Source organism: Protopterus annectens, chromosome 13.part0 (genome assembly GCF_019279795.1).
Source record: "Protopterus annectens isolate FY-2018-M chromosome 13.part0, PAN1.0, whole genome shotgun sequence".
NCBI lineage: Eukaryota > Metazoa > Chordata > Ceratodontiformes > Protopteridae > Protopterus > Protopterus annectens.
In genome coordinates, this window is record NC_056747.1 from 534,343,926 (window position 1) to 534,416,014 (window position 72,089).

Below are 72,089 nucleotides of genomic sequence, written 5' to 3' on the forward strand. Positions count from 1 at the left end.
AGGGAGGGAGCTACCCTGTAGCAATGAGCCCGAAGGTAAGCCAAAGCTGCTGGTAGATACTGATGTTCCCTTGGACAGAGTGACTGCAAGGAGAGAGGTGAGTGGTAGTATGCTGGCTGACAGTGTGGCACTGATGTCAGAGGATACCTGACTTCCTGTGGAAGGGGAGCTGGGAAGAGTTACAAAGACAGAGTTAAGACAGGCTAAGCTCTCGGACTCTACATTTTAGGAGGCTTGAGTTAGGTAGCTAGGGAGGTGCCTCATTCTCAAGGAAAGAGGAGTCTGTATACTGGAACAAAGGGTTACTGTATAGGGAGTGGACTTCTGAGAGAGGGCCAGAGGGTGAGGTAATACAGCAGTTGGTAGTGTCTACACCCTACTGTCTGACGCTTCTAACCATAGTCCATGACATTCCTTTTGCAGGTTATATGGGCATAAAGCATACCAAGAGATGAATTATGCAGACATGTTACTGGCCAGGGATTGCAAGAGATGTAACAGGGTACTGCTGGAACTGTGAGCAGTGCTAAAAAGTAGGCAAGGCAGGAAACAAAATCAAAGCTCCTTAGATGCCTTTGCTTGTGACTGAGGCACAATTTCAGAGGGTAGCTGTGGATATTGTGGGGCCTCTGTATAGCTCATGTTCCACAGGAAAGAGGTATATCCTGGTGGCAGTAGATGATGCTACTAGATACCCTGAGGCAGTGGTTCTGTCCTCCATCGAGTCAGAGAAGGTGGCAAATGCTCTGTTAGAGATTTTCAGCAGGGTAGATTTCCTGAAAGTAATACTGAAAGACAGAAATGCCAATTAAATGTCAGACCTGCTGGCTTGTCTGTGGGAGCACTGTGGAGTGAAGCACCTAGTAATCACCCATTACCACCCCCATACTAATGGTCTTGTGGAGAGGATAAGCTCTACACTGAAGACCATGCTACTGGCATTTGCAGACCAGTTTAAGACAGAGTCAGACAAATATTTGCCCCATCTGCTGTTTGCATACAGAGAGGTACCACAGAAATTCACAGGTTATTCACCCTTTGAGTTGGTGTATGGGCATAGGGTGAAGGGGGTCCTTTAGATTTGATTTGTGATGAGTGGGAGGATGAGTGTAAATCCCAGAAAGAGTCTGTTGTGGTATACGTCCTACACCTTAAGACAAAACTTAGACAGCTCATGAGCTAGGCCCAGGAGAACCTGGCAGGAGCCCAACAGCAGAAAAAGGTCTGGTATGACAGGAATGCTTGAGCCTGAGAGTATGCTGTGGTACAGTAGATTATGGTTCTCATTCTGTTAGATGCAATAAGCTGCTTGCAGCTTGGGAGGGACCCTTCAAAGTAGTAAAGAAGGTCAGTGATGTTAACTATATTGTAGAACTGCTAGGCAGGAGGCAGGGGCACAAATTTACCATGTTAACATGATGAAGCCTTACCATGACACAGAAGCCCTTATGCTAAGTATTTGCAGTAGGAGGCAGGATGAATCAGAGGGGGGTCTATGGCTACATTGAGCCAACCAGAAAAATGCCAAATTACTAAGGTGGAGCCTAGGGTTGCAGGTATATGACATGGCAGTGCAGCACTGTAGTGTGGTCAGCAATGCCAATGCAGATGGGTTCTCAAGACAGGGTATTTTTTAATGTATTCCCAGACAGGCCTATCTCTCAAGCAATGTTTCTCAAGGGTCACTTGAAAAACTAGCTTGAGTCTTCAAGGGGGGGGGAGAGATATGACAATGTGAGGTATTGCCAGCTATGGCAAGAGAAGTAGGGCAGTGGATATCTAACATGTGCCAGCACAGCTAGATGGAATTTTGTAAAGAATTACATGACAGTTTTATATCAAACTGATTTGTACAGATGCTTATGTTGAAAAAATATATTTGTAAAGCTGCTTGTGTTAAAAATGTATCAACAGTGGGTCCTGCTGTTCAGAAAATAAATATACATGCATGTAGTAACTGATGAAATATATACATTGTAATGACTGGAATGAATACATTGTAACATAGGCTTCTGGAAGAGAAGAGGTTAATCTCAATCCACTTGACTTTGAAAAATATTTTGAAATTAAATTACTGGGCCTAGGCCATAAAATTGTATCTTACAGTTCTCAATGCAATCAGAGAACAAAAGTCTGTACTCGGGTGCTTTCTTTGTGATGTCTTTGGGGTGAACTAATATCTACTTTGGAAGGGTGAAGGTTCAAAAGTGTTTTATGACTTTCAGAAGCTCCAACATATCTTAGCAAGCTGTGTGTGTGTATTATTGACACATGTGCTAAATACTGGCAGCTTCTAGCCAGGGGCCAGCATGGGAACCAGAAGTCAGATGACCAAATGTATGTGATATCATTCTGTAGTCCATCACTAAAAATGATGTTTTAATACTAGGTGAGACTGAAGTCTCAGAGCACTCTGTTTTTGGAGCCTGACAAAGAAGGGCCATTCATCTTCTTCATCTTGCCTTGCTCTAATAAGTGAACCAGGGAATAGTAATCTTTTAGATCAGTCAGGAAAATATATTGAGATTAGTTAAGTACTGTTTTTTCTGCATCTGTGTGAATATATTCAGCTGTTTTATTTTAATATTTCCTGTGATTGAAACTCTGGTGTTTATTGTAAATAGATGTTTAGTATTTTCATGTTCTTTCATTATTTATTATTAAATATATTTAAACTTGCATTGTGGCTTGTCTATTAGAAAATATTTTAACCATTGCGAGTACTATATCTATTTGGTGACACACTGTGGCCACACCTGAAAGCCTTACTGCATTGGTCAAACACTATCAGTTGTATTAATATTAATTTCCCTCCTTATAATTGGTCACCCTTGTAAGAGCCTTAGAGTAGCCAACTTTGGATTGTCTGGTGGCAGTAACTACCTTATAGTCTGGGCAGAAGGGGGCATAGCTAGTAAATCCATAGCAGTCTTTCCCAGATATGTGTGTGTGTGTGTGTGTGTGTGTGTGTGTGTGTGTGTGTGTGTGTGTGTGTGTGTGTGTGTGTGTGTGTGTTTGTGTGTGTGTTTGTGTGTTTGTGCAAATCAAATCTCAAAAAGTGTGTGTGTCAGCTACGTGGAGCAGGGACATGAAGCACTGGTTTCACAGACAGGGTGCTGTATGACTTGGCTTGGACATTTGGCTGAGTACTCAGCCCTACAGCTGTGCCAGTTGGGAGCCTTACTGGGGATCTGGAGGGAGAGAGAGAGAGAAAAAAGCCCCTAGATTGAGTGTGTTTCCTGTGTCCTCTTAAGGGAAATTATGCTTGATGCTGACAGCTGCATCTGGAAATACTGTGTGTAGCTATTTTTGTTCCTAGTGAACATTCCTCTCCAGTGTCAGTGGTGAGGATTCAGGTTCCTTGATTACTGGCCCAGAGAAGGGACATCACACATACATTGTTAGTACATAATTGTGGGAAAACTACAAATACATTAGAAAAACAGTGGAATTAGTACATAGTTCATTACACATCTGTTTAAGGCAGAATTAACACATAACATTATGGGTAATGCAGGTAATTTACAGTATTCACATTTAAGAAACAGGAATCAGTAAGATAGGCTTTACACCAAAGTTGCTCCCTTACACTGAGACCAAGTCTTTTGGCATCAATACAAACTTACACTGAGGGCAAATCTTTTGGAATCTGGCCCATTGTCCCTTTAACATTTGCAGGAAGATTAACTGATAAAATGTTTATGTATGATTTCTTTAAATTCCTTAATTCTTGAAAGAGCCTTCATTTCTTTAGGCTGATGGTTCCAATTTTTATTTTAAAGAGGAACCTGATTAGTGCTGATATTATTATCTTGGGTACTTCTGAAAGAGTATGCTTGTTTCCTAAATTGTAGTCATGATCTCAGAGGAGGGCAGTATCCTAGTTTTAATATTAGACAACTCAACAGAAAAAAATGCTCCATCAGTAACTGGCAGACAATGTAGTTCTTTAAGGTGGCTGCAGAGATGAGTGAAGGCATCAGCCAATAAAGCAAATGTGAAAAGTTTGTCCTGCACAGTCTAGATCTTATTTGTATTGTATGCCAAGTGTAGGATAAGTAAGGGAAGTCTGTATTCAAGTTTAGATAGGAAAACATTTCTAGAAATTGCTCTCCTTGCAGGTCAGACATTTTGTAACAGAATTTAAGATGTTAAAGCTCGTTTGTAATATAATAAGTATTGGTAGAGAGTGACAGAGAAGAGTCAGGTATCAAGCCTAAGAGTTTGTATTTGGTGATATTTGGGACAAGATTGCATTCGGGGTTAGAGCTGTGCCAGTGGGGTAGTGAGATAAACTAACTATGAACAAATGAGTAAGGAAAAACAACTGCTAAAGTTCTAAAAATGACCACAAGTAGCAAGACAGTTCCGAATGACAGAATTTAATCCACAAAAACAAAAATTAATCCACACAGGTTGTGAAAAAACAGTATTGTAAGCACTTTCGTCTTGCTACTATGAGCAAGACTTCTTCAGACAAACAGAACTTGTGTAATATACTGCTATTTAAAGTGTCACATGTTTCCATCAATTAACATCTAAAACCAAAAGCTACTAAAATTTAAGATCATTTAAATATTAAGTAACTTAAAAATAAACATGTCTAAAACTGTATAAGACTGACCAAGTGTAGACATACAGGATGACCTTATTGTAAAAATTGTGCTAATAATTATGTAAATAACTACTTGAAATGCAAAATGTAAACAGTTCGTTTTAAAAACATAAATTAAAACAAGCAAGGCCTATGCCTACTGTTACTTAGATTGTCAATTGACTGATATAGTATTAACACATAAAAACATTACTACAACTCACTGAAGTGTGGAAAAAAAAGTAATATGTAAAAATTTACAAAAATACACACAGAAAAATCTATGCGGAAAATACAAACTATTACCTCTGCAAACGTCTTAATGTTCCCTAGCTTGTGTATTCAAATTAAGGAGTTTGCAGAGATAATAGTTTGTATTTTCCGTGTTATGTGTTATTATATGTATTTAGTAGTTATGACCTTCCCTTAACTGGTGCAGCGTTTAGCGTTGTCACCTCACAGCAAGAGGTTTTCCGGTTCGATCCTCGGCTGGGGTGCCTTCTGTGTGGAGTCTGCATGTCCTCCCTGTGGTCGTGAGGGTTTCCTCCGGGTGCTCCGGTTTCCTCCCACATCCCAAAGACATGCTGTAGGTGGATTGGACACTCTAAAAATTGGCCCTAGGCATGAGTGTGTGCATGTGTGTGCCCTCTGTGGAAGGTTGGGTGCCAGGCTGGCAACCCTACATGGTAAAAACTCCACTACCAATCATGAGTGGATAGGTGATCCGCTGTGGTGACCCCAACTGAAAAAAGCCAAAAGAAGAAGACCTTCCCTTAACAAAGCCAAAATGGGTTGGGTCCAATGTCTGAAGGTTGCCTATATAAAACACAAATACCTCATAAAGAATTGCCCAGAAAACAACCTGTAGTAGGACAATTTAATGGTACGTCACAGATAAAAACTCAATACAAAAGTAAAACACTCCTATCAAGCACTTTTGTCCATAAAAATTCAGGACTTCTTCAGAATAATATACACAGAGTTACAAGTAGTTTAAATAATGAAAAAAACAACACCTCCCATCAATTAAAATTAGTAACATCATCACTACTTAAAGGTCCAGTATGATAAAAATCAGGAACTAAAACAGTCATGTGAAAATGGTAGATTTGTATTTCAAAATAGGCATTAGGGAACATCAGTCATTAATACCTGGACTAGTATTGGCATTTAACCTCAGTTGCCAAAAAAGTTCCATTGTTTCCAGTTTATTTTGTCCATGTCCCCCTCTAATGTCTCCCTTCACTATCTGTAAAATACCAAATTGGAATCCAGTGCAAAGGGGGATATTTTCTAAGTGCCTAAATAAACCATTATTTTCATTTTTCGTTCTTATTGCATATAGATGCTTGTAAATACATTTTCGAAAGGGTGTCTCAGTTTTCCCAATGTAAAATTGTTGACATCCTGTACATACTGCAATGTATACCAGATCCCTTGACCCATAGTTTCCTGTGACTAATCTGACCTTCATAAGAGGGTCACCTACACAGATGCCACTCTCTTCCAGGATATACCTACAGAAACCACAGGCACCACACTTAAACGCACCCTTCGAATTTAAATTTTCTGGGACCTTTGGGTGATCTAACAGATATTTCAAGTTGAAATCAGTTCTATATACAAACTTAGGGGTGTTACCAACACGCTGAAAAATCTCACTGTTACCCCTGAATATAACCCAGTTCTTCTCCAATATCTGTCTTACCCTTCCACTAATGTCACCATAAGTTAAAACCATAGATTGAACATATGACCCCTTGTCAACCTGTGAGTTATTTTCCACAAGGGGAATACCTAGCAGGGGTATGTACCAAGTACCCCAACCACCAGTGACTTGCTCACAAGTGTTAATAATCATGTCCCTTGGGTAACCTCTATCCAAAAAAAAAGTGAACAAGTGTTCCCATCTCATACCTAAAAAACTCCAATTTGGAACACATCCTTGCCAACCTAACCATTTGGCCCTTGACAATATTTTTCTTTACATGTCCAGGGTGGCAACTTTTGAAATCTAAATAATCATTAGAGGAGGTGGGTTTTCTATAAATTTTAGAAATTGATTTTTTGTTATCCATGTATTTACACACTGTCACATCCAAGTAATCCACTCTTTGGTCAGAGTGATTGGATGTGAACTTGAAATAATCACAAATACCATTAAGATAGCCTGAGAACTGTTCCTGTCTACCAGGAACCTTCCACAAAATAAAAAAGTCATCTAAAAACCTCAAATAGCAATGCCAATTTTCTTGGAAAGGACTAGTCAAAACGTGTTTCCTTTCCCAGGAATACATCACAAGGTTAGCAAACAATGGGGCACAACTGGCCCCCATTGCTATACATTTCACTTGTCTAAAGTAAAAGTATTTCGCTTCAAACACAAACCAGTTGTTCCTCAATATGACCTCCATGACCAACATAGTAAAATTTAAGATTGAACTCCTTAAGGTAGTTTTCTCAATCAAAGTCTCTTGGAATAGTTCCAACCCTTCCTGATGGGGGATGGATGTAAAAAGATCTACGACATCTATCGTGGAAAAACAAACCAAGTCAGAATAATAATCTGGTTTGATCCTGGAAAGGAAGTCCCACTAGTCTCTTAATATGTGGTCAATTTCCATCATAGAATTTTTAACTAACCTATCCACAAAGACACCTAGTGGGTAGGTAACACTATTGTGGAAAGTAACAATAAGTCTATAGGGTGGATATTCAATACTCCATCTGGGATTCCAAATATAGCTGGGATGGTAGGATGTTCAATAGTTAAAAAGTTAAAGATATCCTCATTTATACTACCTTGAAATAAAGAATCTTCTAGTAGAAGTTGGATCTTCCTGTAAGCTATGTTCACCTTGTTCTGTGACCCAACTTCATATTTTTCTTCACAATACAAGGTAGTGAACATTTGATTAATATTGATGGGAGGTGTTGTTTTTTCACTATTTAAACTACTTGTAACTCTGTGTATGTTGTTCTGATGAAGTCCTGAATTTTTATGGACGAAAGAACTTGACTGGAGTGTTTTACTTTTGTATTGAGTTTTTATCTGTGAAGTACCATTAAATTGTCCTACTACAGGTTGTTTTCTAGGCAATTCTTTACAAGGTATTTGTGTTTTATATGGCCTTGGTTTACCTCGTTGGCATACTGCTTGTTTTGAAGGTTGCCTATGTCTCTGATGATCATTTCCATGATAATTGATTCCATAACTTTGTATATTAGACTAGTCAGACTAATATGTCTGTAATTTCTGTGGTCGGTTGTTGGTCCACAGTTGTGAAGAGGCATAACCATTGCAGTCCTCCATTCTTAGAGTACAAAGCCTGTTTTGGGGCTATAATTGAAAAGTGCCTCAAGTGGTACTGATAGGTCATGTTTCTATTTAGGAGGCATCCTGGGATATTGTCAGGGCCCATTGAGACTGTGATTATGCCCTTCAGAAGTGCCGCCCAGACCTGCTCCCTGTTAATAGCTGGAGGTATGATAGTAGATATTTCATAGGAGGAGGCAGGGAGGAATGAAGGGTGGGAGTGAAGTTTGAGCTGAATTTGTGAGCCAGGGAATTCATTACGTTGCCCTTCTGAGTTAAGGTGGCATCACTGATGACCAGTTTGGCACACTAATGTGTGCTTTCTCTGAGATTTTTGACATATCTATAGAAGGCATTGTGGTTGTCTTTAGCCTGAGAAGCTTCTTGACCTTGTAATTTGCTACCTCAGACTTAATTAATCCTATTAGTTTCCAGGTTAGTTTAGTTCTAACGCTCCTATCATTATGGGAGTTGCTCTTCCTGATTTTAGCCTCAACTTTTTTCCCATTTTGATATACACCATATTAAGGTTAGGATTCAACCAGTGTGCAACTGTTTTGTTTAGCAAATAGCTATCATCAGTATTTGTGCTATAGCTTTTAAAAGCAGTGGCACAACAGGTAGCATACATGCCTTTGGTACAGAAAGCCTTTGGTACAGAATACTGTGGGTTCTACTCCCACACCATATAGGTGGATTACTGATATTGCAGCACCTCCTTTAAGGTTGGATGGGGGGAACAGAACAACTGTGTGTACCCTCCTTTGCATGAGATGCCTAGTAACTATGAACCGGTTGCCAGTTGGCCACCCATTAACTATTGCAATATTACCAGCTTACCATTTTTTTTTTAATATAACAATGGCAATTTATTTTTTGAGGGCAGCAAGCACTGAATTTGTATGTGAAACACTGAAATTTAAAGTTGTTTGCCAGCAGCAATCTCTTCATTAGCTGTAGATCTCTTTGATATGGAATTATTCAGATAACCTTTTCTGCTGCAGAGGTTGTGTACATTGACTGATATTGGCAGATTGTAATGACAGACTTTTGAGTGGTCTTTTGTGATTGAAATGTTCTGTAACAGGTAGTTTTGTCCTCACTGGTTCATACGTTTTGTTTCATTGCTTACTGGAAAAAATTTCAAGCCTTCAAATTTAAAACACGATCTAACAGGTGGTGCTGTATTATACAAGGAATATAATTAAATTCAATCAGGATGGTGCATCAAATAACTCTTGCATGTATGCATGGTCTAAAAATTGTGTGCAAGGGGCCTATGGTTTGAAAACAGCCGAAAGATAAACTTAATCCACCATTGGCCAGATGCATTTTCTTTGAATATGGGTTTCAATGTCGTTTCAAAGAATGTGAGTTTCAAGGACAGAGAAGATTACTGTTCATGCTAAGTTTGTTTTCAGTGTGAGACTGTATTGTTTTGTTTAGTAAATGGCTATCAGTGTTTGTGCTATAAAATGTGAAATAAAAGTTTTAAATATCTGTAATCATTGTAGAAGTAAACAGGAAAACAGTATGCACAATGACGGGTTCAAACAGTGTTTACGGTAACTGGGGAGAAATAGCCAAGTAATGGGACACTAGAGTGGCTGGGTTGGGATGTTGCTGAGGAGGCCCTGATCCATTACCCTGCTTAGGGCCCCACTAGAGCATGATCTGGCTCTCATTAAAATGTATATGCTGGTTGTGCAAGAAGACAGAATAGATTTGAGATATGTGTATCAGTGAATAGGAGAGCATTTACCAAAAGAAAATGGCCAGGAATTGGACATTTGTGTTGTTAGGTATAAGGGGTTAGCAGCACTGGTGGAAGGAGTGGGAGAACATTCAGTTGTTTTATCTAGGGTACTTGGTGAAGAGTGGAATCGTGAAAGACAGGAAGAGGTAAATTCAATGGCATGACAGTATGACAATTAAAAATGTTAGCACATGAAGATGGGTACTAGCTATACATTTGGGTAGTAGACCAAAGCTGAAGGTTAGAACAACATGGTGGAGAGTGAGAGAACTGTGGAGTCACTGGGTGGTCAGGCAAGAGCAATATTGTATGGATATGGCTATAAAAATAAGCTAATAGTATTTGGTACAGGCTAGTTGGAGTAGGGATGTGATGCATGAGACAGATATTAGGTTTGATTTTCAAACACTGGGGAGTGGGATAATTATGTTAGTTTGGATACTATGTGATTATTCCAAAGGGTTGTATTAAGTTTGTGAAATAATGTTAAAATGTGTTGCTGTTTTAGTTTCTCTTGAGACCTGTGAATGCAACACATTTAATTTAATAAAGCAAAAACAATATATATATATATATATATATATATATATATATATATATATATATATAGTTCCCATTCAGAAGCCTGAAACATCATAAGCCTGAAAATCAAAATCCTGAAACCAAAAGCCTGAAAATTCAGAATCCTGAAAACTCAAAATCCTGAAAGCCCAAAATCCTGAAAGACCAAAATCCTGAAACTCAAAATCCTGAAAACACAAAATAGACATACTGATGTCATTGTGGCTTTGCTATTGTTAGCCCTGTGGTGTTAGGTCATGCTGGGGTCAGGTAAGTGTGCGGTTGGTTTTATTTTAGGGTTAGGGCGGTTTAAGTGAGTTAGGGTTAGGGCAGGTTAGGCATGTATGCAATAGTGACAAATATTGGGGTTAGGCGGTTTAAGTGAGTTAGGGTTAGGCGGGTCAGGTGAGTGTGCGATAGTGACAGACCTTAGGGTTAGGGTTAGGGTCAGGGTCAGTTGGTAGATATTAGTGTCTTTATAGTGACATATTAGCATTATTTGTGTTTTCAGGATTTTGAGTTTCAGGATTTTGGTCTTTCAGGATTTTGGTCTTTCAGGATTTTGAGTTTTCAGGATTCTGAATTTTCAGGCTTTGGTTTCAGGATTTTGATTTTCAGGCTTATGATGTTTCAGGCTTCTGAATGGGAACCATATATATATATATATATATATATATATATATGATTCCTATGAGTTGCGGACGTTTACCAGGTAGCGGATGCAAAGTCGCTACTCATGCCTACCATGGTTGCATGACACTGCCACTTACTAAACCATAGTAGGCATGAGTAGCGACTTTGCATCCGCTTACTGTAAACGCCCATGCTTTTGATGTCGGTGATTTCACTTGTCGGTGAAGTCACTGTCGATGTTTTGAGTTGTCGATCAACTCATAGGGACCTATATATATATATATATATATATATATATATATATATATATATATATATATATATGGATTCACTTCATAACACTGAAACTTCAAAATACTGAAAATGACAAAACTTCATAATACTGAAGACCAAAATACTGAAAGCTCAAAATACTGAATACTCAAAATACTGAAACTCAAAATACTGAAAACACATATTATGAGTAAACTCAGCTTAAACAACATAAATCATAACAATTTCTACCAAATATATGGGGCAAGCCCCTGCACCCCCCACACCCCCTGCTAATTATATATATCTATTCCAAGATTGCACTTAACTACACTATGTTACTATATATACTAACTCCAGGGTCACACTACTAGTAGTCTAACTACACTTTCTGCAAAGCTGGCCTCCGTAATGTCACTTTTTAAAGAAAGTTCCTTTAACTATTTTTATATAGCACACCTATTTATTAACCACCATTGCCAGTACACTTAAAAATATCAGCAGCCAAAACATACCTGTTAGTATAAACAACAGACAGCAGTTGTAATATAAATTATCCAAACAAGTCTTTAATCTGCTCTCTTCAATTGACTTAGCAGTGTTAGTCCTATTAAAAAAGTACTTTACATAGAGAATACAAATACAGTAGCCAAACCAGCATTTCAGATAGACTGGTGAACTGTCCAAAGCCACAGCTGAATAGTGCTCTTTATATCAGCTATGCATGTTGACTGCCATTTTCTTTCTCGGTCTCTTCCTTTTAAATTCCAGAAGTCTTTGTAAGAATCACTTGACTGTTATTCAGACTTATTGAGGCATAATCCAGTAGAAAGCCCTAACAGGTTCATCTGCTTAGACACATATGCCTTCGGGAAGCTTAACTTCAGTTGTCCCATGCTGGATATTATACACACTCTTATATACATCTAGTTAGTTCTTAGGTGGGAAATGACTGACATTTTTTTCACATGGAAAGGAAGTTTTTGCAGGTGAGGGAAACACTGGACAATTAATCAATCCCACTTTCTACTAGCAAGAAAACGTGTAAGGTTGAATGTGTTTGCACATTTGCTGGTTTTCTCCACTGAATAATTTAAACATACTCTTTCAAAGAGGAGGGTGTCCTTCATGACCAAGAATGTAAAGCAGAGTCATATGATAGGAGACAGAGAACAAGGACATTTCTATAAACATGTTAGTGTATCTTCCAAGCTGAACAATGTCTTTAATTAAAAGCATCAAGATATAGGAACTATTTTCAAAATCTGGCTAAAATCAATAAGGTATAACAAAGAGCAATACGCTCCCAAGACTGGATATCCCCCAAGAATACTGTGAGCTATATCAGAGGCAATTGTTATGACATGGGTGATCTGCTTGTCAAAGGAAACATCTATGAGGCCTTTTGTAGTCATATCCAATTTCAGATCTTTTCCCTTGATAGAAGAAACAAAACCAGTTAATAAAAATGACAATAATGATGACGATGTTAATCACATAAAAAGGAAGAAAAGCAAAACATGGTAGAAAAGTATCAAATATACAGAAACAGAAAGAAAAAAACACCAAATATAAAAAAAACTTGGATAAAAAGGTCAAATGAATTATTTGCTTCTAAAATATGATTATGCTGCACTTGGCATTAGAGAGTCACAACACCATTTTCAAACTAGGAGTTGCTTAGGACCAATATCCAGAAAGTACAGTTGTATAAATTCTTACCATTACGGTAGATGTCCTTCTATTCACTGTTGCAGTATTCCTTACATAGGGATCCCCTGCCAAGGATAGACGTCCAGCCAGTATACCGGTGGCTTAGGTTGTAACAGGGACATGTAAGTCACAAGTATGCTCACCATGCATGGTGTAGGGCATAAGGTGACATGGAGACGTACCATCCTTAGAACTAAAAAGCCCCAGGAAGAAAAACAGTGCAAGGAGAAAAGAAGAACATGTGCATCTAGCAGGAGAAAGAAATGGAGGAGGGAGGGAGCAAATACTGCAACAGCGAAGAGAAGGAAAATCATGCAGGATAGCCCTGGCAAACCTGGCTCTAGCCCTAGAAACTACATTCTAAGGTAAAAGTATGCACAGAAGTCCAGTTAGCTGCTTCGAGAATGAAATTAGCACCAAAACCTTTGCAAAAAAGCACCAGAAGATGCAACATCCCTGGTAGAATGAGCCTTAACAGAAGAAGGAAGGCTTTTATCATGAAAGGAGTATCAAAGTGAAAAGGCCTTAGATATCCAAGATGAAATAGTTTGCTTAGAAACAGCCAAACCTAAAGACCTATGATGAAAAGAAACAAAATGCTGCTCAGATTTATGAATGGCTTTAGTTTTATCCAAATAATATCTGAGTTGTCCATGCAAATCCAAGGTGTGAAGAACATTCTCACCTGCAGACTGTGGAGAAGAGAAAAAAAGTGGGCAAATGAATAGACTGATTAAGAGATAACTTATTAACTACCTTGGGCATAAAAGGGATTAGTATGAAGAGACACCCTGCCCTTATGAAAAACATAAAAAAGAACAGCTATAAGTGCCTGCAGATCAAACACCCACCTGGCTGAGGTAAGGGCCAAAAAAAGAACAGTCTTCCAAGAGCAATGGTGTAAGGAAGCTGAAGCTGCAGGCTGAAAAGGAGCCTGAGTCAATTTTTCCAGGACAAAATTAAGGTTTCAGAAAGAAGGAATAGGCTTTCTAGGAGTCCTAATGTGAAGGACATCTTTAAGAAATTGTTTGACCTAGAAGCCAAAGGGGAGTCAAAGGCAGACAAGCAGAAACAGTTGACAGGTAGGCTTTAACTGAAGAGTATACCAACCCACCATTGAGCAATTCACATAAATAAGAGAAAACCAAAGGAACTTCCATAGAAGGTGGATACAGGTTACAAGCAAGACACCAAACAGAAAATCTCTTCCATTTGGATAAATAAGATTTTCTGGTGTTTGGTTTCCTGGCCTCCTGCAGAACCCAAAGCACATCTTCAGAAAAAAAGGTGCCCAAGATGATCAGAACCCTATCACCCACAGTGTCAGTTGAAGAGTGGACAGGTGGAAATGGATGTGAGACCCCTTGCCGTGTGAACAGGTCCACACTATGAGGTAATTTATGATGACTGCCCTTGGCTAAATGCAGAAGAAGAGGGAACCAGTGCTTTCTGGACCAAAAGGGAGTCACCACCAAGATTTTGGGAGCATCTTATTCTGTTTTGAACAGGACCCATGGTATGAGAGGAAGGGGATTGAAGGCATAAAAAAATCCCCTTCCAGAAAAAAAGAGAGGGTATCCATCTTCCAAGCCAGAGGACATGGGACTCTGGTACACAAGAGAGGAAGTTGTCTTTTGGAGGAGAGGCAAAAAGATCTACTTGAGGAGTACCCCACTGGTGGACAATGTCCAAGAATGGGTTACGTTTAGCTCATCAAATGGCCACAACATTGAAACCTACTTTTTCAACATGGCATAACATCGAAAACCAGAGAGCTGACGTTTCCCACACAGTAAGTAACAGTTTGGTCATTCAGAAGTCGAAATCTACCATTGAAACAAACACACAGATGGGGGGGCATGCCCCCACACCCCCTTACTTTATATTCCAACTCCGAGAACGCACTACTGCGGGGGTACAGGGCAAAGTTCAAGTTGCTGGCCAAATGGTTACTTACCGGGTGGGAAATGTCAGCTCTCTGGTTTTCGATGTTATGCCATGTCGAACAAGTGGGTTTCGATGTTGTGGCCGTTCGATGAACTAAGGGTAACCCCCAAGAACACATCTCTGTGAAGCATCCACCCATGAGTTTGTGTTATGGACCTGCTTAGAGAATCTGCCACAAAGTTCTGATCTGAAGGAATAGAAACAGCCTGAACAGTCACCTGATACCGGACAGCTAGATCCCAAACCTGAATAGCTAGTCTGCACAAGAGGTAAGACTGTGCCCCCCTTGCTTGCCAATGCACCATATTAGTATGCTATTGTTTGTAAAGATTTTGAGGGGCCCTGGAAGGAAAAGAGAATGAAAGGCCTGAAGGGTGAGGAGAAGGACTCTTATCTCTTTGTTATTGCTATGGTCCTTCTTCTGACGAAGAGATCAAAGGCCCTGAACTTTCAGAAGACTGTAGGAGGTCCCCTCCACCCCAAGTCTGAGGCATCTGAAAAGAGTTCCTGAGCAGGGGCTGGAGGTTGAAAAGGAAGCTCTTGGTTCAGAGACAACTGATGAATCCACCACTAAAGATCCAGCTTGAGGCATGGGAGAAAGGGAATCGGAAAATCTAAAGGATGAGAATGTTGAGGCATGGGAGAAGGGGAATCGGAAAATCTAAAGGATGAGAATGTTGAAGCCAGACTGACTTTAGGAACCACTGGAGCTTTCTCATATGAAAATTGGCCAGACGAAGCATAGGAATGCTGGAAGACCTGTATCTCAGAGCCCATAGAAACTCCTTGGCTGTAATGGAGGCCAGAGGAAGAAGGGATTGAAAGAAAGCAATCAGAGTTCAAGCCTTGGGAGGAGGCAGAGATGCCAGCATTGAAACAGTCTGGACCTTGCGCCCTAGAAAAACATGATCCTGAGGAGGAGTAAAGAAGGATTTTAGGAAATTCACTGTAAACCCTAGGCTTTGCAGGAGACAAATACTACAGTGAAGAGACTGAAGAAAAATCTATGGAGAAGAAGCCTGAAAAAGCAGGTTGTCCAGATAAGGAAAGCTCTGTATTCCCTCATCCTGCAAAAAGCAATCACAGAAGTGAGGCATTTCGTAAAGACTTTTGCAGTAGAGAGGCCAGAGAGCAAAGCAGAGAACTGAAAATACAGGGAAGCAACAGAGAAATGTAAAAACTTCCTTAAAAGGGGATGAATCAGAATATGGAGATAGGCATCCTTGAGATCCACAGAAACTAGGAAAGCCTGAGGAAGAAGAGGAAACAAGGTTTGAAGGGACAACATCCAAAAGGAAGGAACCTTCAAAAAGGTTTTGAACTGAGACAGATCCAGAATGGATCTCCAGGTGCCTTCTTTACTGGGGAACCGGAAACATTCTGGAGTAAAATCCCTTCCCATTTTGAGGAGCTGAAACTTCTTGAACTGTTCGTTGAGAAAAAAAGGCTGTGAAGAACATCTGGAAAAAAAAGGACAGCTGTTTCTGAGGAGGTTGAGGAATGCCCAAAAAGTGGGGGAAGGGATTTTCAAGCCATGTAATACCTCTGATGAATGATGGATAGAACCCAAGAATCCTGAGTGATCCTTAACCAATTTGGACAGTTTCAGGGAAAGATGAAGAGATAGAGGAACGTAACTGAAGAGTGGGGAAAATGGCAGTCAGATAGAACCTGACATGTCTGGAAAAGGAGGCTTCTGAGCCGCAGGACTTTGACTAGACTTAGCAGGAGGAGCCCCCCCCCCCTTTAGTCTTGGGAGGAAGTGAGACTGCCTACAGACAAAGGCAGGTTTATTAGGATAGTTCTTTGAAATTTGGGAACAGGAGAAACAAAATAAGTTTAAATTCCTACATAGCCTTACCCTTTTCCTGAAGAGACTTAAAAAGCTCAAGAGCTGCAGAACCAAAGAGATTTTTTATTATCTAGAGGAGCATCCACCAGCTTGACCTTAATATCATGAGGCAAATCCTGAAGACAAAACCAGAAATACCTTCTCAACACAAAACCAAAGGCAGCAGCTCTAGATGAGGCATCAGCTGCATCATAACTGCATTTAAGGAAATGGTGAGTTACTTGAGAAGTGGACCCTAACAAAGAAAGAGAGGAAGTCTGCCCCTCAGGGTCAGGAAGATTTGAAATAACCTGAAAATCCTGAGGGAGAACAGCCAAATATACCTGCTCGTGTGGGTCTGTTAATTCACAGTCCAAAACGCCAGGGAAGCAGCAGTATACATTTTCTAACCCAACCTCTCCATGATTTTGCTGTCCTTGTCAGAGGGGAGCAGCTTTGTAGAAGGTAAAAGCTCAGATGGATTATCAGAAGAAACAGAAATAACAGCAGGGTCAGTAGTTGGACACTTATAAAGATATTTGCAATCATCAGGCACCTTATAAAACCTATCAAGCTTTTTAGGAGCAGGGTCTGGGAGTTAGGAGCCTGAGAAGCTGCAGAAAGTGTCCATCAAGGCAGCAAGAACAGGAGGGATACCAGAGAGCTTGGGGGGGCTCCATTTGAAGGATTTCATAATACCTCTGCTGGACATCAGAGACCTGGTAGAGTCCCACTTAGAAAACTCCATCATATGGGAAACTGCATCTTCAAAGGAAATCTCCTCAAAAGGAGAATCTGGACTAATAGAGTCCTATTCCTCAGAACCATAGTCCAAAGGAGAGGGAATCTTGGAGGATTCTTCAACAGAACCCACATTCTCATCAGATGAAATCTGCTCTCTAGGCCTCTTAAGAGGAGTAGAAGACCAAGGGGGAGCAGGAACAGAGACATCCTGAGGGGGGCTTCAAAGCCAAATAGACATTAAACATACCCTGTGTGAAATCCTACCAGTCACGCTAAGGATCCTTTGGAGCAGGAGAAATATGCTTAGTTAGGTGGCACAGACCCCTGGCTACATTCAATAAGCATAGTAGGAGTTTTCTTCCTAGCAAGAGTTTGTGAAACACCCCTAGGCACTTCGGAAATAATCAGTTACGGTTCCATTTGAGCATGCAAAACAGACGTCTACAGAACCTCCATGGATATACAAGAAATTGGATCCATGCAGGCCTCTGAATCTGTCATGGCAGAGGAATCCATCTGAAAAACTGGGCTGCCCTCAGGGCTTTCACCAGTCTTGAGAGAGACATCCAATGGAGGAGGTACAGCTAAAGAATTTGACCAAGCTTTCTGGTCTTCTTCTTCATGAACAGCTGACCCTCGGACCGAGATGATTCCTCCATAGTACCTTGAACCAACAATTTAAGACACTGGTTCTCTAGGTAAATGACTAAAGAGGAGAAATGACTACAAAAACTTTGTAGAATAAATGCCTGACAAATAGGACAAGTCTTATGGTTATGAGAAGCATCTAAGCAAAATAAACACTGTTCGTGACAGTCCTTATGGGGACTCTGTCTCGCACACTGCCATTTCCCATTTCTGCATGATATGAAACCAACAACAACAAGTAAAAAAGATAAGAAAAACCCCAAAGGGGCACCAATCTGAAAAATGGCTTGGCAGCCAGCAGATGAATGAGTGTTCAGACCAACGATCAAAGATGGCGTTCGGACTGGCGGCAAAGAAGTTCTGGGGAATGTACATCCATACATCACCTTTATGCTGTGCATGGGGAGCATAAGTGTGACATATGATGTCCATATTACAACCTAAGGCTTTGGTATACTGACCAGATGTCAGGCTACCCTTGACAGGGGATCCCTACTGTAAGGAATACTGCAACAGTGATATGGAAGGTCATCAGCAATGATGCATGTGTGCAGAAAGGACACTTATACTAACTTTGCAATTATAGGAAAATGTATTTGTTCAAAAAAAGATGCTGTTAATCTGGTCATAGAAGAAAATATACAAAAATATAAACTGTGAGCACCAACTCCTGTGGTATTCTGCTTTTAACTTCTGCTAGTTTGGATAGTTGGCTGGCTACCTGTATTTACATTCTTCCAAAAGGTAAGGTGGTTATCAGTAATGGTCTACACTAACTTATCAAATGTTAATGTACAATTCATAATCTACTGTTTATGATCTCAATGCCACCAAATCAACTGCTGTGATGCATTAAAGTAATATGAATCTTGATTTAACTGTTGATTTCCAGGGAGGGTTGCACCCCTGTATCTTCTGATGTGGGGGCTTGCCTTCACAACCTGATTTTTAAATATTCTACCTCTAAGGTCACACCAGCTTAGAGAAAAAGTAGTATATGTATTTCCCTTCATTTTGAGTTGGTACTATCTCAGAAGTAGTATATATAGAGACTAATGGTATGGAGGCAGATCCTTCACATCAGGAGGTGCAGGGAAGCCACAGTTCCTTGCAAAAATATTTCATAATAGTGTTTTATAATTTATGGATAGCATCTGTTAGAAGAGCTGGCAAAATAATGTGGAGTCAGTTGGGCTTTGACACATTTTGGCAATGAAAACATCAAAAAACGCAGACTTGGAGCTTTTAGAGTTTACATATGATCCCTCTGTGTGGCACAATGATGACAAATGCGGCAAAACCCAGCTATCTGTACCAACAATGCCTCATCTAGGGTAACCTGAATCCCCTGAAGAATGTAACTAGCCTAGTATGCATGATATTCCCTTAACAAAGCCATATTGATGCAGCTGGGGAAACATAAATTACCAACAAACTTCTAAATAAGGTTCATGAGTAGACTCTATGTAAATTCTGGTAAGCCTAATGGGTCTGTAGTTTCCTGGATAAGCTGTAGATTTACCCTTGTGAATAGGAATTACTCCATCGTGCTGCCACATTTTAGATACAAAGCCATTTGTTAGACATGCACAGTAGGATGTGTAGTGGATTTATGAGGTTTTGTTTAGAACTGGTGAAAAAAAGCAGCCCAAGAGTTTGCCTGAGCACATAGATGTGGTGTTTTTAAACTCTAATAAGGCTGCCTTGCTTTGGTTTTGGATGCATTCTGTGCATTTTAACTTGCACATATGGGACAATGCAAAAGCTGTGACACATTGGCATACCTTAGAAGGATGTCTATCTATAGGTACAGATATTTGACTTTGTAGTTTCCTACAATATTTGAGGTTTGCTTTAGATCTAATTGGTTTCCATCCACACTGATTACTAACTTTCTGACATGCTGCACACTTCTTTCTGTCCTGATGATGAAGACCCTTGTTATTCTACATATGAAGGGATGTCCATATTCTTCAGCCAATGACATCCTAATTCTTACCCAGAACTCTGAAGTTCAGCTGTTGTGACACATTTGATCCTAAATGTGGCACACATAGTAACATGCATGCAGTTACAGCATCTTTGCTGTCCCTGCAACTCACAATCTTCAAATCTCTATCTGTAAAGCACAACTGACAATCTGACATGAAAAGTAACTACTGCTCTACAGATGCTTTCATGTACATAGTATCCTCCATTAGACTCCATTTCTTCATGCCAGGCATCCTCCTTGGAAATGGCTGGCACCCCTCAGTTTTATGGATGCACAATTTGCACTGTTATGAGCTGTCTATACACTGAAACTCCCTTCCAGAGCACATACTAGTGATCATGGGATGGACCACATGTCTTGCTCTACACATTGCAGCTTACTTGACAACCTGTATTCAGCATGCTTGGCCACATTTGGACCATCTCTACCTCCTAAACCTTCATACCAACATGCGCAGTGCACCACTGAGATGAATGGCATACTAATCCCACTGCTCACTGTGCTGTTATTTTAAAGTATAATACACTGTGCACTTACTGGCAGGCATAAACCTTTGTTTATGAAGTGTGCATCTGTAAATCAAGGCCACATACAAAGTATTCTTTCTACTGAGTTTAGTACTTCATATTGCGGGTGTCTCCATCTCCAAATCCTGTGGGAAGAGGACTTTACCCACACAGCATTGCAGCTATTCTCTTCTTTTCAATGCTGAGTTACAGCACAAATCCTGAATAAATAAGACTGTTGTCTTGATGCATTTCAGATAATATCAGCAGAGGGGAAAAGAGTTTGTCCTCCTTCGGCCATACAAATTGGTATATGAAACAGACAGAAGCATAATGGACTTAAGGAAAGAGTTCTGCAAAAAAAAAAAAAAAAGCAAGAGTAACAATAAAAAAATGAAAGAAAGCAAGACAGTAGCTAAGGCAATCCAAACTACCTAAAAATGGAGAAGGATGGAAATGATAAGTATTGAGGATGAATTCAATTCATGCCTATGAGTGGTGGAGGCATAGCTGTCTATATTTTCCGCATGAAAAACATTTTTGAGAAGAACTATTATGTGCATTGAGATACTGGAAATACATGAACCAAGATCATTGAAAGTTCATTAAGAAGGTTAACAGGGTTCAGGCCTATGGGCCAACTAGGAACACTGATTCCTTTCTGTAAGGCACATACACTTTATCTTCCATCCAGCATAAAGAGTTTTCTTTTGTAGTCTGAGGAATTGATTCTGCAAGGGTCTCTCAGTACAGTGACAGTTTTAACACCTCTACAGTAGTGTAGGGAGGGGATTCTCAATTTTTCTTAACTACAAAAGAAATACTGAACAAAGACCTACAATTTAGTTACTCTTCTGCCTGTAGCTGGATAACTTCTAAGTATAGTGTAAATCAAGGTCTGAGCCAAACATAAATGAGGGTGATTAGAGACAGAAAAGAAGCAGTCCTTTTACAGAAGGTAAAGAAAGTAACAGTGACCCTCCCAAATCCCATTATATGTCAATGGCATGGGAATTCAAAGTTACTTCCTTGTGTCTAGCATGAGTCACACAAAGTATTTTGGGAAAGAGAAAGGCTTGAGGAAATACAAGATCATGTTGATACATCAAGCCCCATTGGTAGCCATGTTGTAGAAAACAGGCTAAAATGACAAATAAAACATTTAGAGTGATTTTGATGTGTTAAAATAGGTCAGAAAACAAAGACAGAGTGAAAAACTGTTTTTTTTTTTAGTTCTAGGGTCGAGTTTACCATTAAATAGAACACCCCAGACTTGGATGCAGTACCTAACTTCTGGCTAAAACTATTAACATCTTTACACTGAGATTTAGCCCTGAGTAAGAACTACTTGTATGCACACCCCAAACAGACACAAACTTTCAACAACAGGAGAAAAAGTTATACTCCTCCTTAAGAGAGAACCTGCAAGCTATCCTAAAAACTATAGGCCAATACCTTGCCTTCTGATAATGTATAAACTATATACTGGAACTGATGCTGAATGAGTTTTTAGTCATTTAGAAGAAAACTCAATAATGGCAGAAGAAGAAAAGAAGGTCATATGAAGCAAAAGGTTATTTGTTCCTAAATAAGATCATAATAGAGAACTGTAAAAAGGGGAAGATCTAAATATGGCATGGGTAGATTACAAAAAAGCATTATGACAGCATCCCACATTCATGGGTAAAGGAGTGCTTACAGATGTATAAGATACATCCTAGATCGATCAATTATATTACAGTGACCATGAAACTTTTCTTCAAATAATGTATCTGTATGTTCTGATTACAGACCTACATCATTTAAACAAGGTGGTTTTACTGAGCTTAGGAAGGTAGAAGGCAGTTCTTTAACCAGAACATATGGATACATTATTTAAAGACAGAAGGTTATATCACAAGTGCTACCTGAACTAATGCAGGTCAGTGATGAGAAATATTATTGAAACAAATGTTGTTAACTCAACATGAAGTCAGAGGCATTAGAACAGCAGTAGTAAACATGGATGCCATTTGTTTTCAACATTAGTGATAATCAAAACAGAAAATAATCAACTTCAACAGAACATGATCAATGTTAACAGAGAATAATCGACTTTAACAGAGAATGATTGACTTTAACAGTTGGCTTAGCTACTGGTGTCATTCCAAATGAGTCCAATTTTTGTCAGCCTAGGAGGAGATGGTCAACAGACCACACAGCTTTGCCAGGGATGGTCTCCATCTGTCACCTCTAGGCTTTCAGATATTGGCAAAAACATAATCTACCCCTATTTTGACTTTTTTAAGCACTGCCAAACAGACAAACCTTCCAACATAACAAAAGCTACTCAGGACAAGCTAAAAGTATTACCATTCTATGCTAGGAGACTCAACAAGAAACTGCACTCCTCACCCTGGAAAATGCTATCTGTGTAGTAACCAGAACATGGTTTAAAGCCATGGAAAGCAGTCTTGCAGTGCATAGCTATAACACCTATCATATATTCCACTCACCCACTGAATGTGAAAGAGTGAAAGGCAAAGGTATATTTATCTACATAAAAGATAATATCACCTCAAGGCTAGTCAAACAATATGATATGTTTGAGTTACTCCATGCTTACTATATGAAAAATCCATTACCATGTTCTTGCTGGTTTACACTCAAAATTTAGATCAGACTTATGCGAACCTAGGAAGGTCGAAAGGCTGTTTTCAAGTTTTCATAATGCCGATCTGGAAAATGTTCAACTCCACATTATCAAATGGCAGTGTGCATTCGCTAACGAGGAATCAACATTCTGATAACAGATCACACTACAGTGGGGATCGGGAAATGTACCTTTTTCTCACTGTAGTGCGACCTCTGATTTGGAATATATAATATGCAGAGGGTGCAGGGGAGCTTGCCCCCCCTGCAAAAATATTACCAATAACACGGACTTTCAACATTAGAACTTCTGACGTTCAAATGTTGATTCCATGTTACCATTTTGGAAATTTTGGTAATTCGTTATTACCAATTAAGCAAACTAGTTCCATCAAAAAGTGGAAAATTATTTTGATTTTCCACATTTTGATAGTAAACCTGTTCTTGCTAGATATAAGTTCCCCTCCAAGAACCAGGATACCTACACATCATACCTAGAGTTACTTGAATAACTCACCATCCTGCCCAATATCATACTCATTGGTGATTTTAACTGCCCCTCCATAAACTGGGAGCCATACACCACCACTAACATACAGACCTAAAGATTCATTGACTCTGTGAACTCAAATACCCTGAAGCAGCTGGTCTACACTCCCACCAGTGTAACAAATTTTCTAGATCAGGTACTCACAAACATGGGGGAGTGCTGCACTCTCATGTGTGATGTCCTCACTGGTAAGATCAGATCACAAAGTTGTGTCACTGGAAATTAGGTAAAACTAGATGCCCCCCAAACCCCCAAAACCTTAAAAAGTTTTCTAAGGCAAAATTCCTCTTATTAATTGATGGCATAGCTAGATTCCTAACTCCTCCAAATCCAGAAAACACAGATGACTTTGCGCAGGGGTGTGACGAAAGGAGGTACTACCAGCACAGCTAGCTGGAATTTTGTAAATAATTATGTCATTTGTGAATTTCACACTGATTTATACAAGATGCTTGTGTTGCAAATTTATTAGAACTGATTTATACAAGATGCTGGTGTTACAAATGTATTAGAACTGTATGTCATGTGTATATCATACTGATTTTGCAGACGTTTGTATTGAAAAGGTATTTGTAAAGTGCTTGTGCTTGAAATGTATCCACAGTGTGCCCTACTGGAGAGAACAGAAATGTACATGCACTATTGTAACTGTTTAAATGCATATGTTTTAATAGAGGAAACTGGGAATCAGAAGGTTAACCTCAGTCTAGTAAATTTTAAAAAATATCTGAAATTAAATCACTTTATAGGCTATGCCATATAGACACTATCTCATAGGTTTCAATGCAGCCAGAGACACAAAGTCTGTACTAGGAAGCTTTCTATATTGTCTTTGGGGTGAACTAAATACTACTCTGGAAATGTGGAGGTATACAATTGTTTTATGACTTCCAGTACCTGCCAAAGGTCTCAGCAAAAGCCCCTGTGTGTGTATTTCTAGAGGTAGGTGCTACATACTGCCAGCTGCCAGCAATGGGGGTTTGCATGAGAACTAGAAGTTAGATGACTGGAAGTGATATCATTCTGCAAGTTATCTCAGAAGTAATATTTTAGATATTATTTTCAGAAGTCTCTTAGTGAGAGAGAGCATTCTGTATGCTGTCTTGGACCTGACAACAACAAGATGAACCATTTACCACATCATCTGCCTTGAACTATTAAGTAAGTTATTAAGGAACAGCATAATTCTCTTAGATACAGTGAGGAATATAGTCAAGCTTAGTTTAGATATTGTTTTTCTTTATTTGTCTGAGTCTGTCCTTCAATGTTATTTTAAATATTTCCTGCGATTTGAACTCTGATGTCATTGTGAATATATACTTAGTATTTTCTTGTTCTTTTATTATTTATTATTAAATTTATTTAAACCTTTCATTGTGACTGATCTTTGTAGAGACATTTAAGTTTTGAGAGTATTTGCATATTTATTTGGTGACACATTGTGGGCCACTCCTAATAGCCTTGCTCTTGGTCAAACTACCATTTGTATAAATATTAATTTCACTCAGTATATTGGGTACCCTTGGAAGAGCCTTAAGGTAGCTGGCAGGAGTGTCTGGTGCAGTCATAACTACCTTATAGTCTGGGCAGAAGGGTGCATAGCTAGCAAACATGTGCTAGCCTTTCTCAGGGATGTGTGTGCGTGTGTGTGTGTGTGTGTGTGTGTGTGTGTGTGTGTGTGTGTGTGTGTGTGTGTGTGTGTGTGTGTGTGTGTGTGTGTGTGTGTGTGTGTGTGTGCGTGTGTGTGTGTGTGTGTGTGTGTGTGTAAACCAAACCTCAAAGAGTTGGTGTGTCAGTTATTTGGGCAGGGACACGAAGCACTGGTTGGACACAGAGGGCACTGGAGGTCTTGGGTTGGACACTCAGCTGAGATCTCAACTCTATAGCTGTGCCAGTGGAGGGTCTTTCTGGGGATCTGGAGAAAGAGGGAGAAACCAGCCCCAGACTGACTGTGGTCTCTGTGTGCTCTTAAGGGAAATTGCACTTGATGCAGAGAGCTGCATCTGGAAATACTGTGTGTGTACCTGTTATCCTGCCAATGAACATCCCCCACAGGTGCCAATGGTATTGATTGAGGCTCCTTGATTACTGGCCCAGAGGTGGAGGGTTGTCACATATTAGCTGGCAGTGTTGGGATATCCATGTCACAAGGAGTACAGAAAAGCTACAACTGATCACATGAACAACTGCATAAAAATGGCAGTACTGAATTGAAATAAGCTCAGGTCAAACCACAAAAACAAGCCACCTGGTGGACTCCTGGTCTTAACACGTTGTACAACAAAAGAAAGAAAATTCTGTTTAGAAGTAAGAGAGAATGTGCACAACAGAGCAATAAGTCCCTGATCAGTATAAACAAGTAAATCAGGGAACTAGTAAAGTCTTTGAAAGCTGATTTTGAGGTAAAAATAGCCTCCCAAGCTAAGTGTGACCATAAGGTGTTCTTTAGTTATGTCTGCAATCTTAAGGGCAACACCCAACAATGTGTGGAACTAGTAATAGAAGGCATGTCCTATACATAGCCAGCAGGTACAGCAAATCTGCTGGCTGATAAATTCAGCTCAAACTTCACTCCTCCATCAACCTCAGTTCTTCCCCAAGAAATAGCTTCTACCACTCTTTCACCAATTATCACTAATGCACGGGTAGCCACAGCACTCTCTAAAGCTAAAAACATGGCATCTGTGGGGCTCAACAACATACCAGGTTGCCTCAAAATAGTTTAAATCAGGACCTGTAAGGCTCAGTAGGAACTATATTTAACAACCTCCAGACTGGCTTTGTCCTGGCACATTGGAGAACAGCTACGGTCATCCCTCTACATAAGGAAAGACCGAGAAATTACAGACCCATAGGTTTGACTAGCCTTGTTTGTAAGGCTGTGGAAAGAATAATCATTGACCTGAGCAATAAAGACATAGGAAACCTCCAAACACTGGACCTGACCCAAATGGCTTAGTCAAGGGCATGCCTACTAAATCTGCTGGACTTCTTTGAAAAAGTCACCAAGGCCATGGATGAGGGCAAAACAGTGTGTACCACCTACCGTGGCTTGGCCAAAGCTTTCAATATAATTCTCCACTCAGGTACTATAAGTGAACTCAAAAAACTGGGCATAAATCCCTACTTCACCAGATGGATAACCAAATGGCTCAAGTACAGGACTCAAGTGGTCAAAGTAGGTGATTCATTTTCCAGCAACAGGCCAGTTACTAGTGACGTGCACAGGGCTCAGTGCTGGGACCACTCCAATTCGGAATTTACTTGTTGGATGCCAAAGCTGATGTGGAAGGACTCTGGATAACAAAGAATGCAGATAGCTGCAAGCTGGGGACAATCACTAAATACCCTAGTGATGCATATATCCTTCAGGTGGGGCTAAATCAAGCAAGGATTGGTGTCAAAACCATAGCCTGAAGGTAAATGTGAATAAATGCATTGTCATACCTTTTGGGAACACAAATATCCCTTCTAAATAAAACATTAACAACATGGCCTTAAGAATAGACCCAGAGGTTAGGGATCTAGGTTCACAGGTGGATAGCAGCCTGATCTTTGACCATCATCTGTTCACAATAGTGAGGAAATCATTCTATGTGGCACAACTTCTAAGCAAAGGTATGGCATCCAGATTCAGGGAGATTATAGTCCCACTGTAAACAGCCTTCATTAGAGCCTATAATCAAGTACAATCTGCCATTCAGAATGTACTTGACTAGGCACCTAAAACAAGTTGGAGTGACTTCAGAGGTTACCCACTAAGAAAATACTTTGTTTTAACATGTTCTATGCAGATAGACTGAAAATCCTTCCCCTTTACTCTGTCTCCAATCAACTATAAAGGGATAATCTAGGCTTGATGTACAAGGCACTCACAAATACAGCCTTGATGGAGTTACTACATATCTGCAAGACAAACAGTACAAGGGTCACCCATTCCAGGGATCAAAACTTAGCTAACGAGCCAAAGAGAACTTGCTGGAGAGACAGATATATGTCCCAGAGATTGCCACTTCTTTGGAATAGGCTCCCTATTCACATAAAGCAGAGTCCTTCCTGACCCTCTTCAAGAACAATCTGAATCAATAAATGGGGAATCATAAATTAACACCATGGGTGGTGCCCGTGTCCCTTATGGATAGGGGTAAACTGTAAATTTTGTAAAATCTGTAAAATACTTAAGGCATAGGCACAAACCTATGCCTTTCTTTTGCCCCTAAGGGCCACAGAATGTGTAAAATCAGGCTATATTGACTAGTCTCTTGAGCTGTTAGCTTAGTAACCTAGGAACCTATGGAGTGGGATATCAAGCAAGCTGCCAGATAACTGATTAAAACCTCTGATAAATGGCGTGTGGTTGTAAACAGAAAAAATATAAAGAGGGGGATGGTTGGTGCAATGGTTAAGGTCTTAACCTCAGAGACACAAGGTATACAGGGTTTAATTAAGACCTCTGGCTATTAGTTAGGCTTGTAAGAGACTGCCTAGTAATTATATAATATGAACCCTAACTAACAAATTCAAAGAAAGAAAGAAACAAACAAATCAATACAGAACAGCAGACTTTTTTAAGGGGGCAGTGTTTTCTGGACTACCTCATAAGATCAGTCTCTTCTAGGGTGAAAAGGGCAGTGGATTGCAACATGATTTTGCTTTTACAGATCAAAATGGCAACCGAATCAAACTGATCTGGTGGTGTAGAGGCATAAAACTCAGACTATGGTCCAAATGACCTGGGTTTGATTAGTGGCTCAGGCAAATGACAGAGCAACAGGGAAGGGATGGCTGTACCCATCCTTTTTTGGGATGGTGCTCTTTGATATGCTCTCTAAGGAAAGGTGTTGTCCAAAAGAAGGGTACGGTAGGATTTCCAGGCCCACTGTCAGAAACATTTGAATGGTGTGTATAATGGTCTAAGAATGATTAGGGCAAAGATGGGCTAATGTTTTCTTCCATCATATCACCTGTCTCTAAGGAATGCAGCAGTGTCTCACAACTAGAAAGATATTATCTGATAAGCAAATAGGAATTCAAATTGCATTGCTTTGAGAGGAATAAAGACGCATGGAAGACTTCAGGTTCTTAAAGATCCTGGCATGTTTTATGTCACTGGCAACAAATAAAGCATTCCTACAGGAATTACATGCTTCCTGCATGGCACCAAGTCATTTTATTTCTCAAACTTTCCATAAATTATCTGTAGAATTCTGCTACATATGGAACTAAATACAGCAAAGGCACTGTCAAAGGGCAAGGCAAAACAGAGAGAAGTGCATCAGGTCATGCAATCATGTTATTTTGTAGTATGGTGTTTGCATACCCTGCTATAGGGCTGCATTTCAGTCACCTTTTCTTTTACAATTATTTTATACTGTTATTTTTCAATGTAAATTCAATTCTTTCAGTCAGTCAATCAAATGGAGAGATTCGTCGAAAGGAGAAAAGAGAATGAGAGAGAGAGAGAGATACATTGGAGGATGGGAGTGAAAGAAAATATGTTAGAAAATGGAGTCTGTAGGATACTGTGTCACACTGAGCTTTCCGGTGTGTGTACAGACTTAATTCTCTTATTGCAGATTAAAATAAGTTCATAACTGTTTATTCAGACTTACCTTATGACTTTCATACAGAAGGAAAAATCTATTTCTAGTAAAATCTATTCTAAATGTACTTCAAATTAAGGTTATTTTAAATGTAAATGCAAGTTGGCATTCATGTCTGATGAATGTAAAGTAAATATATGTTGCAAGAGATTCAAAGTACAAGTACACTGTATTTTCTCCTGGCACACTGTTAGTATTTTTTTTAAACTATGGCTGGATGCCAGATTACATTGTGTCTCATTTGGTTCACTTAGGGTTAAAGGTCAGGGCTGTATTTGTGTATGTTGATACTCACAGAAAGCAGATCATATCAACTTCCCCAGCCTCTTGTATGCCTGTTCCAGTATCGGTCACATGATGAGCCAGTTTCAGTCTCATGAGTGCAGCCGACAAAGACAGAGAAACCACAAGAGACGTGGATATTTAGATACTCTCATTACTGTCAACAAGACCTTTGGATGCAAAAATATCCCAAGAGGCAGATGTAGATATTTCTTCTTTGATATTTTCATGTTGTATTTAATGTAAAATAGCATTCCACATTATGGAAAAAGGCAGAATTTTGAAACTTACCTACCTGAAACTAAGTTTCAATAACCTCTGTCTTTACATGTCAGATTATTTTTAAGAATTTCTCGGTTCTGCAACATTTAGTTTTCTTATCAGAAATATTCACTTTACTTAGTGTACTTCTGTGGGATGAATGCCTATATCGGAGCCATATATTGCCACCATGTTGCATAAATATTCATAGATTACTACTAAGCTAACTGCCCTTCCGAGTCATTTTAAGCCTAGCTAATTATTCCTTGTGAGACTCAAACCCTACACCTTGTGTTTGTAAGGCAAACACCTTTACCATTAGGCTACCCTCCTAACATAAAGAGTGATTAAATACCTTCTTATGATTACATAGCATCCCTGAATTGTATTGTATTGTAAAATTGTGACTTCAAATGTGACCTATCTTTTTTTACCCTTCCTACCTGGTACTTTCAGGTTAGATGTCTGCAGTGACAGCTGCTGAGTGGTTTTATGCATTGTGAGAAAATGTTCTTAGCTTTCAGTTAGATCAATCCCTAATTCAGCTTTAAGGCAGCTATAAGGACATGAGAATGCTGAGTCATGCTTTTTGTATAAACTAGACAAAGTCAGTATATATGCCTAAACTTCTTTGTATACTGTAGTTTCTCTGACTAATTTATTTCAAGGCTTGACTACTTCCTGTATCTGTCAAATCTATAACCATGTTAAATTTTCAATGTTTTTAATTGAGCCTAGCAAGAATATACAACACTGCCTACCTCTGCAGATCTGGCAGCTAATTAAAGGATCAAAACAAGTAAAAATGACACATGGAAAAGCCACATAGACCGAAATAATAAAAAGACCAAGGCAAAGCAGAGTCTTCATTGTGTAAAACCTTAAACCTGTTTTAAAGGCGGTCCATCTGAAAAATGCAAATGACTCCTTAATGACATACAAATGTTCCACATAAATGGCTTCTGAATGCCCATTGACAGTTTACTTTTTATAATTACTGATGTACTTAAGTCAATAAAAATAAACTCTACTAGCTGTGGAACTGGCTAACTGATGTTGGGTTTGAGTGCTGGCCCTCATAGCTCTAAGCTGTACAGATTTTCGCAGAATGTCCAGATTTTTGCCTCATATTTTTGGCCTGTTTTTCATAAAATTGTGGTTTTCTAGCAGTTGAAGGTTGTGCATCAGGGCTGGCAACTTGGTACGTAAAAATCTACTGCCAATAATTAGCGGACCGGAGTTCCGCTGTGGTAACCCCTAACCGGGAAAAGCCGAAAGATACAACAAAAGTGGCACATCTTTAAAGACTGAAGTTAGAAAATAATGACAAACATTTGAGTTTCTGACTTCATGCCCTTCAGAAAATTCATGCTAATGTAAAACCTCTAAAAATTCTATCAACTTTCTGTTTGTTAAATCAATATTTAAATTTTGTCCTTATTTTTGGGCCATTGTCCCATTTTTATTCATGGCTTTGTCCAGATTTCTTGCTCTAAGAGGTTGAGAGGTATGGTGCTGGGTAGCAGTATTCCTAAACCAAGAAAATTCTCTCTTACTGATTCAACAATGAACATTCCTTGCTCTCCATTTCTAACTTGAGACCACAACTGTCTGATGGTATCCAGAAGTGTACAGACTGCTTAGTCCCAGTCATTTAGTGCACATTACAGCTTATAGTTTTCAAGGTGCTAGATTAAATAAAAGTAATGCCTTCAGAGAAAATGTCTACACTGGCCTATGGGAAGCTAACCAAAAAGCATACATAAATCTACTGCTCTAACTCAGATAGTGGGACTGTAATATACCTGGACACTGTAAATGCACAAGTAAAATGCATAATTGGTACCTATTCTTAGAGAATCTGACTGCCTTCCAGTAAATAATGGCTTGTGAGAAGTGCTACCAATCATTTGTGGTGTTAACCACTGTCATCAGACAATGGTTTGTGAGGAGTGGTAACAATCACATGTTGTGTAACTGCTGTTATCAGACAATGGTTTGGTAGGAGTGGTAACAATCAGATGTCAGTATAAGTGCTCTTGTTAGACAATGGTTTATGAGAAGTCATAACGATCACATGCCATGTTATCTGCTCGCATCAGAAAATGGTTTGTGAGGAGTGGTAACAATCACATATTGTGTTAACTACTCTCGTCAGACAATGGTTTGTGAAGAGTGGTAACAATCACATGTTGTGTTAACTACTCTTGTCAGACAATGGTTTGTGAGGAGTGGTAACAATCACATGTTGTGTTAACTACTCTCGTCAGACAATGGTTTGCGAGGAGAGGTAACAATCACATGTCGTGTTAACTGCTGTCATCAGAAAATGGTTTGTGAGGAGTGCTAACAGTCACATGTTGTGTTACCTGCTCTCATCATACAATGGTTTGTGAGGAGTGGTAACAATCACACGTGTTAACTGCTCTCGTCAGGCAATGGTTTGTGAGGAGTGGTAATCATAAGTCATGTTAACTGCTCTCATCAGAAAATGGTTTGTGAGGAGTGGTAACAATCACATGATGTGTTAACTGCTGTAATCAGACAATGGTTTGGTAGGAGTTGTAATCACGTCATGTTAACTACTCTCGTCAGACAATGGTTTGTGAGGAGTGGTAACAATCGCATGTCATGTTAACTGCTCTCCTCAGAAAATGGATTGCTATGAATGGTAATCACATGTTGTGTTAACTGCTTTCGTCAGACAATGGTTTGTGAGGAGTGGTAACAATCACATATTATGTTAACTGCTTTCGTCAGACAATGGTTTGTGAGGAGTGGTAACAGTCACATGTCATGTTAACTGCTCTCATCAGACAATGGTTTGTGAGGACTGGTAACAATCACATGTCGTGTTAATATCTGTGGGGAGACGGTTTGTGAGGAGTGGTAACAATCGCATGTCATGTTAAATGTTGTCATCAGACAATGGTTTGTTAGGAGTGGTAACAATCACACATCATGTTAATTGCTGTCATCAGGCAATGGTTTGGTAGGAGTCGTAACACTCTCATAGGTTCATAGGTTCATAGGTAGGTACTATGCTATTGGCCCAAGGGCCTATGTAAGCCGAGCCAACAAGGTTCCCTGACTTATGCCACCCAAGAAAGTTATTTTCCTGTGCCACTGTCGAGCAGAGACACAGAAGTGATCCCCGGGGTGTATTTCCTATTTCTCATCCACTTATCAAGATTTTTCTTGAAGAGTGCTAATGAAGAACTTTGCTTGACATAGATGGGTAGCCTGTTCCAGAGTATGGGACGTCTCTGGGACAGGAATCTATCTCTCCAGCATGTCCTGTTTATTGTGGTGACAAGGTTTAAGTCCCTATAGCGTGTAACTCAGAGGGATTGGGATTTCTTTAGGTGTAGCATGTCCAGCAGCTCTGGGTTTGACATAGCTTCATATGTTAGGCAGAGATCACCTCGGAGTAGGCAATATGCTACGGAGTAAAGCTGGAGTTTTTTGAGGCGGTCAGTGTAGGGCATTTGTTCGTGGGCAGTAATCCTCTTTGTGAGGTACTTCTGTGGCCTTTCCAGCTGCTGCAGATGTCTTGTGAGGTACATTCAAAGAGGGGCATTGTACTCTATAATGGGTCTAATGAGTATCAAGTAGAGGGGAACAATGACCTCTTTTTTCCTGGATGAGAACCCTTTTATGATGAGGTGTGCCATGTAGAAGGACTTTCTGACTACTGTGGCGATGTGACTATCAAAGGAGAAACTACTGTCCACCTGGGTCCCAAGGTCTCTTATCACACATTTGGTGTTAAGTAGATTGCTGCCTATGTGGTAGTTCATGGGTACAGAGTTTTTACCAAAGGGGATGACACTGCACTTTTTGACATTGAGCTTGAGGCCATGGCTTTGACACCAGGCATCTGTCTCAGCGAGGCCCTTCTGTAGGATGTCCACATCATTTGGGGACTTGACTATGGCTCCTAGTTTGGAGTCATCTGAGAACTTCATTAGCCAGAGGCCTTCTGTATTAGCCTGTACTTCAGAGAAGTAGATACCAAACAGGAGGGGTCCCAGGAAGAAACCCTGTGGTACTCCACTTGTCACTGCTTTGAGGTCAGATTTGGAGTCTGCAACTTTTACAGTGTGGGTTCTGTCAGTGAGCCAGTTGGCAACCCATCTTGTGGCATAGGGATTTATACCTAGTTTAGTGAGTTTAGCTATAATTCCAGAATGGGGGATGGTGTCGAAAGCCTTGCTGAGGTCAAGATAGGCTGTGTGAACCACCTTACCCTCATCTACGGCTTTGGTGACTGCCTCAAAGAAGTCAATCAGGTTCAGGAGGCATGATCTGCCTTTCACAAACCAGAACTGGGTGGGATCCAGAGTTTGGAGGTTACCAATGTCTTTGTTTATGAGTTCCACGATGATAAGTTGCATGGCCTTGCAGATCAGGCTCATCAGGCTAATAGGTCGATAGTTCCCGGGATCAGTGGTGGCTCCCACCACTTTGTGGAATGGGATAACTGTTGCTGTGCACCATTCAGTGGACACAAAGCCTGATGCAAGGCTATTATTGAACATGGTGCTTAAGTGGGGAGCCAGTTCGTTCTGAAGTTCGTGTTAAACGCAGCCTGGGATGTTGTCCGGTCCCATGCATGCTGTATTTTTGGCTTTACAGAGTGCAGCTTTTACCTGCATAGTTGTGATTACAGAGACTCTGCATTCTTCCTGTATAGATATGGGCCCTTTAGGGGGTGATGGGGTGGTAAAGTTAGCACTGAACCTATCTGCCAGGATGTTGGCAATATCACTTGGTTCTGTAATTTTCATGCCGTTGTGATGAAACTCAGAGCAGATCTAGGTGTTGCCATCAATATTCTTGACATATCTACAGAATGCTTTGTGGCTGTCCTTAGAATTAGTGGCAATTTTGTGTTATGTCATGTCGTATTAATAGCTGTCGTCAGATAATGGTTGGCAAGGAGTGGTAACAATCATGTTGTGTTAACTGCTCTCATCAGACAATGGTTTGTGAGGAGTGGTAGCAATTACATGTCGTGTTAACTACTCTCCTCAGAAAATGGATTGCGATGAGTGGTAATCACATGTTGTGTTGGTTTACTATCATATTTTTGAAGCAAACTCCGTCAACTGCACTTTTGTCGAACATGGAAATTTGAAAATGGTAATGTCAAACACCAAAAGCCAACCTAGGAATGGTTTTAACATGGGTCATGATAGGTCTTCACTGTTATTGCCAAACTACAAACCTCTCCCCTATCTTGACCCATGTTAAAACCCATTCCTAGGTTGGCTTTTAGTGTTTGACATTACCGTTTTTGAATTTCTGTGTTCGACAAAAGTACAGTCGATGGAGTTCGCTTCGAAAATATGATAGTAAACTTTTGTGTTAACTGCTCTTGGCAGACAAAGGGTTGTGAAGTGTGGTAACAATAACGTGTTAATATCTGTGGTGAGACGGTTTGTGAGGAGTGGTAACAATCACATGTCATGTTAAATGCTGTTGTCAGACAATGGTTTGTTAGGAATGGTAGCAATCATGTGTTAACTGCTGTCATCAGACAATGGTTTGTGAGGAGTAACAATCACACGTTATGTTAACAGCTGTCGTCAGACAATAGTTTGCAAGGAGTGGTAACAATCACATGTCATGTTAACTGCTCTCTTCAGACAATGGTTTGTGAGGATTGGTAATCACATGTTGTGTTAACTGCTCTCATCAGGCAATGGTTTGTGAGGAGTGGTAACAAATGTGTTAATTGCTCTGATCAGGCAATGGTTTGTGAAGAGAAGTAACAATCACATGTCATGTTAAATGTTCTCATCAGACAATGTGAGGAGTGGTAACAATCACATGTCGTGTTAACTGCTCTCGTCAGACAATGGTTTGTGAGGAGTGATAACAAATGTGTTAATTGCTCTGATCAGGCAATGGTTTGTGAAGAGAAGTAACAATCACATGTCATGTTAAATGTTCTCATCAGACAATGTGAAGAGTGGTAACAATCACATGTTGTGTTAACTGCTCTCATCAGACAATGGTTTGTGAGGAGTGGTAACAATCACACATCATGTTAACTGCTCTCATCAGACAATGGTTTGTGAGGTGTGGTAACAATCTTATGTTGTATTATCTGCCCTTGTCAGGCAATGTTTTGTGAGGAGTGGTAACAATCAAATGTATTAATTGCTATGATCAGACAATGGCTTGTGAAGAGAGGTAACAATCTCATGTCATGTTAAATGTTCTCATCAGACAATGGTTTGTGAGGAGTGGTAACAATCACATGTCATGTTAACTGCTCTCATCAGATAATGGTTCTTGAGGAATGATAATCACATGTGGTGTTAACTGCTGTCATCAGACAGTGGTTTGCGAGGAGTGGTGACAATCACATCTCATATTAACTGCTGTCATCAGACAATGGTTTGTGAGAAGTCGTAACAATCACATGTCATGTTATCTGCTCTTATCAGAAAATGACTTGTGAGGAGTGGTAGCCAGGAGTGGTAGCAATCACGTCATGTTAACTGCTCTTGGTAGACAATGGTTTGTGAGGAGAGGTAACAATCACATGTTGTGTTAACTGTTGTCATCAGAAAATGGTTTGTGAGGAGTGCTAACAGTCACATCTTGTGTTAACTGCTCTCATCATACAATGGTTTGTGAGGAGTTGTAACAATCACATGTTGTGTTAACTGCTCTCGTCAGGCAATGGTTTGTGAGGGGTGGTAATCAAATGTGTTAATTGCTCTGATCAGGCAATGGTTTGTGAAGAGAAGTAACAAGCACATGTCATGTTAAATGTTCTCATCAGACAATGTGAGGAGTGGTAATCACATGTCGTGTTAACTGCTCTCGTCAGACAATGGTTTGTGAGGAGTGGTAACAAATGTGTTAATTGCTCTGATCAGGCAATGGTTTGTGAAGAGAAGTAACAAGCACATGTCATGTTAAATGTTCTCATCAGACAATGTGAGGAGTGGTAACAATCACATGTCGTGTTAACTGCTCTCGTCAGACAATGGTTTGTGAGGAGTGGTAACAATTGTGTTAATTGCTCTGATCAGGCAATGGTTTGTGAAGAGAAGTAACAATCACATGTCATGTTAAATGTTCTTATCAGACAATGTGAGGAGTGGTAACAATCACGTGTTAATTGCTCTCATCAGACAATGGTTTGTGAGGAGTGGCAACAATCACATGTCATGTTAACTGCTGTCATCATAGAATGGTTTGTGAGAAGAGCTAACAATTGTGTCGTGTTGACTGCTCTCATCAGACCATGGTTTGTAGGAGGTGCTACCAATCACATGTCTTATTAACTGCAGTTGTGAGACAATGATTTGTGAGAAGTGTTAACAATCACATGTTGTGTTAACTGCTCTCATCAGACATGCATCAGTGTATATTTTACTTTACATTTAAAATCAGTTCCTGAAGATTGTTAGTGGTTTGCCAGCAAGTCCCATGTACGGAACATTGTGCTAATATCTAATGAAGTATTATAAGGGTTGCAGGGCTGAACTCTATTCAAATGAACAAGAATTCAGTTGTTGATGTTGCATGACAATAAAAGAATTAAATTGATGTAAAAGATGCATTTATCTTTCATCAGTATACAACCATACTGCGGAGCGTTGTTTATTGCAAATGATTTGCTATTTTTTTAACATATGATTAAACAAAATGAAAAGGTCTAAAACTTTGTGAGGATGGAATTCAAAACAGTCATACTCCCAAGAGTGTGAAACACATAAAACTATTTTCTAGATGGGTCAAGTTCCCTTCATCCCCTGATGTGGTACCTCAAACTGTATCTATATGTCTGTCTGTATGCACTATCACATTGCACATACTTGAAAAATGGGAGAAAGTACAAAAAAAAAAAAAAACAGAATCCTCACGTTCTCCCTTTCTTATAACTGTTAACATAAGACTTACCGTGTGACCTGCCCAGCATTGATACTTAATCTAAGACATTGATGAATGCTGCCTTGTGACCATGACATTCTAATTATCAATCAGGTGGAGGTTGACAGGTTTCCTATGTAGAGGATTACTAGTGGGTCACTGATTATAACCAATTTATGTGCTCAAGGAAAGGATTTCCAAAAATTCACTCATGGGGTGAATTTTGGCATTCTTTTCAAGTACACATAATATACCAGTTATTCTCAGAGAAACCCACTTATAATTCTTCTAATGCACAGAGCTTCAGGTGCTATTGGTGTTGAAGCCTCTGATGCAGCTACTATTATTAAAAGTGGAGATTTTCTAATGCACTTCTCTAGTAGACTGGTGATTGTTGCTTTAAGGTTGTCAGGTGGTTTCTAGGGGCACTTTAAGGCACATAATTAAGGCATGAATTGTGAATGAGCTTCATCTTTCAGTTCTGGTTTTATTCATTCACCTTCCAGCCCATTTGCCTATCATGTGACTGAACAATTCGTTAACCAAACAATACTCCTAGACACCGCTTAAAACTGAGTACCTAGTAGATTTAGTGATTAACAAATTAAAAGAATAACAGTTTCTACTGTGTGGCAGTCTAATGGCTCTTTTATAGTATTTGAAACTATTAGATGAGTCCCCATTCAGTTTTGTTAAGACTGTTTCTGCTGCAGCATGAGACCTGATAATAGCAATGTGTGCATCAGTGCAAGGCTCGATGATAACAATTGTTACATACAACTTTCATATATCAGATAGGTGTACATCAGCACTGTTTTATTCTCTAATTTTGGAGTGCAATTAGCATGATCCACATATTACAAGATATTAACCAGCACACTTTAATAAAGCTCCACAGACCTGAAAGAAGTGCAAAGGATCCTGGTAATATGTTATTACACATTAGCAAACTGTTCTATAAGGGTATGAGTCAGCAAACCAACAGTGAAGTCCAGGGACTGGTTTTGAAAATTATGATGGAAATTCTGTAACTGCTGCTCAGTGTTAAAAGTAATAAAATGCATTGATATATGTCTGACTGATTGCACTATGATCCATTCATGCTTTCATTGAAAGATTTCTTTAATACCAAAACAGTGGTAAGTTAAATGAATATATACAATTTATGCCATCCTAAAATATATCAAAAATGAGTGGTTACATCTGTGACGATGTGAGGTATTGCTAGCTATGCCAGGAGAAGTAGGGCAGTGGATGTGTAACATACTTCAGCATAGCTAGCTGGAGTTTTGAAGGAATTACATGTCATTTGTCTCTCAAACTGATGTATACAGATGCTTGCATTGAAAAATCTATTTGTAAAGCTGCTTGTGTTAAAAATGTACCAACAGTGCACCTGCTGAACAGAAAATAAATATACATGTATGTCAGACTGCACTGTTGTAACTGATTAAATGCATATATTGTAACAGAGGATACTGGAAAAGAAAAGGTTAAGCTCAGCCCCATCTAACTTTTAGAAAAATATCCTGAAATTAAATTACCTGGTTTAGGCTATAAAGTTTGTACCTTACAGTTCTGACTGCAGCCAGAGACGAAATGTCTCTGAAAACAAGGTCTAGGAATCCTGCTGTATTGTCCTTAGCAGTGAACTAATTGCTACCCGAGAATGGTGGAAGTGTTGGAATGGTTCTATAACTTCCAGATGTTATAACGCATCTTAGCAAAGCTCTGTGTGTATGGTAACACAAATGTGTGAGATTCTGGTTCAATTTCTAGTAAAGATGACCAGATGTATGTGATGTCATTCTGTAACCCAGCACTGAACTGATGTTTTAATACTAGATGAGAAAGAAGTCTCAGGGTAGTCTGTTTTTGTAAGCTGACAAAGAAGGCTCTTTAATCTACTTCATCTTGCCTTGCTTTAGTAAGTAACTAGGGAATAGTAATTCATTAGATCAGTCATGAGAATATAGTGAAATTAGTTAAGTTCTGTTTTTCCGTATCTGTGTTAATCTATTCATCTGTGTTAATTTTAATATTTCCTGTGATTGAAACTCTGGTGTTAACTGTAAGTAGATATTTACTATGTTATTTATTTATTTATTTATTGACATTCGTTAACCGGGTTTGTCCAACTGGGCTTGTTGCCTATTTTCAGTGGAGATGAGAGGAGAAAAGCTCCAAGGCAAAAATACAGTTTACAGATAAAGTAAGTAACATATTTGCAAATAGTAAACTACATAAACCTAAAAGGAAACAATTGCTTAAAATTCATTATACAAGGAAAAAAATCTAGTTGTCAAAAATTATGCAGAGTAACAAAATATATACATATTTACAGCAAGTTTGAAATTCAACAGTTGTGTTTAAAGAGCTAGGACTAGTAACCATACTCTGTGGGGGGAAAGCCATGTGCATGGGGGGAGAAAAGGAGATGAGGGAAGGGGAGTTAAGTTTGGGCTTGACAAGGGCAGGTTATGGAGTTAAGAAGAAGTTTGAGTTTCTCTTTGAAGTGGGATGGGTGTAAGGTACAACATAAGTCTCTAGGAAGTTTGTTCCTTATTTGGGCTACTGAATACTTATATAGGAGTCTACCCACTGATTATTTGGGATAATATATATGTAGTAGTTCTTGCTTTGATGTAAGAAGGGTACAAGGTAGGGAATAGATAGAAATGAAGGAAGAGAGAGCAGGGCAAGCTGAAGGTTTATAGAGAATGGTATGTAACATTTGAAGTTGTGATAACAGCAATAAATGAGGGAATTCAAGCCATTGTAGAGAGTTTAGTACTAGGCAGTGATGAATATTATATGGAGAGTTAGTGATAAATCTTATTATCTTATGATAGGTTTGTTGGAGTTTGTTTAAGGTTGTAGTTTGAATATTGGTGAGCACCGGGTTGCATAAAGTAGGGAGGGGAGAAGAAGAGCTTGAGCAAGGGTGAGTCTGGAGTTGCTAGTTAAGAATTTTCTATTGCGGTATAGTAAGCCAAGCTTTTGGTTGTTTTATTCATGCACTGTACAATGTGCAAGTTGAATTTGAGTTCATCATCAAAAATGACCCCTAGCAGTTTGGTGTGGGATTCTGGTTTAATAGTAGTGTTAGTTGTGGAAGTAATAGCAAAGGAGGATTTGTGATGAGCTAGTGACTGAGGGAGAAATAATAGTAGTTTGTTTTTTTTGGGGTTGAGAATGAGTAGGTTGGTCAATAACCAGTTTTCTGTAGATAGGAAGACCTGTTGAGTGAGGTCATGGAGTTCAGAGATGTTGCTGGAGATAGAGATTAGTGTTGCATCGACTGCATATTGGATGCGGGAAGATGTTTTGCAAGCTGTATAAAGATCATTGGCGAAGATATTAAATAGGAGAGGACATAGGATGGAGCCTTGAGGGATCCCTGTTGGGACAGGTAAGAAAGGAGAGGAAGAAGAGAGCCATTTGACCAACTGTTGCCTAAAAGATAAGTAACTGGTGAACCAGGCAAGGGGTGAGGAGCACATATTGAGATTTGCAAGTTTGGATAGTAGGAGAGAAAGGGAGACAGTATCAAAAGTTTTAGATAAATACAGGAAGAGAAAAGATATCAGTTTGTCATTGTCAAGGGCTTCAGCAATGGTATGAGTGAAGGATAGGAGGGCAGTAGTTGTACTGTGGTTAGGTCGGAAACCATGCTGGGAGGGAGTGAGAAGGTTGTGTTCGAGGAGGTGGTTGAGTAGTTGTGAATGGATGCAATTTTTGAGTATTTTAGACAGGGAGGATAGGATAGCTATGGGTCTGTAGTTGGACGGGTCAGTAGAATTACCACCTTTATGCAGTGGAATAGTGTAAAAGGTTTTCCACAATGAAGGGACAGTTGATTCTTGTATAAATCTATTAATTAATATGGATACAGGGTAGATAATGGAATCAGCTGCAAGTTTAAGGAAGGAAGGAGGTAAATTATCAGTGGAGGGAGAGCAGGGTTTCAGCTTTTGGAGAAATGATTGGATGTATGAAGTGGAAACAGGGTGTAATGAAAAAGGGGATTTGTTGGATGGGTTGGGAGGGGTGGGTAGTGGAGTAGTGTTACAGCTGGGAGGCATGAGTGTTTGGATAGTATTAATAAAGTGTTCATTGAGCAGAGTAGCTGTATCAAGAGGAGATGAGTTAGGGTAAGTGGAGGGGTTGGCAGGGAAGCCATGAGAAAGGATTTTATTAATGGTTGACCAGAACTTTTGTGGGTTGAGTTTGTTATTACGTTGGGCAGAGTTATAGAAGGACTTTCTGTCATTGTTGGTATGCTTTTTAGTGAGATTTCTCAGATGTTTATAGTTATGAATTAGGGGTAGGTCTTTAGTTTTGATCCAGGCTTTCCATGCTTTGTCTCTTTCTAGCATAAGGGATTTAGTTTCTTTGGAAAGCCAGGGAGCATAATTGGATTTTAGTCTAATCTTTCTAGAGGGGGCAAGTAAGTTCAAGGTATCTAGGAAAACACTATTAAATCTATTTATGGAGTCGGTAAGAGGCATTTGCTTCAGGATGGACCAGTCTATAGAAGATAAACTGGAATTGAAATGGGCTACATTGAAGTTAGAGAGTTTGCGGCAGTCTCTACAGAGGTGGGATTAGGGAAGTTGGGAGGGGTGTCGAAAGATAGAGTTGGGAAGGTGGTCACTAAGTTGGTCTGGATGTGTTGCAGGGTTGTGGTATAGTTGAGAGGAGTTGGTGAGTATCCAGTCAATTATTGAACAGAAGGTTGGGTTTTTATGGTGGCAAGTGGGAGAAGATATCAGCTGGTGAAAACCATGCAGATTAATACTATGTTGAGGAGAGTCGGTTTTGAGTTTGGACCATTCTAAGTTGACATCTCCTAAGTTGAGGGTTTTGCATGGTATGTTGAGGGAGAACCAGGATAGAATCATCTCTAAGATGGTTAAGTTGTTCCCAGGAGGGATATAGATGGAGGCAACAGTGAGCTTTTTGTGGAAACTAAGGTTGCAGTTTAATATTATGAGTTTGGCAGGGTGAAAGTTAGGTAGTGGTGTGGGTAATGGAGAGAGATTCAGTCTATTTGAGTGGAGGATGGCAACACCACCTCCTTTTTCTAGAGCCTATCTGAGCAGTAGATATTAGAGTCTGGAGGGGGTATTTCCTTATTAGAGATATGTGGCTTCAACTATGTTTCAGATAAGGAAAGAATGTGAGGGGTAGAATGGGCTATCCATGTATGGAATTCTGTAATTATGTTGGTTAGGCCTTGGATGTTGAGGGAATATATGGATAAGTTTTTAGTGGAGGTAGAGTTTATAGTAGAAGATTAGGGGAGAGAGAGATGTTTGGAGAAATAGAGGGGGTAGTGGTTAAGGGAGATGGGTGGTTATGAGGAGAGGTAGAGGGGCCAGGGTTGGGGTGGATGTTACCAGATGAAAGTAAGTTGTTAGTGGAATGAGAGAGGCTGGCAATGGCTTTTATTATTTATTTATTAAATATGTTTAAACTTTTCATTGTGGCTGGTCTTTTAGAAATGTTTAAACCTTTGAGAGTACTTATATTTAGTTAGTGACACTGTGGCCACTGCATTGGTCAAATGCTATCATTTGTATTAATATTAATTTTACTCAGTATAATTGGGTACCCTTGTAAGAGCCTTAGAGTAGCTGGCTTTGGAGTGTCCTGGTGACAGTATCTAGCTTATAGTCTGGGCAGAGGGGCATAGCTAGTAAATCTATGCCAGCCTTTCCCAGGTGTGTATGTGTGTGTGTGTGTGTGTGTGTGTGTGTGTGTGTGTGTGTGTGTGTGTGTGTGTGTGTGTCTGTGTGACAATCAAATCTCAAAGAGTGTGTGTGTGTCAGCTACTTGGAGTAGGGACACAGAGCACTGGTTTCACAGAGAGGGTTCTGGAGGACTTCTCTTGGGACACTTGGCTGAGGACTCAACCCTATAGCTGTGCCCATAGGGAGTCTTACTGTGGGCTGGAGAGACAGAGTGAAACCCAGACCCTGGACTGAGTGTGTTCCCTGTGTGCTCTTAAGGGAAATTATGCTTGGTGCAGAGAGCTGCATCTGGAAATACTGTGTATCTATCTTCATTCCAATTTAATGCCCCTCACCGATGTCAGTGGTGAGGTTTCTGGCTCCTTGATTATTGGCCCAGAGGGGGGACGTCACATACCGGTGAGCAGTGGTGTGGATATAAATTGAACTTCTATAGCCTGTAGGCAGTTGTCACTAAAGGTGTGTGTCCTCTCAGAAGCTACATGATAAACATTCAGAGTTTCATTTTCGCAACATTTTTATTTATTTTTTGTTAGTTTATTTTAGTCAGGGAAAACAGACAAAGATGTCAGGAGAGGATTATGGCAAGCTGACAAAGAACCAGTTGGCCAATGTATGCGAAGCCAAAGGACGTGTGCATCCCAACCTGTCCAAAGGTCAAATGATTTCAGTCTTAGTTGCAGCTCAGACCAGCAACCAGGAGGATAATCAGTCTGGTGATGGGAAGTTTCAGCCCTCAGAAACAGGACAGTTCATCTTTTCCTTAGAGGACTTTAAAATCCATCTGGAGTTAAAGAGACTTGAACTGGAGGCCAAACATTTGGAATTAGAATCAGAGGAGAGACTGCAGTATTTGGAAGCTGAAGAAAAGGAGAAACTAATGGAATTAGAATCAGCAGAGAGAATGCAGCATTGGGAGGCTGAAGAAAATGAGAAGCAGTGTCAGCATGACAGGGAAATGCTGACAGGAACATGGAGGTAATGGGAAAGGGAATAATCAAACCTCAGAAGCAATGAAGCTCAGCAAATTTTTTCCACAGTTTACAGAGGGTGATAATTTTGATAGTTTTATTAATATATGCGAAAGAGTATGTAAACAGTATAATGTTGACCAAGGGCTCTGGGTATAGTTTCTGACCCCCTTACACTGTGGTGAAGCTGTAACTGCTGTTTCTAAATTGTCTGATATTGATTGTTTTAAGTATGATAAAGTGAAACAATGTTTCCTAGAATGTTTTAGGTTAACAGCTCAATCTTACAGAACAAAGTTTCGTGACTATATACGCAAGGCAGATGAAAGTGTATGTAATTATATTGCTGAGTTAAGCACTTATTTTCACAGGTGGGTGAGTGGGTGTCAGGTCACCACTTTTGAAGGGCTGGCAGAACTTTTGGTGAGGGAACAAACACTTAGCACTTTGCCTGAGGACATGGGAATCTGGCAGATCGGAATTGTAACTCTGCAGATGAGCTGGGGAGAAAAGAGGATCTCTTCTTAGGAAGCAGGGCATCACTGCACAACATATATAAAACGTATGGAATTTTGTATAATAAAGTAACTAAAAGGTTAGAACGTTCGATGTGAAACACCAAAAGGTTTGTATAAATCTATAGTTAAATAACTGAAGCATCAAATGGCCAGCCAATTACAGAGAATGTAAAGGTATAAAATGGTTTTAGAATGGTTATTAGATGATTCTGATGAAGTCTCCATGGAGAGATGAAAGCGCTTAATCCGTGCTCAACTTTATTGTTTTTATTTTACTTTAATTAAATTGTCTATCTATAAAATTTTGGATTCATTTTTTGGAATATCAGTGTAACAGACTCAACAGTACGATATATTTGTGGAAGATAGCCTTTATATCTGTGGAAGACAGTCTTTATTATTCTGGAATTGCGCCTTGTGTATTTCTTGAGGTGAACTTCCCCTTTTTCTGGTTATTGGTTCATTTTTTTGGCGCTTGTTCCGGTTACGAGGAGTCTCCGACAAAATGAATAATAGTACCCTGTTGAACGAACTTATCAGGGTAATACAGAATCATTCACAGAATGATAATCCACTTCCTGATTCAGGAGCAGAATTGCCATGCGTGCAGAGTAGTCCGAGGGTAACGGTTGAGGCTGACATGACGTCAGACGCCAGAAATGAATCCAACCATGTTACGAGGAGAGGAGAGCAGGTCCAGGATAATGTGATGACCAGAGGAAACGGGGCTAGTGGTCGGCAGTCCAGGAGAACCGAGAGTGAACAACATGAGGCACATATGAACAATTACTATGCGAACTTGGATTTTAAATCATGGTTGGACAGTTCGTTTAGTAAAGCTGATAAATGAGAAAGGAGAGACCAGCTTGAAAACACGACATATAAGGACAAATGTAAGACATTTAAAACACTTTTGACTAGGTATAAAACCCTAGCAGTTGATAATTGGTACTTTAATAAATGTTTAAATGATAAAATTGTACCTAAGGGACTTAGGATCAATAAGTTCCCTAACAATATTGAAGTTGACACGGAATTTTTTAAAATAATTAGTGATATCTTAAATGAATGTGGACTGGCCATTTTGAAAGCTATGATAAAAAATAATGAAAGTGTGATGGAACAATGTAAAAATGAGATAGAAAGGTTAAATAGAGAGATTAATGCTGATTTGATTTTTACTGTTGCAGAATATAAGAATGTTTATTTTAGAACTTTGCAAGATGTAAATAATATTATTGCTAAAAGTTACAATAGGAAAATCATGAAGTTAGAAAGAGATTTAAATGAATATCGACAGGGAATAGCCTATTACTGTGATAATAGGAATAGGAAGGGGCAATGGAGGTCCAAGGAAAGTAATAACAGTAATAATGCTGGGGAAAATGATGGATACAGGAAACAAAATGACTATAACCACCATATATATATTACAAAAATGGGCATAAACAAAATTATGAGGTAGAGGAGAATCAAAATGGGGATAGCCCTTTAGGGGGAGAAGGACCAAGAAGGTTCGAGAGGATCTGGAACTGAGCCCAACAACTGCCCTATGCACAAGTGACGAGCAATTACAGCACTTACCAATATGGGAGGAATGGTTACAGATGACAGCTATAGGGACAAATTGTGAGAAAATAGTGGATGTTTATTCCAATGAACATGGTGTTAATTTAGAAAAGAATAAAGTTACAGTTTATTCAATTAATAATTTTAATATTTTTAACTATACAGATACAAGAATTAATGAGAATTATTTTAAATTATTTACAAAGGGGTTTACTTTTGTTCCAGTAAGAAAACCAAGTATTGAGAGTATTATACTTGATGTTAAGACTTTTACTAGAAAATTAAACCTGGCACATATATTTAAAGATGAGCCTATGAATAGACGGGGGGATATGTTAAAAAAGAGGAGTACTTTCAGCCCTCCCCTACGTCAAGACATAAAAAATTTTGAAAGTTGTGTTGTTAGCATGCTAAGAAAAGAATATAAAAAAGAAAAGAAATTACAGGCGAATTTGATAATAGAAGAAGGCAAATTACTTAAAGAACTGAGTGAAAATTAAAAAACTTGTGTAATGAAACCAGACAAAGGGGGAGGAGTTGTACTTATGGATCAATGGGACTATACCAATAGAATGATGGAAATATTATGCAAAGATAATCGTTATGCTTTGGTTTCAAGGAATGAGGTTAATATTTCATATAAGAAAATAGATTTTATTCTAGAGGACAACCTATTACAAGGACTGATAGATGTTAGTTTATATAATTTTTTAAAAGTTTCTAAACCAGTTATACCAGCCATTTTTGGCATTCCCAAGATACATAAAGCACTCGATAATCCACCCATGAGATGTATTGTTTCTTCACAAGGATCAAAAACGCAACTGCTTGCTATATATGTAGATACAAAATTAAAGAAGTTTTATGTTAATTATCCACATATAATAGTGGATTCCTGGAACTTTTTGAACAAAATTGGAAAGAGCCCTTATATAGATAAAATCAGTTTTATTACTATAGATGTCAAGGACTTATTTTCTGTTATACCTCATACTGAAGGGTTATTATGGTTTGAAAAAATGTTAATTGAAATGGGTTTTCTAACAGCTGATGAGTTTAAACTTGTTTTGGAAAGCATGGAATTGGTGTTGAAATACAATTACATCTTTTTTCAGGGCAACCTATACCACCAAAAGGATGGGGTGGCTATGGGGTCAGCCTGTGCTCCAATTTACGCTAACATTATTATGTTGTATTGGGAACAACAGTATATATTTAAGTCCTTATACTATCAATACATAAAAGGTTATTTTAGTTTTTGGATGACATTTTCATCCTGTGGGATGGTCCAGATGAAACGATTGGTGAATTTATGTATTTCATTAACCACAGTACCAGGTTTTTACAATTCACGTGTGAGATTGGCAAAAAAGAAACACATTTAGATGTTAGATTGTGGAAAGACCATAGTAATAATACTTAAAAGTCCAGTATATACAGAAAGGAATGTCATTCAAATTCATACCTCCACTATTAGAGTGACCACCCTTACCATTTCAAAATGAACATAGTGAAGGGTCAGATGGTAAGAATAGCAAGGATGACATCTGACAGAAAAGAGTTTTTAGAAGAAATAGGAAATGTGGAAAGGATGTTTAAAGAAAGAGGATACCCAGATGAGTTAATAGACCCCATCAAAGAATTTGTTATACAGAGATGGGAACTGTATATGTACCACTATTAACTAGCAAGGAAACAATAGGGGGTGAAAAAGGAAATGTTAACAATGAAAATAGTATGGTACAGTTACCATACTTAACACTGACTTATTATAATGTGATAGGATGGTTAAAGAAGTGCATAAATGACATTTGGGGGATGTTTAGCAGGATACCAACAAGAGTCAATGTTTTTCAGAATACTTTGAGATACAGTTTCAGAAGAAATAAAAATTTGAAAAATATTATAGAGATGAAAAAGAAAATATTTGTAGGTGGAACATGTATGAAATATGGCACATTCAAGTGTGGGAGATGTACACAATGCCCCTTTATAGCAGGGTTAAAAGAATTAAGGATCCCAAGTTTGGACATGACTTTAAGAGCAAAAAGATATAATAGCTGCTACTCTAAGGGGGTTGTTTACTTGGCATATTGTAAAGCCTGCTGGGGGTATTATGTAGGAAAAACAGAACGTCATTTAACAGTACGAATATATGAGCATTTAAGAGATATAAATAAGAAAAATGAAAATAATGCTTTGTATAGACATATATTGACATGTAAAGAAGCTGATTTCAAGTTTTGGGTACTTGAGGAGGTCGAACATTTTGAAAGAGGAGGTAACTGGGAAACTAGGTTAGAATTCAGAGAAATGATATGGATGCATGTAGTGGGAAAGGCCTGAATGGCCATATTTCTATTACCCCAACCTTGAAACTGCTTTCAGAAGATCCCAAAAGACATATTAATATAATAATGAAGGTTTTAGGGCTTTATTAAGAGTATTTAGTCCTACAGATATATATTTTTGGTATAGTTCTTTATATAAAAACATATCTCAAAAATCTATTCTTATTATGCTCTTTTGATGGAATATATAATGGTTTTTAAATGTTTTTTATTTATTGTGTAGATGTTGATTAATACATCTTGTAACATTTATGTATATTCTTGCAACATATAAAACGTATGGAATTTTGTATAATAAAGTAACTAAAAGGTTAGAACGTTTGATGTGAAACACCAAAATGTTTATATAAATCTATAATTAAATAACTGAAGCATCAAATGGCCAGCCAGTTACAGAGAATGTAAAGGTATAAAATGGTTTTAGAATGGTTATTAGATGATTCTGATGAAGTCTCCGTGGAGAGATGAAAGCGCTTAATCCGTGCTCAAATTTATTGTTTTTATTTTACTTTAATTAAAGTGTCTATCTATAAAATTTTGGATTCATTTTTTGGAATATCAGTGTAACGGACTCAACAGTATGATCTACTTGTGAAAGATAGTCTTTATATCTGTGGAAGACAGCCTTTATTGTTCTGGAATTGCACCTTGTGTATTTCTGGAGGTGAACTTCCCCTTTTTTGGTTAAGGGGAGGGGTTGGCAGGGGAGCCATGAGAAAGGATTTTATTAATGGTTGACCAGAACTTTTGTGGGTTGAGTTTGTTATTACGTTGGGCAGAGTTATAGAAGGACTTTTTGTCATTGTTGGTATGCTTTTTAGTGAGATTTCTCAGATGTTTATAGTTATGAATTAGGGGTAGGTCTTTAGTTTTGATCCAGGCTTTCAATGCTTTGTCTCTTTCTAGCATAAGGGATTTAGTTTCTTTGGAAAGCCAGGGAGCATAATTGGATTTTAGTCTAATCTTTCTAGAGGGGGCAAGTGAGTTCAAGGTATCTAGGAAAACACTATTAAATCTATTTATGGAGTCAGTAAGAGGCATTTGCTTTAGGATGGAACAGTCTATTGAAGATAAAATGGAATTGAAATGGGCTACATTGAAGTTAGAGAGTTTGCGGCAGTCTCTATAGAGGTGGGATTTGGGAAGTTGGGAGGGGTGTCGAAAGATAGAGATGGGAAGGTGGTCACTAAGTTGGTCTGGATGTGTTGCAGGGTTGTGGTATAGTTGAGGGGAGTTGGTGAGTATCCAGTCAATTATTGAACAGAAGGTTGGGTTTTTATGGTGGCAAGTGGGAGAAGATATCAGCTGGTGAAAACCATGCAGATTAATACTATGTTGAGGAGAGTCGGTTTTGAGTTTGGACCATTCTAAGTTGACATCTCCTAAGACGAGGGTTTTGTATGGTATGTTGAGGGAAAACCAGGATAGAATCATCTCTAAGATGGTTAAGTTGTTCCCAGGAGGGATATAGATGGAGGCAACAGTGAGCTTTTTGTGGAAACTAAGGTGGCAGTTTAATACTATGAGTTTGGCAGGGTGAAAGTTAGGTAGTGGTGTGGGTAATGGAGAGAGATTCAGTCTATTTGAGTGGAGGATGGCAACACCACCTCCTTTTTTTAGAGCCTATCTGAACAGTAGATATTAGAGTCTGGAGGGGGTATTTCCTTATTAGAGATATGTAGCTTCAACTATGTTTCTGATAAGGAAAGAATGTGAGGGGTAGAATGGGCTATCCATGCATGGAATTCTGTAATTATATTGGTTAGGCCTTGGATGTTGAGAGAATATATGGATACATTTTTAGTGGAGGTAGAGTTTGTAGTAGAAGGTTAGGGGAGAGAGAGATGTTTGGAGAAATAGAGGGGGTAGTGGTTAAGGGAGATGGGTGGTTATGAGGAGAGGTAGAGGGGCCAGGGTTGGGGTGGATGTCACCAGATGAAAGTAAGTTGTTAGTGGAATGAGAGAGGATGGCTTTTATTATTTATTTATTAAATATATTTAAACTTTTCATTGTGATTGGTCTTTTAGAAATGTTTAAACCTTTGAGAGTACTTATATTTATTTAGTGACACTGTGGCCACTCCTGAAAGCCTTACTGCATTGGTCAAATGCTATCATTTGTATTAATATTAATTTTACTCAGTATAATTGGGTACCCTTGTAAGAGCCTTAGAGTAGCTGGCTATGGAGTGTCCTGGTTACAGTATCTAGCTTATAGTCTGGGCAGAGGGGCATAGCTAGTAAATCTATGCCAGCCTTTCCCAGGTGTGTATGTGTGTGTGTGTGTGGGTGTGTGTGTGTGTGTGTGTGTGTGTGTGTGTGTGTGTGTGTGTGTGTCTGCGTGACAATCAAATCTCAAAGAGTGTGTGTGTGTCAGCTACCTGGAGTAGGGACACAGAGCACTGGTTTCACAGAGAGGGTTCTGGAGGACTTGGCTTGGGACACTTGGCTGAGGACTCAACCCTATAGCTGTGCCCGTAGGGAGTCTTACTGTGGGCTGGAGAGACAGAGAGTGAAACCCAGACCCTGGACTGAGTGTGTTCCCTGTGTGCTCTTAAGAGAAATTATGCTTGGTGCAGAGAGCTGCATCTGGAAATACTGTGTATCTATCTTCATTCCAAGTTAATGTCCCTCACCGAAGTCAGTGGTGAGGATTCTGGCTCCTTGATTACTGGCCCAGAGGGGGGACGTCACATACTGGTGAACAGTGGTGTGGATATAAACTTAACTTCTGTAGCCTGTAGGCAGTTGTCACTAAAGGTGTGTGTCCTCTCAGAAGCCACATGATAAACATTAAGAGTTTCATTTTCACAACATTTTTATTTATTTTTTGTTAGTTTATTTTAGTCCGGGAAAACAGACAAAGATGTCAGGAGAGGATTATGGCAAGCTGACAAAGAACCAGTTGGCCAAGGTATGTGAAGCCAAAGGACTTGTGCATCCCAACCTGACCAAAGATCAAATGATTTCAGTCTTAGTTGCAGCTCAGACCAGCAACCAGGAGGATAATCAGTCTGGTGATGGGAAGTTTCAGCCCTCAGAAACAGGACAGTTCATCTTTTCCTTAGAGGACTTTAAAATCCATCTGGAGTTAAAGAGACTTGAACTGGAGGCCAAACATTTGGAATTAGAATCAGAGGAGAGACTGCAGTATTTGGAAGCTGAAGAAAAGGAGAAACTAATGGAATTAGAATCAGCAGAGAGAATGCAGCATTGGGAGGCTGAAGAAAATGAGAAGCAGTGTCAGCATGACAGGGAAATGCTGACAGGAACATGGAGGTAATGGGAAAGGGAATAATCAAACCTCAGAAGCAATGAAGCTCAGCAATTTTTTTCCACAGTTTACAGAGGGTGATAATTTTGATAGTTTTATTAATATATGCGAAAGAGTATGTAAACAGTATAATGTTGACCAAGGGCTCTGGGTATAGTTTCTGACCCCCTTACACTGTGGTGAAGCTGTAACTGCTGTTTCTAAATTGTCTGATATTGATTGTTTTAACTATGATAAAGTGAAACAATGTTTCCTAGAATGTTTTAGGTTAACAGCTCAAGCTTACAGAACAAAGTTTCGTGACTATATACGCAAGGCAGATGAAAGTGTATGTAATTATATTGCTGAGTTAAGCACTTATTTTCACAGGTGGGTGAGTGGGTGTCAGGTCACCACTTTTGAAGGGCTGGCAGAACTTTTGGTGAGGGAACAAACCCTTAGCACTTTGCCTGAGGACATGGGAATCTGGCAGATCAGAATTGTAACTCTGCAGATGAGCTGGGGAGAAAAGAGAATCTCTTCTTAGGAAGCAGGGCATCACTGCACAAGAAGGGGATACCCAGTGCTGTACATGGATATAAGGGAACCCATGGTGGGCAGCCTAAATCACCCCAACAAAGTCCACCAGTAACAGGGGAAGCCACTAGTTTAGGTACATGGTCAGGATCAAGGGTTAGATGTTTTAAATGTAACCAGTGGGCCATGTATCATATACATGTCATATAGATGTCAATGGAAGCAAGGTGGAGAACAAAAGCTGTGGAGTCAACTAGTGGGAATAACAGCATGCCAGTGGTAACTGTCTGGAGACAACAGGGGTACCAAACTATCACTGGAGTTTATATCCTATCTTAGTGGATGGAAAACAGGTCACTGCTAAGAGATCCACAGCTTGTGACATAATCATTGTGAAACCTGCAGTGGTTAAAGAGGAGCAGTACTTGCCTGGACACTCCACTCCTGTCATATCTTTAGGAGGCACCCCATTCCAAATGCCTTTGGCCAGGGTTCACCTTGACTGGGAGGTTAGAAAAGGAAGCAAGCAAGTAGGTGTATTTGAGGATATTCCTGCAGATGTATTGAAAGGGAATGATCTTGATAATGCAGTACCTTATGTACATGCAGCTACACGCAGTCAGGTTTGGAGACAGGCATGTGGGTCTGGTAGCCTTAGGGAGACCCAGACAGACCCTGCACCTGAAGCCAGGGTTGGTAAGGTAGCTAATTCAGGGAGGTAACTACCCTGTAGCAGTCAGCCTGAAGGTGAACCACAGCTGATGGTAGGTACTGATGTTCCCTTGGACAGAGTGGCTGCAAGGGCAGAAGTGAGTGGTAGTACCTAGGCTGACAGTGAGGTACCACTGTCAGAAGATACCAGGTTTCCTGTGGAAAGGGAGCTGGGAAGAGTCACAAAAACTGAGTTGAAACAGGCTCACCTCTCGGACCCTTCACTAAGAGGCTTGAGGGAGGTAACTAGGTAGGCATCTGATCCTCAAGGAAAGGGGAGTCTGTATCCTGGAACTAAGAGTTACTGTACAGAGAGTGGACCCCTGAGAGAGGGCTCGAGGGTGAGGTAATACTGCAGTTGGTAGTGCCTAGAGCCTACCATCTGACACTTCTAGCCATAGTCCATGACATTCCTTTTGCAGATCATATGGGCATAAAGCATACCAAGAGACATATTATGCAGAACTGTTACTGGCCTAATATTGCAAGGGATGTAACAGGGTACTGCAGGATCTGTGAGCAGTGCCAAAAAGTAGGGAAGGCAGGAGAAAAGGTCAAGAGTCCTTTGATGCCTTTGCTCGTGATTGATGAGCCTCTTCAAAGGGTAACTATGGATATTGTGGGGCCTCTGAGTACCCCAAGTTCCACAAGGTATAAGTATATCCTGGTGGTAGTAGATTATGCTACAAGATACCCTGAGGATGTGGCTCTGTCCTCCATTCAGGCAGAGAAGGTGGCAAATGCTTTGCTACAGATTTTCAGCAGGGTAGCTTTCATGAGAGAAATACTGACTGACAGAGGTGCCAATCTCATGTCAGACCTGCTGGCTTGTCTGTGCGGGTCTGTGGGGTGAAGCACCTAAAGAACACCCCTATCACCCAGACTAATGGGATTAGAGAGATATTAAACTCTACACTAAAGACCATAGTACAGGCATTTGCACACCAGTTTAAGATAGAGTGGGACAAATATTTGCCCCATCTGCTGTTTGCATACAGAGAGGTACCCCAGGGATCCACAGGGTTTTCACCCTTTGAGTTACTGGGCATAAGGTGAGGGGGACTTTAGATTTGATTTATGATGAGTTGGAGGGTGAGTATGAATCCCACAACAGCATATGTCCTAAACCTCAGGAAAAGGCTTTGGGAGCTCATGGGTTTGGCTCAGAAGAACCTGGCAGGAGCCCAACAGCAGGAAAAGGTCTGGTATGACAGGAATGCTTGAGCCAGAGAGTATGCTGTAGGATAGCAGGTTATGGTTCTCATTCCTTTCAGACATAAGCTGCAGGTAGCTTGCGAGGGACCCTTCACAGTGGTAAGGATGGTCAGTGATGTTAACTACATAGCAGAACTGCTAGGCAGGAGGCAGGGGCACACATTGTACCATGTTAACATGATGAAACCTTACCATGATAGGAAGCCCTGGTGCTGAATATTTGCAGTGGACAGCAGGAGGAGTCTGAGGCAGATCTATGGCTACATCAAGCCAGCCAGCAAAATGCCAGGTTACTATGGTGGAACCTAGGGTTGCTATATATGCAGCACCATAGTGAGATCAGCAATGCCAATGCACTTGGTCTCTCAAGTTAGGGTATGGATTAACATGTTTCCAGACAGGCTCATGTCTCTCAAGCCATGTTTCTCCAGGGTCAATTGAGAAACTAGTTTGAGTCTTCAAAGGGGGAGAGATGTGATAATGTGAGGTACTGCCAGCTATGCCAGGAGAAGTAGGGCAGTGGATGTATAACATATGTCAGCATAGCTAGCTGGAGTTTTATAAGACATTATATGTCATTTGTATATCAAACTGATTTATACAGATGCTTGTGTTAACAATGTATTTATAAAGCTGCTTGTGTTAAAAATGTACCAACAGTGTGTCCTACTGGATAGAAAAGAAATATACATGGATGTCAGACTGTACTGTTGTAACTGATTAAATGTATATATTGTAACAGAGGATACTGGAAGAGAAGAGGTTAAGCTCAGCCCCAGCTAACTTTTAGAAAAATATCCTGAAATTAAATTACCTGGTTTAGGCCATAAAGATGGTATCTTACAATTCTGATTGCAGACAGAGGCAAAATGTCTATGAAAACAAAGACTAGGAATCCTGCTGTATTGTCCTTAGCAGTGAACTAATTGCTACCCTGGAAAGGTGGAAGTGTTGAAATGGTTTTATGGCTTCCCGATACTATAATGCATCTTAGCAAAGCTCTAGCTGTGTGTATGGTAACACACGTGTCAGATTCTGGTTCATTTTCTAGTAAATGGGGGTAGTATGGGAACCTGAAGTCAGATGACTATATTATGTGATGTAATTCTGTAATCCAGCACTGAACTGATGTTTAATACTAGATAAGACAGAAGACTCAAGGCAGTCTGTAACCTGACAAAGAAGGATCTCTCACCTACTTCATCTTGTCTTGTTTTAGTAAGTAACCAGGGAATAATAATTATTTAGATCAGTCATGAAAATATAGTGAAATTAGTTAAGTACTGTTTTTCTGTATCTGTGTGAATCTTTTCATCTGTGTTATTTTTAATATTTCCTGTTACTGAAACTCTAGTATTTATTGTAAATAGATATTTAATATTTCATGTTCTTTTATTATTTATTATTTAAAATTTTCATTGTGTCTGGTCTTTTAGACAATGTTTTGACCCTTGAGAGTAATTACATTTATTTGCTGACACTGTGGCCACTCCTGAAAGCCTTACTGCATTGGTCAAGCACTACCATTTGTATTAGTATTAATTTTACTTAGTATAATTGGGTACCCTTGTAAGAGACTTAGAGTAGCTGGCATTGGAGTTTCCTAGTAGCAGTATCTGATCCTTATAGTCTGGGCAGAGGGGCATAGCTAGTAAATCTGTGTCAGCCTTTCCCAGGTGTGTGTGTGTGTGTGTGTGTGTGTGTGTGTGTGTGTGTGTGTGTGTGTGACAATCAAATCTCAAAGAGTGTGTGTATCAGTTACCTGGATCGGGGACACAGAGCACTGGTTTCACAGAGAGGGTGCTGGAGGACTCAACCCTATAGCTGTGTCAGTAGGGAGTCTTACTGGGGCCTGGAGAGAGATAGAGGGAAAGCCAGACCCTGAACTGAGTGTGTTCCCTGTGTGCTCTTAAGGGAAGTTGTGCTTGGTGCAGTGAGCTGCATCTGGAAATACTGTGTATATGTATCTTTGTTCCATGTGAACGTCCCTCACCGGTGTCAGTGGTAAGGATTCAGCATCCTTGATTACTAGCCCAGAGGGGGATGTTACATCTTTTGGACAGATTTGAAGATATTCAGAGAATAGAAAAATGGCAGATGTCTTAGCCCAATAAATAACGCCATCCAAAATTATTGTTTTTTTTTCTTTTTGTATATTTCTGTGTGACTTGAAACACAGAATGCTACATTTTAATGGTAGATAAGAAAAGCTAGATATTCCTTCTTTGTATAGTACCAAAATTCTCTGTTTTTCTGCACTCTATAATGTGATACATTCTTAATGATTATTCTGTTGTACTGGGCAGCACTTCTTGGATGTAAACTGGAAACTTTGGCAGGATGTTTCATGCATTATTTGGCTGTGTTACAGTTGTGAGATCATTACTGTAAAGCATTTCCAACAGAACAAAAGTTCTAAATCCCATCAATGCCGAATCAGTATGCCAAGAATACCACAATACAAATGAGGACTGCCCCTATTCTGACCAAAATATACCAGGCTGAAATACACAGCTAATTCTAGACTCTGGGCTCAAACATACAGCAGTACTTCTACATTCACGGCTACATTTACCTCTCAGTAATGTTCTATGGTATGTAGTTTAATTGATACACACACACACACACACACAGAAAAGACATGTAAGGGCACCCTCACCCCCACATGTTTTCCCTCCCCAGGATGGCTAAATTTATTGCTTTAAACACCGAATGTAACAGATATGGCAACTGTGCAGGACCAACACTTGTAACTAAGTAAACTTGCGCAAGTGGAAGCCTTCTGGTTAGATATAAAACACACCAGAATATTTAAAAATATATTTAATTGCCAAAACAACACAAACATTAAAGTCTTATATTTTTGTGGCTTTTCACAATTAAATGTATTTTAAATTTCCTTGTGCTTCTTTCTTATGTCTCCTAAACACCCAGAACGTATCTTCAGTAATTCCCTGCAGCTATAAGAAATATATTTTTTGAACAGAAAACTGCAGAAACTGTGCTAATTTCCAAAATTTAAGTTCAGAGTTATCTTACATCATTAATGCAAGATGTTTTAACTTCATGTCATATAGTACAATTAGAGTAGAAAGAGTAGAATTATTCTTCATTTATGGACTGAATGCACTGGTCTACCCATAAAAAGGAAAATTAAGAAACCTAACAAAGTGCCCTTGATTGATATATTTTTTGCTACAAAGAAATTATTAAGATCATGTCTGTTTATTGCGGAAACAATTATGACCTTGGCCTTCTGGTTTTGACTTAGTGTTCCACTTTTCACATGCTTTTAGTACTGAGTGGGCAACATACGTCTCAACTATCCAGATTTTTGCAGAATTTCAATATTTTTGCCTCATATGTTTGGTCTGTTCATGATAAAATTCGTGGTTTCTGGCAAAATAAATAAAATAAATAAATAAATAAAATCATCAAGGACTGAACTCACTAAATAATAACATATATTTGAGTTTCAGAAAATGCATACAACGCCTATTATTCTAACAAATTTCTAAGTTTAAGAGCAATATTAAAATTATGATTGATTTTAGGCCTTTGACCCCTATTATTTTTTAGCTTTGCCCAGATTTTTTGTGCTTAAAGAGATATGGTGGGTACTGTGCATGTCATTCTTTTGTTGCAGTTGATGTTATATTTCCTCCATCATGCTATCCTTTTTCTAGCATTCTTGCTGCTTTTTATCTGTCAATGTCAGATGATGCTATATTTGATTTTGAAATTCCTGATTCTTTTCTCATTTTCCTATTCCATTTCCATCTTGTGCTATATTACCTGTATCTGTCTTTCTCAATTGTCTAGGATATTTAAATAGTCCAGAATGATCATAATTCCGTCTGCCCGGAAACTATAGCCACTGCCAATCTATTCTTTTATTCAAGAGAGTGAGTTTACCATTTCTACAAGGCTGTATCTCTCGGTTTATATGATCGTAAAAGGTTTTCTTTGCCTTGCACTCATCAGTTATATAACTGACATTTGTTTAAATTCCGCCAAAATTAATTTTTGCTTGTTTTTTTTCTACCTCAAGCAAGCTAAATACTACTATGGAATGTGCATTTCTGTATAATCGTTTTGTGACTTTGAGGTGCATGATTTTTTTCAAAGAAAAAAAATATTTTTGGCAAATACATTTTTATTTAGCAAATTATTATTTAAAAAAGTTATTTTAAAGTCTGTGCAAGTCTAATTTAAAAACTTGGCTACTACTACTAAAATGTGAATTAGTCATATTTGGACAATGGTTCTATTCCCATCACTATCCCATATCTCAAGAATATTGCTGAAAGTGAATCTTGCAATTGTGATCTCTTTCTTTCTCTCTCTCTGTCTCTCTCTCACACACACACACACACACACACACACACACACACACACACACACACACACACACACACACACACACACAAAGAATATCCATTCCATACAAAAAACTCTGAATATTGCACAACCTTGGTAGTTCATTGCCACAACCAAAATTAAACCCTTTTTCCAAGAAGCTGCACTCCTTAAAAATGCATGAAAATATAGCACAGTTAGCTTACGAAATATGCAATTGGCAAACTGGACAATGCATTGTGGAATGCATAATTTCTTAAAGATTCTGTAGTATTATATATATTCATAGTTTATACTAGCACTTAGCAAGCTATACATTTCTTATCATCACATCCCCCGGGAAAGTGAGAGTTAGACCTCTCTCTAACACTATAAAACGTGGCTACAGAGCACTACTTATGCACATACATAACATTCTGGAATGTTACTGACTCCCTGAGTACTCTAAACATTTACACATGCTAGACAAGCATTAATTCATGAAATTTCAGCCAGTAAGGTAGACATTACTCTCAGCAGAAATGCAGCAGCACATTTATACAAGGAAATCAAAAAACAGTCACTTATCTGTCAATAATATTTCACTGCAATTTCGATACCTTGATGGAGTTTGTACTTCATGCTCTCATTTAGTCATGTGACATCTGGTTAATATTCCTCCGGACTGCCAACAATTAATTGTGACATCCCGCCAATATCCCACTGGACTGCCAACAATAATGCGAAGTACCCCACTTAAGACCCGGGTTAGTAATTAAGGAGTCTCAATCCTCACCACTGACTCCAGTGTGGGAGCATCACAGAAAACACCAGAGCACAGAGAACACAAAAATAAAATTCCACCGTTTCCCTTAAGAGCACAATAGGAACACACTCTATTTTCCCTGGGACTGGACTAAATGCCTCTGTCGACCCCAAATGTAATCCCTTATCATACACTTCAGAGCAATGTGTTCCATTTAAGACCTCTGACTCACTCACACTCAAAATAAATTCTAAAATCTTACATATCAGACACTTACGGGAAGCCTGACACAGATTTCCAGCTGTGTCCCCTCCTCAATACAAATGGTAGCACTGCCACCAGAGTCAGACAGGTCTACACACTCTTTAAAGGGTGATCAGTTATTAATTAAATATCAAAATAAATTACAGCTATGACTAGAAGCAGCCGGCAGTAAAGGCGACCTGGGGAGTATCAAACAGGTACAAGAACTCTCTAATCACTAAAGATCAGACTGATTGTCCAGTCACAATGTAAAGTAATGAAAACATTTAATAATAAGTAAATGATTACAAGAATGTAAATCAGTAACTTTCAATAAACACAAGAATTCACTCACCAGAAATATAAAATTTAACTGTAGAAGTCCATCATCTTAGAAAAACTCTATCTAAATAACTAAACTTTCCTAACCTAACTAGAGAATACTGTCCATCATCTAGTGTAAAACATAACAGCAAGGCCAGTTGTAAGTTTTTTTCCAGGTATCTTCTGCACAGCACTGTAACTCACTGTAACTCTCAACTAACTGCTGCTCTTCCCAAACTGCTCAGCACGTGACAAACTGCTCAGCTCTAACAGTCTCAACTCTCTTATTTTAAAAATAACAGTCAGCTGTTTAAAAAGTTATTTTTCCTTTCAATCAGCTGTTCAAATAACCACCTAGCAACCAGGAACATTCTAATGACATCACCTACTTTTCAGCTGATTCTCTACAGACAGTTTGTATTTTAAAATCTCCCTCACAAACATGTGCAACTAGGAATGTATAAAAACACTGACAAATTCTTTAAACATTTTGTATAAGCAGGGAGATACTAAACATTTAAAAATCGTATTTACATATTCACAATTAGACATGCTGGCATACAATACAAGTTAATCTGAGAATATAAACAGATCTCCTTCCAGACATGCTAACACAGATGGCAGTGTTTAATTTTCTTCACAAGTTATGTAAATGGAATTGGAACCTGTGGAAGGGAAATGGTTAGGCAAACAAAACAGAAAGCATTTTGCCTAGAGTCAAATTGCAAAATAGCCTGAGCAGAATTGGATACAGTTTCACTCCAATCAACAATAAACCGATTGTCATCAGACATGGATTCAGACCTTCCATCCTTGTCTCTGATACTGGATTGAGGTGAGGCCTTCAAGAAAAAAAAAACACTCTGACTAGCTGAAGAGCTTGTTATCCTTGGCCAAAACTATCAAGAACGTGACAATTACCGAGTCTCATCATGGACTGCTTGTATAAGTCTTTGATTGCATGTAACTATGATGCCATCTTAAGTTGGCACTATAAATTACTTCAGTTCCTACTTTTTTTCTTTGAGCAGCACCAAATGTCTTCTGTTTTTTCTCTTGTGATATCTTAAGGTGTACTACTTGGCCTGGTAATGGACAATTAGAGGATGGGTGGAAAAAATGCCTGTCATACTGTCATAAAATATCCTGAAAGATGTTTTATTTCTTCAATAATTTTGCACTGTTGATTCATATGGAATAGGTTTTGGGCTCATATTTGGATTGTAGCATTTGCCTTAATTTATATTCCAATCATTATTTGTGGTGGGCTTACTCCAATGTCACTTTGTGAAGCAGCTTGGTATGACATGAGAGCTCTGAGAGGATCTGGCTCTCTCAAGCTGCCCTCACACAGTGGCTCCATTTAATTATTGGTGATGAGGATTTGAGGTAGTATGGGTAAAACCAGTCATTAGTGAACTACTGGAATCCAGTCAACACAAACTGTGTACCACTGGCTATAACCAGTTCTTTTTTAAAATATATTTCTTAACCATGCAAGGCCACTGGATACAAGTGTCTTATTCAACATCTTGTAAACATGGTCTTGAACTTTGCTGTTATTTGTTGGTGAGCCATAGCTGATATATACAACATCTCAATGTCTGAAGAATAATAGTTGACTGCTACAATGTAGATTTTTCAGTAGATATTATGTACTCTGCCATTCTTTGTTCATGAGACCACTGGCACCCACCATTCAATCATTTTAAAAAAACAAAAAAAGGCACAGCAGAGCTGGGGATCCACAATATATGCCAACAAAACAATTTCATTACCATAAAATTATTTTATTTGTAATCCAAAAGAAACAGCCTTGTTTCTGTTGGATTAAAAATAAAATAATTTTGTGGTACTGAAATAGTTTCATTGGCATATATTGTGGATCCCCAGCCTTGCTGTGCCTTTTTTGGTTTTCGTTTTGGTGTTTTCCTGTTTTTAAATTCAATCATTTTAGTTACACTTTAAAATCACACCAAATGATTGCATTCATTTAAATCCTTCTTCTAATAAAGGTAGGAAATGGTACACTTCTGAGTATGATCAGGGCATATAGCACCACATATGGGTTTAACTTGTTCTGGGAATTTAGTCTTGTAGCTTCATTTGCATGTATGAGAGAATTGTGAATTAATGTATGATATGAGAATCATTTATAATTTATACTGCACATCTATCTCCATAACTAGAATTACTTGTAAACGTTAGCTGTTTGTATTTAACTATGTCAAATACCTTAGTCTTGTAGTTTCATTCACAGTTTTGGGAGACTTGTGAACTACTGCAAGATGCAAGGCTCATTTAGTCATATATGACTGCATTTTTCCATAAACAGTGTCACTGGTAAGTCTCTGAATAGTCTGGTACCTTAGACTATAGTCTGGATTGCAAAAGTGGCAGTATTGCAACATTTGCTGCAGGATTTGGTGTTTTTGTGCTTCTATAACTGTTTCCATTCCATTTTCTGCTTGGGTTGTATATTCCACTTATCTTTTACTTGCTTTAATTTGCATTCAAGTCACTTTCTGTTTGTTACATTGTTACTGTTTTCCCCTTGTTCTTGAGTCTGCCCTAGTCTCCACTGATACATTAAGTACTGATATCCCTGCAGCTCCCTACTGTTCGCATATTAATTACAGTTTTAATTTCCCCCATTGTAAAAGCTAAACTTTCTGAAACTCTCATTGACCTGTAGCTCAGAGTTATAGGAGTAAGAACTGTAACTTGCTACAGGTTCTAAAGTCACAGAGCTCCAATACTGGCTTTATTTGATTGGATCCCTCTCTGGCTAGTCTGCTATAATCAGCACATGACTACATCAACAAAGGATCTGTTATTCAAGACTTTGAGAAGAGTGGAAAGCCCTAAACTGTAAGAAATTTACAAACACCTGTCCACTAAATGGAAATGTACCTGCCTTCAACCAACCTAATCCAGGGGGGTTCTGGCTCTGGTTCCCAAGCTCTACAACTCTCATAGTTATCTTCCTATGAGCCTATCTAAGCTCTCAACAATTTCTATAGCTTCTCTCTAAGCTCTCACCTCCTACAGCTACCCTCACATAGCCCAATATTGTAAATAGCATTCTACTGTTGATGTGTGTATGTAAAGCGTATTTACATTTTCTTAAAAGGTTGGTATGTAAACTGTTTCCACACCTAACCCATATCTGTTTTCCTCAAATGAAACTGTGTGATCCCTACCTTCAAGCTTAATGAATTTGTTAACTATGCATGATACTGAATGCATTTATGAGTAACTATTCTACATAAGATCTTTAATATTAACTATCATTTGTATCTAAATTGTATAATGCATCTTGAAGCTTTTCTCCCTGGGCCTCCACTGAAAATGGGTCAATTCAGCCCAGTGGACTTCCCCGGTAATCAAATTGCAAATAAATAAATAAATAAATAAATACGCTTTTCAGTGAAAAGGAAAGAAAAAAAAGCTTTTATTTCTATTCTGCTTGAATATTTTCAGTTGAAATTATAGTGGCCTGTGTGGTGATAATTTTTTTGACTTTTCTGCTTTTTTATTTGTTTTAGCTCCCCCAAAATTATCTGTTTGCATTTTTAATTTGTTCTGGGATGATAGTCTTGTAGCTCCGTTTGCAATAGTGGGAGAACTGAGTATTGCTGCAAGATCTGAGCATTATCTATATATTATACTGTAATTCTCTTTCCATAAGTAAAATTACTTATAGAAGTTAGCTGTTTGTATTCTAAAGTCAGTCTAGGACCTTAGTCTTGCAGCTTCATTTGCAATTGTGTGAGAATGGTGAATTACTGCAGGATCTGAGCCTCATTTAGTCATTTATTACTGTATTTTCATAAGCTGTGTTACTGGTAAATGTCTACCTAGTTTGGTGCCTTAGACTGCAATCTGAATTGCAGTAGTGGCAGTACTGTAGTTTATGCTACTGGATTTGTTCTTCTATGCTTCTACAACTATTTACTTTCCAGTTTTGCTGATATAGTCTTATATTCTGTTTATCTTTTGCCTGCTTAAAGTTGCATTCTAGTGTATTTTTGTTTGTTACACTTCTTAACCATTCTCATGTCTGCCCCAGCCTCCACTTATACATTAAGTACTACTGCACCGGTTTGTACACTAATTACAGCTTTCTCCTGCCCCCACTGGTAGAAACTAAAGCTTCTGACATTGTAACCTACCTGGGGCCATTGACATGTAGCTCAGAGTCATTGAACTAAGAGAACTGTGATTTGCTACAGAGTCTAAAGTCACTGAGCTCCTCTACAGGCTTTATTTGATTGGCTCCCTCTCTAGCTAGTCTGCTATAACCAGAACAGAGCTACACCCACCCAGGGCTTTTTATTAAAGATTCTGAGAAGTGTGGAAATTCAGTAGAGATTTTTCATGTCTAAATAACCATCAGAAAGGTCCTATAGTATACATTCACTAGCTATAGAGCTCCATCTGTGACCTATGAAAGCCACAATGACTATCTATAGGAACTGGAATCACTCAGTGTTGAAACCAATATCATTTCTATAGGTGATCTAAACTATCTATCTATAGACTGGGAAACCTACACTGCCACTAGTCCTCAAGCACAGAGATTCCTGGATTTTGTCAGTACAAATGCCATAGAACAAGTAATCAGAGTACCCATTAGGAGGAACAACATTTTGATTCTTGTCCTTACTAATATGGGGCATTTTCCACTATTCCGTGTATCTTTATTATTTCTTAGGTCTGACAATAAAGCTATCTCATTTGAAATAAAAATGAAACCAGCAACCGCTTTCACCCAGGGTACCTTTAGAAAAGTCTCTAAGACAAGCTACCTACTCCTAAGTGATACATTGGCAAGCTTCAAATTCCACCAACCCAGTTAACTCTGCTGAATATATAAAAATGTATGCCAGCATGTAAACAACTGCATAGATGCAGCTGTAGTAGGAACAAGTGCAGAGCATAACACTGAAAAAACCCTTGATGGAACCATAATATCAACAAGCTTTACAATAAAAGGAAGAGAATTTTGACCAAAAGTAAGAACAGTAATACCCAGAATGATAGAGTCCTCACTACTGAAATAAACAAGCAACCTCGGAGCTTAATAAAATTCATCAAAGCCAAATTTGAGGCTAAAATAGCCACCCAAGCCAAAGACAATCATAAGGCCCTTTTTAGTTATGTTTGTAACCTCAGAAGCACAATGCAGCAATGTGCTGAGCTGATTGTGAACACTCCATCTATCCCACAAGATATACCTGAAACCAACTCACCTCCAGCTGTCACACAAGACCAAGTCCTGAAAGTTCTATGAAAATGTAAATATATTGCACTGACTGGTCCTGACAATATCCCTGGATCCACCTTAAACAGCATGAAGCACAATTTAGCAACTCCCCACCCCCCAATAATTCTGTTCAAACTTGGCCTCCACACAGTTTTTGTACCATGTAAATGGAGAACAGCTACAGTCATTCTCCTGCATAAGGGAGGACTTTTCACAGACCTAGGCAATCATAGATCCATAAGTTTGACCAGACTTATATGCAAAACTATGGAAAAACTTATCATGGAATTAATCAATAAAGACATAGGGAACCACCAAACACAACCCGTCTCAGTTTGGATTTGTCAAGGGTGGGTCATGCTTACTCAACCTGGTGGACATCTTTGAAAAGGTCATAAAAGCAATACATGAAGGTAGAATGGTACACACTGCATACCTTGATCTGCTTAAGATGTTTGACATAGTCCTCCTCTTGGGCATAGTAGAAAAGCTAAATAAACTGGGACTAAACCTCTACATCACCCAATAGATTGCTAACTGGCTCACATGGAGGGTGCAGGAGATTAAAATAGAAGCTACTTCCACAAGGAGATCAGTCACCAGCAGAGTCCCCAGGATTTGGTGTTGGGAGTTCTCCTTTTTGTTTTATATATATATATATATATATATATATATATATATATATATATATATATATATATATATATATATATATAATAAAGGGCTCTTACTAATAAATTTACAGATGACTGCAAGCTAGGAGTAGTTATTGAATTCCCAAATGGCTTAGCCATCTTGTTGGAAGGTTTGTCCCAAACAAACAACTGGTGTTAGAATAAAGGCCTGAAACTAAATCCAAAAAAATGCATTATTGTGTCCTTTGGGAAATTGTCTTCCCTGAGGAACTACCACATTGACAATACACCCTGAGAGTTAACCCGACTGTTCAGGATTTGAGAACTTTTGTGGGCAATGAACTAACTTTCAACAGCATGTGCCCACTGTCACAAGAAAGTCCTTCAATATTGTTCAGCTTATAAAGAAAGGGATTCCCCCTTTACTCAGCCCTCATTAGGCCAATCGTTGAGTATAATGCTCTCTTTGGCATGTATATGTCCAGATTCATCAAACAATTGGAATACACAATGAGATGCCTTTCTAAAATGGTACAAGGCCAAAACAATATGTCCTACATAGATTACCTCAAAAAGCCCTGTCATAATACTCTGTATCCTACAGACTGCTAAGAGATAACCTGTGTCTGTCGTACAGGTCATCATCTGACCCAATACTGATGGATTTACTGAACATCAGCATGTCAAATGACATCAGAAATACTCATTTCAGGGATCTAAACCTCTTCTGCAACATCAACAGAATGGTTTGGAAGGACTATATATGTATATATATATATATATATATATATATATATATATATATATATATATATATATATATATATATATACACATATATATATATCTTACAGAGGATACCACTCATCTGGAGCAGACATCCTTGTAAAATAAAGCTCATCCCTGTCCATATTCAATTGCAGATTTATAGATGGGTAATAGAACATTTACCCCAGGTCTGCAACCGTATTATTAACGGACAGTGACAGCTCCTAAATGCTTTATCTGATTTGTATGGGTCCCTTCAAACTATCTATTGTATGATCCCAGTTATTCTCATTAGAAGTAATATATAATTATCAGCCATGAGATGGGTAACATCAGTCTAATATCAAACAGGGCAGGTTAATTCAAACACTAAAAGGAAAACTGGCTAGGCTTAAAATGGCCCACAAGGGCAGCTAGCCTACTACTTACTGATAAGCATATGAACTTTATCTTTACTAGTTTACAATTAAGCAGACCAAATTCACCATTCACAATTACACTGACTTTGTTATTTATTTTTCAGACCGTCCAGCACATAAGCACAGAACTTAGACATGTGCCCCTTCCACTTAGAGATGACTAGACATGGCTAGAAATCTACCAACACCCTAGGATTTGTCTGGATAGATATGTATTTTTTGTCTCTGCTTCATTCAACTGAGGATGCTTTGAGATGTTTACCTAAGATGCAGGTGATATCACACTAACGTAAGCCCAGTATCAATCTTTAAACTTTAAACTGAATGGAGTTCCATAAAGAGGGAGATTTACTTGCCAGTTTGATTCAAGAATTAGCATAGCAGTTACTGAACCCAGGAAAAAATAACCTATACACTTTGATCAGTTTTACGCTTTAATAAGCTTTGTTTTACAAGTAACAGCAAAATGTCCCTTCTTTTTACATTTTTACACCTTCTGTCACATGAAGCACACAGCTCTGACTTGGCATGAGAACAGCTACACTGCCTGCATTTGCCAAGTTTACATTCACTCTGCTTCTCATGTGCACACTTTTACTGAACAGTGTCATATTTCTTTTCAAGTGTACCTTTTTCATCTCTGTATTTTACCTCTCACACATCATTTACCATATTCATATAAGCATGTCTTTACTAGTTTAGCTGTTTAGCCTCTCTAGCAATGTGAACTCTTCTTCTTCTTCTTTCGGCTTTTCCCGCTTAGAGGTTGCCACAGCGGATCACCTGACGCTCTCTAGCAATTTGAACTACCTTTTCCAAAGTTAAATTTACTTCTAATTGCAACTTTTTAGACACTTCAGTATCAGTCAGCCAGTTACAATTCTTACTCTAATTTGTACATTTTTTGTTAAATACACAGTTTTCCACCAGTTAATTCAACTGCCATATAAAAGTTTCCATACTTTCCTATTTAGTTTCAAAACATCTGTGGAAGCATGCTCTTTCATGTGTAACAATTATTTTGGCAGATAATGTTCATTGAGCTTACTAATAGCTGATTCACATGTAACACTCTAGTCCTCAGAAAATGAAAATGAATTGTATATTACAGCAGTGGCGGCTGGTGACTTCAAATCAAAGGGGGGCTGCAGGAGAAAGCTGAATGGGTGGGGGGGTCAATGGGAATGGGTGTGGCCTAGAAAGGGGAGGAGCTATGATCAAAACCACAAAAACTGTAACTTTAATTAAATACGCTGCCCTGGATGCCAAACTATCATTATGAGAGTCCAATCAAGAAAAAAAGGAAAGTGTAGAAGAAAAAAAATATTTCAATCCATTGGCTGCATGGCAGCTTACTTAGTATCTAGATGGAAACAAAAAGGTTGTGAGGTAGGAAAAAATAAATTTCTTTTTAAATACATTACTGGAATGCCAGTTAAAATCAAGTATAAAAAAAACAAGCAGCACTCAACTCAAACCACTTCTCCTTGCACTGCGGTACTCATTATAATTTATATTCAGCTTTATTAAAGTACCAAGTAACATGCTGAAAGTAGCAATCTCTGTGATACCCCCACTTGTAAAAATGTTTCTTATCCAAAAAAGACCTGCTGCCTGACAACTATCTACTTGTTTCATGGGGAAAACATGATCAAATTAAAAAATGAAAAGCAAACAGGAAACAAGCTCAACATACATTGCTTAAAGGATTACTGCCCAGGATATGGACCACACATGATAGATTGGCATTCTGTTTAGTTTGCAGGTAAAGCCTGTAATGAGCTCTTAAAATAATGTAATCCTGTCCTTTATTACAAATACTGTCATATGCATTTCAATACCCAAAGCTTATATGTTATCTAGTTATGTAAGTATTCTCTGCATGGCAACAACAGAAAGGCTTTCAATGTTGGCAATTCGTTAACAGTATGCTTATTAAAACTTACTTGCATCTTACAATTTCAGACAAGCTTACCAGTTGGTCGTTAAAGCATTGCTACTTAAACACAGAGCAACAGGCACTTTCTGAATAATAAGCATAAACAGTATAAAAATATGACAGAAACCAGAACATTCTGCAAAATCAAGGACAGATGAAAAGCCATTGTAGTACTTGTGTCTACCTTGGATGGGGGGATTGTCTGCACATTTACACTGCATACTGTTCCTTGCCTTGCTTGGACACATCCAGAGTCACTACATAGGGGAGTGGGTTGCAACAAGTATGTCACAATTCGAAATGTCTCCGGCTGACTGCGATGGCCCTGACACATACCTCTCAACCTCAGAGCAAGAAATCTGGACAAAGCCATACACAGAAGTGGGACAAAGGCCTAAAAATAAGGACAATTTTTAAATATTGCTCTTATAAACTTAGAAAGATAATAGAATAGTACGTCTTGCATTAGTATGAATTTTCTGAAGGGTATGAAATCTGAAACTAAAATGTCTGTCATTATTTTCTAACTTCAGTCTTTAATGATTTGCCACTAATTTGCCAAAAAAAAATACAATTTTATGAAAAATGGACCAAAAATGTGATTCAAAAATATAAAATAGCCACACAATACAGCTGGGAACCTGCAAAAAAGGGACACTTTTTAATATTAGTACTGCTAACTTGAGCAGCTGACAAAATAAAAGAATCTACATGCATTTCTGAAATAAAAGCAATCTATAACTGATTATTACAGTTATTTATTAATTGTAAACCCTCCATGTTTTCTTCCAAAATTGCCATTTTGCAGAGAGATTATTAGGGGAAGAGCAAAATTTTGAGCCAAAATCTGGTACAGTTGAGAGGTTTGGATATGCCTAATTCTATAAAGCAATTTATTTGCACGTACCTCTCAACCTGTTAATGCAGGAAATCTGGACAAGGCCAAATATATTGGGGGGAACATATAAATAGTACTAAAAATTGCTCTTGTATAAACTGAGACAGTTGATAGAATAACAGGTCTTGCTTTAGCATGCATTTTTCTGAAGGTTATGAAGTCTGACACTCAGTGTCTGTCATTATTTAGTGACTTCATTCCTAAATGATTTGACAGAAAACCACAAATTTTATGAGGAACAAACCAAAAATAAGAAGCAAAAATCTCTTCATTCTGCAAAAATCTGGACAGTTGAGAGGTATAGTTCAGCCGGGGCTGTCTGAGTTTGCTGCCCTTCCCCCCTCACAAAATCATGGTCGAATGGAGCTTCCCCCCCTACAGCCATTCCAATGAACCATTACTTGGCTATTTCACCCCATTTACCATAAACACTAACCGGGAAAGCCGAAAAACAAAAACCATAAACACTAATGTGCATACTGCTTTACTTCTGCGATGATTTGGACTTCATTTGAAAGTTTTATTTTGCAGTTTACAGCGCAAACACTAATAGATATCATATCTGCTAAACAAAGCAATGCAGTCTCACAATGAAAACAGACTTAGTATTGAAACTTCTCTACCCTTGAAAACTCACATTCACTGAAACAGCATTGAAACCCTCATTCAAAGAAAATACATTTTGCCAGTGGCAGATTAATTTTGGGTTTGGACTGTTTTCAAATCACAGGCCCCTTGCACACGAAACATACACATGCTCTTTCATACACTTTCCTGATTGTATTAAATTATATTCCTTGTACAATACAGTACAGTTTTAGAGGGTGTTTTAAATTTGTTTTGAAATTTTTCCAGTAAACAATGAAACAAAATGCATGCACCAGTAATGACAAAACTGCCCAATTCAGAACATTTCCATCATAAAAGACTACTCAAACTTCTACGGTCCACCAGTATCAGTACATATGCACAATCTCTGAAGTAAAAGTCATCTAAATAATTCCACATTAAAGAGATCTGTAACTAATGAAGAGGCTGCTGCTAGCAAACAACTTTGTATTTCATTGTTTCATCTACAAATAAAGTGCCCGTTACCCTTGAGGAATAAATTGCCTATCTTACACTAAAAAATGATAAGCTAGCAATATTGCAATAGGGACTGGATGACAAACAATAACAGGTTCATAGTTACTAGGTATCTTCGCCAAAAAGGAGTGCAGCATCCACCCCCCTTTGCAAAGTACAGTATCAGCAATGCATCTATCTACTGTGGGATTAGAACCCGAGCCTTCTGCATCAAAAGCAAGTATACTACCTGTTGTGCTATTAACAAGGCAAGCAGACTCAGCATAAGCATCACTAAACTTTGCTCCCCTGCAGCTCTCAGCTTCTTGTAAAATCTACTCACTCAGCTGTATCTCTGAACCTTGCAGCACAAAGAAATCTGGAAAAAGCCAAAGTTTATTGTGGGGGGGACAAAAGCCCAAAAACCAGGGACACATTTTAAACGTTGCTTGTATAATATTGGAAAGTTGCTAGAATAAAATGCTGTGTTACCACCATACATTACACTGCCAAGTCTTAAACCCAGGACCCTGTGCAAAACAGTCAGAGCAACATACCACTATGCCAAATCAGCTGTTTTGTGAAAGAGGAAGATGGAAACTTAAATGGCTACCATTTAGTGAATTCAGTTCTCACCATAGCACAGCTGTCAACCTCTTAGCACAAAACACCTGAACAAAGCCAATAATGGGTTAATACAGCCCCTAAACATTCAGTGAATTCAGTTCTCATCATAGCTCTCAATCTCTTAGCAAAAAAACACCCAGACAAAGCCAAGAATGGGGGAATATAGCCCCCAAACATATTCAGTGAATTCAGTTTTTACC